Consider the following 70,818-nt stretch of genomic DNA (forward strand, 5'->3'; position numbering starts at 1 on the left):
AAATTGGGTTGCCTCCCAACAAGCGCTATCGATTAACGCCCCTAGCTAGGCATAAAAGCGAGGATAGATTTAGGTATTGCCATCTTTGGTAGGCAATCCATAAGTGGCTCTCATGATAGTTTCATATGGAAATTTTATTTTCTTTCTTGGAAAGTGTTCCATGCCCTTTTTTAATGGAAATTGAAATCTAATATTCCCTTCCTTCATATCAATAATCGCACCAACCATTCTAAGGAAAGGTCTACTAAGAATAATAGGGCAAGAAGGATTGCAATCTATATCAAGAAAATAAAATCTACGGGCACATAATTTCTATTTCCAACAATAAGAACATCATTAATCCTTCCCATAGGTTTCTTAATAGTGGAATCCGCAAGATGCAAGTTTAGAGAGCAATCATCAAAATTACGGAAATCTAGCAAATCACACAAAGTTTTGGGGATAGTGGAGACACTAGCACCCAAATCACACAAAGCATAAAACTCATGATCTTTAATTTTAATTTTAATAGTTGGTTCCCACTCATCATAGAGTTTTCTAGGGATAGAAACTTTCAACTCAAGTTTTTCTTCATAAGATTGCATCAAGGCATCAACAATATGTTCGGTGAAGGCTTTCTTTTGACTATAAGCATGTGGAGAATTTAGCACGGATTGCAACAAGTAAATACAATCAATCAAAGAGCAATTTTCATAATTAAATTCCTTGAAATCCAATATAGTGGGTTTAGCAACATCTAGATTTTTATTTCTTTCAATCCCACTTTCATCAATTTCATCATAAAGATCTAAATACTCCGAATTTTTAGAACGCCTTCTAGGTAAAGGAAGATCATATTCAGTTTCATCAAAATTCATATTGCAAAACAAAGATTTAATAGGGGACACATCAATAACTTTTAGATCTTCATCTTGATTTTCATAGGAATTGGAAGAACACGCTTTAATAAAGGCATCTTTGGAAGCACGCATCCTAGCGGTTCTTTCCTTGCACTCATCAATGGAAATTCTCATGGCTTTGAGAGACTCATTGATATCATGCTTAGGAGGAATAAATCTAAGCTTTAAAGAATCAATCTCAAGAGAAATTCTATCAACGTTCCTAGCCAAATCATCAACTTTAAGCAATTTCTCTTCAAGCAAAGCATTAAAATTCTTTTGTGAATTCATAAACTCATTAACACTATTCTCAAATTCAGAGGGCATCTTATTATAATTTCCATAAGAGTTGTTGTAGGAATTCCCATAATTATTAGAAGGATTACTAGGATATGTCCTGGGATTAAAATTCCCTCTATAAGCGTTGTTACCAAAATTATTCCTACCAACAAAATTCACATCCATAGATTCATTGTTATTCTCAATCAAAGTAGACAAAGGCATATCATTAGGATCAGAACAAACACTCTTAGTAGCAAATGATTTCATAAGTTCATCCATCTTTCCACTCAAAACATTGATTTCTTCTATCGTATGCACTTTTTTATTAGAAGATCTTTCAGTATGTCATTGAGAATAATTAACCATGATATTATCTAGGAGTTTAGTAGCATCTCCTAAAGTGATTTCCATAAAAGTGCCTCCCGCGGCCGAATCTAAAAGATTTATAGAAGCAAAATTCAATCCGGCATAAAATTTTTGTATAATCATCCACAAATTCAAACCATGAGTAGGGCAATTACGTATCATTAATTTAATTCTCTCCCAAGCTTGTGCAACATGTTCATGATCAAGTTGCTTAAAGTTCATAATATCGTTTCTAAGAGAGATGATCTTAGCGGGAGGGAAATACTTAGAGATAAAAGCATCTTTGCACTTGTTCCAAGAATCAATACTATTTTTAGGCAAAGACGAAAACCAAGCTTTAGCATGATCTCTAAGCGAAAAAGGAAATAGCTTCCATTTAACGACATCATTATCGACATCTTTTTTCTTTTGCATATCACATAAATCAACGAAGCTATTCAGATGAGTAGTGGCATCTTCACTAGGAAGGCCGGCGAATTGATCTTTCATAACAAGATTCAACAAAGCAATATTGATTTCACAAGATTCAATATTGGCAAGAGGAGAAATCGGAGTGCTAAGGAAATCATTATTATTGGTATTGGTGAAGTCACACAATTTGGTAGTATCTTGAGCCATCGCGACAAACAAGCAATCCAACACACGAGCAAACAAAAAGGCAAGTGGAAAAGAGAGGGAGGATAAGGAGAAGGATATTGGGAAAGAGAGGGCGAATAAAACGGCAAGGGTGAAGTGGGGGAGAGGAAAACGAGAGGCAAATGGCAAATAATGTAATGCGAGAGATAGGGATTGTGATGGGTACTTGGTATGTTGACTTTTTGCGTAGATTCCCCGGCAACGGCGCCAAAAATCCTTCTTGCTACCTCTTGAGCTTGCGTTGGATTTCCCCAAAGAGGAAGGGATGATGCAGCAGAGTAGCGTAAGTATTTCCCTCAGTTTTTGAGAACCAAGGTATCAATCCAGTAGGAGGCCACGCTCAAGTCCCTCGTACCTGCACAAAACGATAGCTACTCGCAACCAACACTATTAGGGGTTGTCAATCCCTTCACGGTCACTTACTAGAGTGAGATCTGATAGATATAATATTTTTGGTATTTTTGGTATAAAGATGCAAAGTAAAAAGTAAAGACAAAGTAAAAAAGCAAAGCAAGATTAAAGTGATGGAGATTGATATGATGAGAATAGACCCGGGGGCCATAGGTTTCACTAGTGGCTTCTCTCAAGAGCATAAGTATTCTACGGTGGGTGAACAAATTACTATTGAGCAATTGACAAAATTGAGCATAGTTATGAGAATATCTAGGCATGATCGTGTATATAGGCATCACGTCTGTGACAAGTAGACCGAAACGATTCTGCATCTACTACTATTACTCCACTCATCGACCGCTATCCAGCATGCATCTAGAGTATTAAGTTAAAAATAGAGTAACGCCTTAAGCAAGATGACATGATGTAGAGAGATAAATTCATGCAATATGAAATAAACCCCATCTTGTTATCCTCGATGGCAATGATACAATACGTGCCTTGCTGCCCCTTCTGTCACTGGGAAAGGACACCGCAAGACCGAACCCAAAGCTAAGCACTTCTCCCATGGCAAGAACTACCAATCTAGTTGGCCAAACCAAATGGATAATTCGAAGAGACTTGCAAAGATAACCAATCATACATAAAAGAATTCAGAGAAGATTCAAATATTATTCATAGATAGACTTGATCATAAACCCACAATTCATCGGTCTCAACAAACACACCGCAAAAAGAAGAAGATTACATTGAACAGATCTCCACGAGAGAGGGGGAGAACTTTGTATTGAGATCCAAAAAGAGAGAAGAAGCCATCTAGCTACTAACTATGGACCCGAAGGTCTGAGGTAAACTACTCACACTTCATCGGAGAGGCTATGATGATGTAGAAGCCCTCTGTGATGATGGCCCTCTCTGGCGGAGCTCCGGAACAGGCCCCAAGATGGGATCTCGTGGATACAGAAAGTTTCGGCGGTGGAATTAGGTTTTTGGCTCCATATCTGTTCGTTTGGGGGTACGTAGGTATATATAGGAGGAAGAAGTACGTCGGTGGAGCTCCGAGGGGCCCATGAGGCAGGGGGCGCGCCCTAGGGGGGGCGCCCCCCCACCCTCGTGACCGCCTCTCTAATGCCTTGGCGTAGGGTCCAAGTCTCCTGGATCACGTTCGGTGAGAAAATCACGTTCCCGAAGGTTTCATTCCGTTTGGACTTCGTTTGATATTCCGTTTCTTCGAAACACTGAAATAGGCAAATAACAACAATTCTGGGCTGGGCCTCCGGTTAATAGGTTAGTCCCAAAAATAATATAAAAGTGGAAAATAAAGCCCAATATAGTCCAAAATAGTAGATAATATAGCATGGAGCAATCAAAAATTATAGATACGTTGGAGACATATCATTACGACTGAACCTCGTATGTCAACCAGAGTAAGATCCGCACCAGAGTGGTACGGTAATCCTGTTCTGGAACCATGACGAACCTATGAACTATGAGGAAGCGATGATGAGCCCAGATTCCGCAAATTGGCTTGAAGCCATGAAATCTGAGATGGGATCCATGTATGAGAACAAAGTGTGGACTTTGGTTGACTTGCCCGATGATTGGCAAGCCATCGAGAATAAATGGATCTTCAAGAAGAAGACTGACGCTGACGGTAATGTTACTGTCTACAAAGCTCGACTTGTTGCGAAAGGTTTTTGACAAGTTCAAGGAGTTGACTATGATGAGACCTCACCCGTAGCAATGCTTAAGTCCGTCTGAATCATGTTAGCAATTGCCGCATTTTATGATTATGAAATTTGGCAAATGGATGTAAAGACTGCATTCCTGAATGGATTTCTGGAAGAAGAGTTGTGTATGATGCAACCAAAAGGTTTTATCGACCCAAAGGGTACTAACAAAGTGCGCAAACTCCAGTGATCCATCTATGGACTGGTGCAAGCATCTCGGAGTTGGAATAAACGTTTTGATAGTGTGATCAAAGCATATGGTTTTATACAGACTTTTGGAGAAGCCTGTATTTACAAGAAAGTGAGTGGGAGCTCTGTAGCATTTCTAATATTATATGTGGATGACATATTGTTGATTGGAAATGATATAGAATTTCTGGATAGCATAAAAGGATACTTGAATAAGAGTTTTTCAATGAAAGACCTCGGTGAAGCTGCTTATATATTGGGCATCAAGAACTATAGAGATAGAGCAAGACGCTTAATTGGACTTTTACAAAGCACATACCTTGATAAAGTTTTGAAGAAGTTCAAAATGGATCAAGCAAAGAAAGGGTTCTTGTCTGTGTTACAAGGTGTGAAGTTGAGTCAGACTCAATGCCCAACCACTGCAGAAGATAGAGAGAAAATGAAAGATGTTCCCTATGCTTCAGCCATAGGCTCTATCATGTATGCAATGCTGTGTACCAGACCTGATGTGTGCCTTGTTATTAGTTTAGCAGGGAGGTACCAAAGTAATCTAGGAGTGGATCACTGGACAGCGGTCAAGAACATCCTGAAATACCTGAAAAGGACTAAGGATATGTTTCTCGTTTTTGGAGGTGACAAAGAGCTCGTCGTAAATGGTTACGTCGATGCAAGCTTTGACACTGATCCAGATGACTCTAAGTCACAAACCTGATATGTGTTTTTATTGAACGGTTGAGCTGTCAGTTGGTGTAGTTCTAAGCAAAGTGTCGTGGTGGGATCTACGTGTGAAGCAGAGTACATAGTTGCTTCGGAAGCAGCAAATGAAGGAGTCTGGATGAAGGAGTTCATATCCGATCTAGGTGTCATACCTAGTGCATCGGGTCCAATGAAAATCTACTGTGACAATACTGGTGCAATTGCCTTGGCAAAGGAATCCAGATTTCACAAAAGAACCAAGCACATCAAGAGATGCTTCAATTCCATCCGCGATCAAGTCAAGGAGGGAGACATAGAGATTTGCAAGATACATGTGGATCTGAATGTTGCAGACCCGTTGACTAAGCCTCTCTCATGAGCAAAACATGATCAGCACCAAGACTCCATGGGTGTTAGAATCATTACTGTGTAATCTAGATTATTGACTCTAGTGCAAGTGGGAGACTGAAGGAAATATGCCCTAGAGGCAATAATAAAGTTGTTATTTATATTTCCTTATACCATGATAAATGTTTATTATTCATGCTAGAATTGTATTAACTCGAAACGTAGTACATGTGTGAATACACAAACAAACAGAGTGTCACTAGTTTGCCTCTACTTAACTAGCTCGTTGAATCAATGATGGTTATGTTTCCTAACCATAGACATGAATTGTCATTTGATTAACGGGATCACATCATTAGAGAATGATGTGATTGACTTGACCCATCCGTTAGCTTAGCACGATGATCTTTTAGTTTGTTGTTATTGATTTCTTCATGACTTATACATGTTCCTATGACTATGAGATTATGAAACTCCCGAGTACCGGAGGAACACTTTGTGTGCTACCAAACGTCACAACATAACTGGGTGATTATAAAGGTGCTCTATAGGTGTCTCCGATGGTGCTTGTTGAGTTGGCATAGATCGTGTAACGCCCCAAGACCGGAGCTTCAGATGCCTTCCATGTTTCCGGGTTTCATCGTGTGTTTTGTTTGGTTCGTTGCATCATGTGCATTGCATCATGTCATCATGCCATCATCTCATAAATCTTTTGCAACTCAACTAAATAAATTGCATGGATCTTCGGTCCATTTAAATCGAGGGAATTCACATGGTGATTCTCTTTATAACATATCCTCCCAATATTAGGGAGCTAAACACACTTGCAAAATATTCCATGCTTTTCTTACTATATTCCTCGTCTCCAAACTTTTCCCTAAATTCTTTCTTCACTTTCCGGAGGTCTACCAAAAATCTCAACATTTTGGGACCTTTCTAACGCCCTCTTCTTATTCGAACTCATTTGAATTTAATTCAAACGAGTTCGAATCCAAACTTTGTACACATGCCCATTTATACTTTTATTGGATCAAGATCTTTATTGCGAGTCCAGTAAAATTATCCCCATGCTCAAAATCCTTCCCTAACCCTCTCTTTCTTTTCCTCTCTCTGATTTCTTTTCTGTTAAAGGATTAAGTTTTAAAGAGGGAGAGGGAGAAGAGAGCCCAGGCCCATCTTTTCCCCGTAGTCCAACCAGCCCCTAAGGCCCACCTAACTATACCTCGCGGCCTGACCTAGATGGCCCGAAGCCCAGCTCCTGCACCGCACTTCTCTCCCTCTCGATCCGTCCCTCGCGCCGCCAGGAGAGGAGGCCACGCGCTCGACCCCTTCTTTGCCCGATCCCACTTCTCTCCCTCTTGTTCTCTCCTTCCCGATCCTCATCTCCTTTCCCTCGCGCCGCCACTCACTCCTCACGCCACGAGAGCCCCGTGCTCGATCCCTTCTCCTCCCTCGCGCGTCACCACACGCAGGAGAGGGCGCGCCGACCATCTTCTTCCCCCATCTCCATCGATCCCCACTCAGAGGAGCCCCTCTGCCTCGCCGTTGCTCCTCCATGCGCCGATGAACAGGACCACGCCGCGGCCATGGCATCACCGTCCTCCCAGCGCCCCCTCTCTGTCAGACCAACGCTCGTCCATGCCGGATCCTGCAGCCCCGCGCAGTCCTCTCCTCCGCTCCTTCTTCGTCCTCCCGGGCGAGCTGCTACGACGCTGCACCCCCACAAGTCTAGCTGCGCATCCCCTCTGCGCCAACACCACGGCCTCGCCGGCCGGCCATCGGAGTTGTCGACCCGACCTGCCCTGCCGCGCTCTACCCCTTCCCTGTGTCCCCGTCTCGCCGGAGTGCACCACCACCATCACAGTCCTGCGCCACCTCGTGAGGGACGGCCTCTTGGCTGCCCGCGGGAACCTTGCTCTGCTCCGGCCCTGACCTCCGCCCGTGACAGTTGCTGCTGCCGCGACTCGAGCTGTTGCTCCCTGCTTCTCCACTACCGTCGCCTCTTTGCCATGGCCATCGCCGAGTTCCCCCCCCCCAGGACCCCCTGCAGTCATGTACAGGAAAAAAACAAGTCTGAAGACTGACCGTGGATGTGTGCCTGGTGCTACTTGGATTCATCAAGACCGCCTACCTGGATCATCAACTACCGTCTCCGGGATTTACCAAGTACCACGACGTACGGTGCCCGAACATCCACCACAACAGCGCCAAGTTCCACTACCGTCGACCCTCGAAGACCCCGTGGACGTCTAGTTCCATGTCACGACCCCGAACATCTACGGACGCGTACGACTTCCGTGGCCGAAGACCCGTGTACAACTACCGTCGCCGTGTACGACTACCTCCACTACGAACGTCCTGAGAACATCTACTTCCTCTGCTTTGCACCGAACAAGAACCGTCCCTTTTGCACGCTTCGAAGGTATAACCCCGAGACGATCGTCCGAGAACGTTTGCATGTGTTGTATGAGATGCACCCATTGTCTGCACCGTGTCCGAGTTGTCACTTGCTCGGTCCTCCTCTTTTGCCGCTAACCTGTGGGAACCCGGTTATCGGGAGCACCCCACCGTTCATCGCATGACACGCTCCCGTCACTTTCTTTTGCACCGACGTCTCAATGAGTTGACGGAACCGGAACGTTGCCGTGGCACCGTTTCGTTATCGTCGCCGTGGCACCCCTTTCATTTCCGCCACGATGAAAAATGTTTCATAATGCTCTTGTCAACTTTTATAAAAATTGCATAAACTTGTTCATGTCATCCACATCATGATAACAACAATTAAAATGTTTAGATTGTTGTTGCACCAAATTACTAATGCATATGGGGATTTACCGGATTTGTTGTTTGTTATATCCGGCCCCATTTAAATGGTTTAAATGGTATAGTTTTGTTATGATTCACCTCTTGCCATGTTAACCAACATTTAAATTTGTTGAGTACCTAACCGGGAGAGAACTAAATAATTAATGTGGTGTTCCGTCAATATGCAACTCGTTGCATATTGAGCTCCACTTAATTTGTAGGATTGTTTGTGCTCTTTGCCATGCCATGCTTCATTAAACCGGACATGCATCATACTTGGTTGCGCATCATGCCATGTTCATGTCGTGGTTGTTTACTATGTTGTTTGTTTCATTCCGGTGTTGCTTCTTTGGGTTGGTTCCGATAACGTCGCGTTTGTGAGGACCCGTTCGACTACGTCCGTTTGTCTTCTTCATGGACTCGTTCTTCTTCCTTGCGGGATTTCGGGCAAGATGACCATACCCTCGAAATCACTTCTATCTTTGCTTGCTAGTTGTTCGCTCTTTTGCTATGCCTATGCTGCGATACCGATCACTTGCTTATCATGCCTCCCATATTGTTAAACCAAGCCTCTAACCCACCTTGCCCTAGCAAATCGTTGTTTGGCTATGTTACCGCTTTGCTCAGCCCCTCTTATAGCGTTGTTAGTTGCAGGTGAAGATTGAAGCTTGTTCCATGTTGGAACATGGATATTTTGTTGGGATATCACGATATATCTTATTTAATTAATGCATCTATATACTTGGTAAAGGGTGGAAGGCTCGGCCTTATGCCTGGTGTTTTGTTCCACTCTTGCCGCCCTAGTTTCCGTCATATCGGTGTTATGTTTCTGGATTTTGCGTTCCTTATGCGGTTGGGTTATAATGGGAACCCCTTGACAATTCGCTTTGAATAAAACTCCTCCAGCAAGGCCCAACCTTGGTTTTACCATTCGCCACCTAGCCTCTTTTTCCCTTGGGTTAGGCCAGCCCAAGGGTCATCTTTATTTTAACCCCCCCGGGCCAGTGCTTGTCTAAGTGTTGGTCCGAACTGAGTAGACTGCGGGGCCACCTTGGGGAAACTTGAGGGCTGGTTTTACTCGTAGGATGTCTCATCCGGTGTTGCCCTGAGAACGAGATATGTGCAGCTCCCATCAGGATGTCGGCGCATCGGGCGGCTTTGCTGGACTTGTTTTACCATTATCGAGGATGTCTTGTAGAACCGGGATACCAAGTCTGATCTGAATGTCTCGGGAGGAGGTCTATTCCTTCGTTGACCGTGAGAGCTTGTCATGGGCTAAGTTGGGACACCCTTGCAGGGTTTTGAACTTTCAAAAGACGTGCCCGCGGTTATGGGCAGATGGAAATTTGTTAATGTCCGGTTGTAGAAAACCTGAAGTTGACCTTAATTAAAATGCATCAACCGCGTGTGTAACCGTGATGGTCTCTTTCCGGCGGAGTCCGGGAAGTGAACACGGTGTTGGAGTTATGCTTGGCGTAGGTTGTTTTAGGATCACTTCTTGATCATATTTTATCGACCATGCTTTGCCTTCTCTTCTCGCTCTCATTTGCGTATGTTAGCCACCATATATGCTAGTCGCTTGCTGCAGCTCCACCTCATACCTTTTACCCTACCTATAAGCTTAAATAGTCTTGATCGCGAGGGTGCGAGATTGCTGAGTCCCCGTGACTCACAGATACTTCCAAAACCGGTTTGCAGGTGCCGATGAGACCGTGCAGATGACGCAACCAAGCTCAGGAGGAGCTCGATGAAGATCTTGTCCTTTGTGTTGTTTTCGTTCTAGTTGATCAGTAGTGGAGCCCAGTTGGGGTCGATCGGGGACCTTTGTCGCATTTGGGGTTCTTCTTTTATTTTGGTTCCGTAGTCGGACCTTGATTGTATTTGGATGATGTAATGCTTTATTCATGTAATTGTGTGAAGTGGCGATTGTAAGCCAACTATGTATCTTTTTCCCTTATGTATTACATGGGTTGTGTGAAGATTACCTCACTTGCGACATTGCTTTCAATGCGGTTATGCCTCTAAGTCGTGCTTTGACACGTGGGAGATATAGCCGCATCGAGGGCGTTACAGATCGAGATTAGGATTTGTCACTCCGATTGTCAGAGAGGTATCTCTGGGCCCTCTCGGTAATGCACATCACTATAAGCCTTGCAAGCAATGCAACTAATGAGTTAGTTGCGGGATGATGCATTACGGAACGAGTAAAGAGACTTGTCGGTAACAAGATTGAACTAGGTATTAAGATACCGACGATCGAATCTCGGGCCAGTAACATACCGATGACAGAGGGAACAACGTATGTTGTTATGCGGTTTGACCGATAAAGATCTTCGTAGAATATGTAGGAACCAATATGAGCATCCAGGTTCCGCTATTGGTTATTGACCAAAGACGAGTCTCGGTCATGTCTACATAGTTCTCGAACCCGTAGGGTCCACACGCTTAAAGTTCGGCGACGATCGGTAATATGAGTTTATGTGTTTTGATGTACCGAAGGTAATTCGGAGTCCCGGATATGATCACGAACATGATGAGGAGTCCCAAAATTGTCGAGACATAAAGATTGATATATTAGAAGCCTATATTTGGACATCAAAATAGTTCCGAGTGAAATCAGGATTTTACCGGAGTGCCGGGGGGGGGGTACTGGAACCCCCGGGGGTTAATGGGCCTTGTTGGGTCCTAGTGGAGAGAGAGAGGGGCCGTTCAGGGCAGGGCCGCGCGCCCCTCCCCTTGAGTCCGAATAGGACAAGGAAGGAGGTGGCGCCCCCCTTGCCTTTCCCCTCTCCCACTCCTTCCTTTCCCCTCCTAGTGGGACTAGGAAAGGGGAGTCCTACTCCCACTAGGAGGAGGACTCCTCCTCCCGGCGCGCCCTGCTAGGGCCCGCCGGCTTCCCCCCTTACTTCTTTATATACGGGGGCAGGGGGCACCCCAAGAGACACAAGTTGATCAGTTGATCTTTTAGCCGTGTGCGGTGCCCCCTCCACCATAATCCACCTCGGTCATATCATAGCGGTGCTTAGGCGAAGCACTGCATTGGTAGCATCATCATCACCGTCATCATGCCGTCGTGCTGACGAAACTCTCCCTCGAAGCTCTGCTAGTTCGGAGTTCGTGGGACGTCACCTAGCTGAACGTGTGCTGAACTCGGAGGTGCCGTACGTTCGGTACTTGGATCGGTCGAATTGTGAAGACGTACGGCTACATCAACCGCGTTCTCATAACGCTTCTGCTTACGGTCTACGAGGGTACGTAGACGGTACTCTCCCCTCTCGTTGTTATGCATCACCATGATCTTGCGTGTGCGTAGGATTTTTTTTGAAATTACTACGTTTCCCAACACACCCACATATCAAATTATCAAAGTAACAAACGTGAATCATATGAGCATGATGAAAACTAACTTGACAACAATTCTCATGTGTCCTCGGCAACGCTTTGCTTTATATAAGAGTTTGTCTAGGCTTGTCCTTTGCTACAAAAAGGATTGGGCCACCTTGCTGCACCTTAGTTACACTTGTTACTTGTTACCCCTTACGAATTATTTTATCATAAAACTATATGTTACCGATAATTTCAATGCTTGAAGAGAATACCTTGCTGAAAACCGCTTGTCATTTCCTTTTGCTCCTCGTTGGGTTCGACACTCTTAGTTATGGAAAGGACTACGATAGATCCCCTATACTTATGGGTCATCACTCATCCACTTGCTAATCTTTTTAAAAGATCCAACTAAGATGAACCAATTGCTAGTGAGTTGAGTGCACTAGAATATCTTTATGAAGTTTTTCTTGAAATTCATGAATCTGAAAGTTGTGTTGAAGTGGTAAAAGAAGAAATTTATGAAGTGATTCACAATAGCTCCTTGAATGGAAAGCATGATTACAATGATGTTACTATAAATTTTATTAATGTCAATTGTGCTAATAATATGCAAAACCTTTAGCTTGGGGATGCCAATTTTGCTATCTCCACTACTTATTGCGATGATCATGATTGGGGTGATAATGCTTCTTATGATCTTGAATTTTTTAAGCCTCATGATGAATATGTTTGCAATAATATTGAAAGTGAGTTTGGAAAAGTGTCAACTCTAGGTAATAATGATCCCACTACTTTGGATAATGATCAATCTTATGAAAATTTTGATAAAAGTGGGCTTGGAGATGTCATGACTTTATTTGATGATAATCTCACTATTTTGGAAGAACTGACTGAAGGATTTACAAGGGGAATATCAGGGTCATGTAAAAAAGCCCACAATCATTCTTGAAGCAGATGCATCATAGGATCTTTGGATTTAGAACGTTTTCTTTGGCATGCTCGGGTCTCACAATGACATCAATGTGCTGCAATGATCGCCGTTGTTTGTGAGGTTGACTGGAGGAAAAGTTTCTCCTTGCCACTATACCGTGGCAGACCTGTTTTGCAGTTGTTCGTGGACCTGCACAATAATGGGATCCGGAGACCTTATGGAAGGTGATGACATGTTGTGTGATCATGCACACCATGATCATCGAGAATGAGGGTGACGATGCTGCCACATCTCTGAAATTTGAGAACATGGGTGATCCTATCCAACTTCCAGACCAGAATCCGGTCACATTTGAAGAGTTTATTCAAATGCATCAACAAATACGGCATCGACCAACTCACGAGCAGCCGAAGGAAGATCTGATTGAGCATCAGTGGGCGGTGAAAGGGCAACAATGTTGGGATGTAATATTTGAATTTTTTTTAATTTGAACTAGTGATGTATGTGGCCATTTTAACGTATGTACCCTTTGTGTGCGGCCATTTGATCGTGCGGACTTAAAAAAAATAAGGAAAGCAGGATGTATGCAGCTACAGTTGGATGCCGTCCCTGTGTCCGCAGACTGCTCCCCCCCTGTCCCCGGACGGATGCGGGAGGATTTTTGTGGGCCGCCGTTGGAGATAGCCTAACGAATTATAAGCGATCGAGAGATGATTTTTTTAAACCGGGCCAATCCCCTCTCCATTGCCGAACGAGGGGGGGGGGGGGAGCGAGTTCAACGCATGCACTGTCAGAAAACCCACCGCATTCGCTCACCATCGAAACAGATGCTATGTGATGATGTTAGAGATGCTTTGACATGTTGCATTGCATTGTACTCCCTCCGTTCCAAAATAGATGACTCAATTTTGTACTAACTTTAGTACAAAGTTAGTACAAAGTTGAGTCATCTATTTTGGAACGGAGGGAGTATTGCTTATATCCAGCCAGAAGATGAAAGGGTCGAATCTGAAGGACACAAATAAGAACGTGCCCAAAAACTGCACGAAATCCCCCAAAACTTTACAAAGAAGCACTCAAACTATGCACACTATTACACCTAGCCAAGCCAGACCAGCACCCGTTTGTTTCACTGTTATACTTCCGCGTCCCCCTCGTCCCCGTCCCTCCGAACGCACGGAACAGCCAGCCATCACAGATCCGAGCTCGCGTCCGCCTACCTCGACGACCGCCGCCGCGCGCGGCTCCGGGATCGGAGACCTTTCGCCCGGCAGCCTCGCGGCGACCGCGGGGTGGGGCGGACGCGGTCATGGAGGACTACCCGGAGGAGCTGCGGACGCCGCCGGTGTCGCTGGTGTCCATCGTGGGGTGCCCGGAGATGCACTCCACGATCTCGGCGGCGCTCAGCTCCCAGCAGCCGCCCATGAACACGCTGGCCCTCCCGGACTTCGCCAAGGCCAACATCCTCTCCCGCACCGCCAAGAGCCGCGACCCGCTCGCGCCGCCGCAGGCCGCCACGGGGATCCTCAAGAAGGACTGGCTCCTCAAGCACCGGACGCGGGTGCCCGCCGCCGTCGCCGCCATGTTCCGGGCCGATCAGGTCACCGGCGACCCCGCCCAGTGGCTCCAGGCCTGCTCCGATCTCGAGAACCTCAAGTACCTCCTCTTCATCCTTTAGCATTGATCCCAAATCGACACGTGCAGTTTCACATTTATAATTATCAATGTTATAATGCGAATGAGCAATCTTTTCATCTGTCGGGATTAGGAACTTGTTGGACCCTTTGGAACAGTAGCAAGTGTAGTCCATCTTGAAATTACAAATGTCAAATGATTTACTTTTCTTTGCGCAGGTCTATAATCCAGGGAAGACATAGTAAATTGGTGGTGATCCTTGTACAGACTCAAGCTGGTGGTAAGTAACGTCTTGTCCACCCCTAGTGGTCTCTTTTATCTATCGACCATTAGTCAGAACACTGCAGGGCTTGTGCCCTATATACCATGATAATGGGGGACATGTGCCTACTCACAAAGAGGATCCTATACTTGCTTGATATTAGTGGGTCAAACCTCCCATCAGTGACATGCCAATTAGGAAAACGATTTTAAGCAAACACACAATTATATCCTGCAGATGAGCTGGGTGAGGAAGTTATGGTTGCCCTGAGAAAACGTGCGGAGATTGATTCTAAGCACCTGATTGTGTTGGTTGAGAGTGATGAAGCAGAACGGAACGCATCTCTCCTCAAGTTAGTTTCTCAGACATGTTATTTCTCCTCAAGTTGAGAGTGAAAAAGCTTGCACCAGTTTTTATTTATGATAATTTCCTTGAAAGTACATCTCATAATTCATCTGCTGTTCCAACCTTGTTGACAGATTGAGGACTATTTTTGCGGAGCTGTGTTCCACATACTATAAGGAGGAAGGGCGAAGGATAAAAGCCCGCATTGAGAAGAGGAACTTCTCTTCTGTGGAGCTGAGTGTCCGCTACTGCTTCAAGGTAAGGATCCCTGTCTCATCCATTCTAGTGCTATTAATAAGTGTTCCTAAGTACCATTGTAGGCATAGTATTAAAAACCGGACCAGACCGGTCCGACCGAAAAAACCCGGAACAGGCAGCCCTGGCGGTTTTTTGAGCTTCATGGACCGTCCTGCAATCAAACCGCAGAAAATCGGCTGAACCAGACGGTTTTTCTATAAACCGGGGAATAAAACCAGGCAGTTGGACCGGTTGATGGGCGTGAGTGCTAAAATTTTATTGCGTTGCATGGGATTCGAACGCAGGTGCCCTCAAAAGCGAAGCCGAAGTACTAATCTCAGCCCAGTAACCAACCGAGACAGGCTAGCTAGGTGTCAAATTGAAAGAAGTTACATTATTTAACGTTCCTCCCCTATTATATTAGTACGTTCAAATTGTTTTTTTACCTATTGAACCGACAATCGAACTGGTGAACCGGCGGTCTGACCGGCGAAAACCTGAAACGCCAGACTCATGGTTTGATCATCAGTCTGGTTCTTACTTAGATTATGATTGTAGAAGTACTGTAAAGAAAGCCTTTCACTTACACCGACTTGATTGTTAACCAGAACATGTGAATGAATTTTCTACCTTTTTATTTGCATTATTCTGATGTTTCTGATTTCTTACACCAGGTTGCTGTTTATGCGGAGTTTAGACGGGATTGGCCAGAAGCATTGAAGTTCTACGAGGAAGGAGTTCGTGTTTTGCGTGAGGTGTGACCGGCAGTCCTATGCCTTAAACTGATATAGCCTTGTCAACAGTCATAATTAAGTAAATCAATGGTTGGCATGCCAAATTATTTTAGAAGTAATTAAGGAAAGGAATTAAGAAAAGCACCATTGTGTAAATGTTATTCTCTTTTTTTTAGGGAAGTGTAATGCTATTCTTGATCACTTCATACTAAAAAGAAAGCTGTGCAAGCATCTGATATCCTTATATAGCATTCTGCATTCACTAAAAGTAGTCCAAACAACACTTCGTTCCATCCTCCCTATTTATGTTTATATATTGCCTTCTAAATTTGTTACAGTTTGATTGATCTGCCACCGTTGCTTATAAAGTTTCTATTAATTTTGACACTTTCCATTGGCAATGCGCTCATATTTAGATGATTGGGACTTCAACAAGGTTGCCTCCAACCCAACGCCTAGTTGAGATAAAAGCAGTCGCCGATCAATTTCACTTTAAGATATCAACATTGCTACTTCATGCTGGGAAGGTCGTAGAAGCAATCACATGGTTCCGTAAACATATCCGAAGCTTTGAGCGTGTTGTTGGATCACCAGAAGTCGCTTTTCTTCATTGGGAATGGTTTAGCAGGCAGTTCCTTGTCTTTGGTGAGCTAATAGAGACAACATCAACAACTGTTCCAGATACAATATCCCCTCGGTTTGGTACTGCTGACAATGCATTGACTGAGTGGGAATTTCAGCCAGCTTACTACTACCAGGTTCAGTCTAAATCTTCTGTACACAGCACTGCAATTGAGAGCCACATTTCTTTTACTGGATCACACTTAATCTATCATACATTTCCTTCTGGCAGTTAGCGGCAAATTACCTCCGAGAGAAGAGGTGTGCTTTAGAGTGTCCTCCGTCAAGGGCAAATCTTACCGGTGATAGCGAAATACCTGACTCAGTAATGTCTTCTGTATATGTTGGCCAGTATGTCCGCCTGTTTGAGGAAGGAGATACCATTTCTGTGCTTCCGTAAGTTTTCTTGATGCCTGTTTTTAATTGATAATACAACTTTAAGATTAATACTTATACTTCACACTGTGATTGCAGCCTTTCTGATACAGAATATACCAGTTATGCTTTGTCAGAAGCTGAAAGGTTTCAAGATTCGTACGAGATAATTGCATTGTTCAGAAAAGCTTATGAATCATTTCTGAGTCTAGGGGCTACGAGAATGGCTTCTTCCTGTAGTGCTGGAATGGCTATAGAATATTATGCAGCTGGGGAATTTGGTAACGCAAAAAAACTTTTTGATGGCGTCGCTGGTCTATACCGTCAGGAGGGCTGGACTACTTTGCTTTGGGAAAACCTGGGTTACTTGAGAGAATGCTCAAAGAAACTTAATTCTCTGGTGAATTTTATCAGCTATTCACTAGAGATGGCTGCACTACCGTTATTCTCTGGCAGTGTACAGGGCAACTCTGAAAATAAAAGTAATGGACCAGCAGGTTGGCCTACCATTTCCAGGAGAGAGGAAATACAGCAAGAAGTTGTCAATATTCTTGAAGGAAAACATACATCCCAAGTTATGGATGATGAATTTAATCTTCAATTGACGGAAGAATCTACTCAACTAGTTATTGATCAAATAAGTCCTCTAAGAATAGTGCTTGTTGCATCTGTTGCTTTTCATGACCAATCTGTAAAACCTGGCTCACCTCTGCTTGTCAGCGTGTCATTGTTGTCTCATCTTCCTTCTCCAGTTGCAATTGATCAATTGGAGGTTCAGTTCAACCAATCTGACTGTAACTTTGTCATGGTTAGTGCACAGGAAAATTCTTCTACGTTGAATTCAGATGTTCATGGCCAAGTTGTCCATTCTACTTCTCTTACATTGTTCAGCAATAAATGGATGCGGTTGACGCATGAAATTAAATCAGGTACTCTCTTAGCAGTTATGCGCTATTTGTTTCATTAAATTTTCATCCATGCTAGGCAGCATTTGATGTTAATTGCCAGAGACCAGAGTACTATCCTATATATAATGTACAAACACAGATGGCGAGATTGGATGCACCGATGCACCACATGAGTTGGAGAAGAAAATCCTAGAAGTTGTCCCATTAATTATGATAGAAGGGGGAACATCTCATGTTGAATTGGAGACAAGGAAAATAATCTAATCCATTTGTTATATGGTACAGTCCAATTATAATAGCTGTGATATTCCTTTGAAAGACTCCATGCTCCAGAGCACACATTGGTTAAGGGATGACTAATTCGCGGTCAAGCACCCTACATGGTCAAGTCTGACAGCTGAGCTATCGTCTTCTCCATCTCCAGTGGTTCTTCCACTGCCGGATCCTCCCGCCTCGTCGTCGAGGAACCACCTCCATCACAGTTTTTCCTCGTTGAGCCGCTGGCCAGCCCGTTGCCCATGCAGTTGTCCCCTGCCGTTTGTGGCCAGCGGCGCTGCCCCTGCCCCATATGTACCAACCGTCAGTCTGCCGCTGCCCAGGCCATCCCTGTAGCCTGGTGCTGGCATTGTCCCATCCCACCACTAAGCTTCGCCCTCGCCTCCGCCAGTGCTGCCGCCTCCTATCTCGTTCCAGCCTTCACCATCATCGGGCAACCGCGGCAACGCCTCCTCTGCCTCAGTCTGCGATGCCACAGCTTGGGCACCGACATCATGGCCTCTTGTGGCAGCACGCTGCCTGGTGGAGAGCAGAGCGGAGGAGAGAGGTGTGGCGGTGCAGTTGTATCGTGGGGATTGGAAGAGATAAGGAGAGAGAAGCACGTGGATAGGGGTAGATAAAGGTGTGTGGCAGTTGCAAGTTCCATTGGGTGCGACCGAGGATGTACAATGCATACCTTCACATAACTTGGCAAATAAACAACTGGAACAGTAAATATTAATCAGAAAAAATTGAAAATTGTTGAGGAAACAAACTCTAACCATTAACTTGGGATTTATTAACCATGCGATTGTGTGGGCTAGTTGGCTTGTTGTGACAGAAAAAAGGGCTTTTCATGATTAGATGATACAAAGAGCACAGCCAATTTTCTGCCATATCCGAAAGTTGATACTGTAGCTGTAGCTTATTTATATTTTGACCTGTTCATTTTTCATAATTTATAGCCTGCCTATTTGCTTCTTGGTGTGGGAATATCAAGCTTTCTTCTCCATCTGTTGGTGCTGATATTCTTTTTTCCTACCACGAGTTGTAAAATTGAAGTAATACTATGAGTACTTTCTGCAGGACAAAGTGGAAAGTTGGAATGTTTATCGGTGAAGGCAACAATAAATAAGCACCTTCTGGTTTGCTGCCAGGCTGAAAGTCCTGCTTCAATGGAAGACTTTCCGCTGTGGAAATTTGAGGATCAAGTGGAGACATTGCCTACAAAGGATGCTGCACTCGCCTTTTCCGGGCAGAAACTGATTCAAGTCGAAGAGCCAGACACTCAAGTTGACCTTGTCTTAGATTCTACTGGCCCTGCGCTGGTTGGAGAGTTGTTTGTTGTCCCAGTAACCATATTATCAAAAGGGCACGCAGTTCATTCTGGTGAGCTGAAAATTAATCTTGTCGATGCCAAAGGCGGTGGTCTTCTGATGAGTCCAGGGGAAGCAGACGAATCTGAAAGCCATCACGTTGAACTTCTTGGTGTTTCAACCGCAAGTGGGGATGAAGTGTCGAAGGAAGAAGTCGATAACATTAAAAAGATTCAATATTCATTTGGGGTCGTATCAGTTCCCACGTTAGTTGCTGGTGATTCCTGGTCCTGCAAATTGGAAATTAAATGGCATGGAGCAAAGTCACTCATGCTCTATGTTTCACTTGGCTATTCTCTAGACTCGAGTGAAGATGCATCACTACACAGACTTAACGTGCACAGAAGCTTGCAAGTTGAAGGAAAGATCCCCATGATAGTTGGTCACCAGTTTTTGAGACCATTTAGGCGAGAACCCTTGTTGCTATCCAGGATCAGATCCTCAAGCGACAACAATAAAAAAGATTCACTTGCTATGAACGAGTCCAATATGCTTATTGTGAGTGCTAGAAATTGCACCGAGGTCCCTTTGCGTTTGCACTCGATAGCCATTGAATCTGATGGTGATGGGAAGCAGCTGTGCCCAGTGGAACAAATCAGCGGACTATCTGATGAATACGCAGTTGTTGCTCCTAGCGCAGAATACAAGGCAATATTTTCAGTCAATCCAAGGGCCAGCAATCCGGACTTTTATTTAGGTGAACTTTGCCTGAACTGGTCAAGAGATTTAGTCCTTGGAGAGAATCAAGATAGGCGTGTTACGATGAAGCAAAGATTACCCGAGGTTCATATCGAGGAGCCGCCGCTTGTTGTGAGCATTGAGTGCCCTCCCTACGCTATCCTCGGGACGCCGTTCACTTTCTATGTGAAGATCCACAATTCAACATCCTTACTCCAGGAAATCAAGTACTCTCTTGTTGATTCCCAGAACTTTGTTTTCTCTGGGGCACACAATCATGCCGCATTCATTCTGCCGAAAACCGAGCATACCGTTAGTCACAAGCTCGTGCCGCTTGGTTCCGGCTCCCAGCAGCTGCCGAGGATAACGGTAACTTCGGTGAGGTACTCTGCTGCATTGACTCCTCCAACCTCGGCCACATCCGTCTTTGTCTATCCCAGCGAGCCCAAATTCAACCTGGAAAAGAGCCACCCCATATCCGATGAATGCGTGAGCTAGATTCTCACAAACCTGGCAATCCACTCCTTATGCCCCCTTGGCTGTTCAAGCAGAGGAACGCCGCTGGAAAGAGAAAGCTATTGGTGATTCAGTCTCACCTCCTTGCCGAACAGGCTTGAAGCGAAAATGCTGTTGTCAGAGTGGTGATCGGCACGGCGCCGAAGTTTTGGCCTTGTTTTGAATATTGGTTTCTGTAGACCTTTTGGATAGACCAGATATGCCTGTAACTTGTGATTATACTCCATTGTTTTTGGCTCAAGGATAGTTGCACACAGTAGACATGGCGCGTTGGTGCTGTATGTAAATTAGGCCCCACCAGGCAAGTGGGGAATAAGTGAGCCCCATATCTCTCAGTAGCAGAAGTTTTTTGTTATCTTCAGGTTCATTGTTTCTGTAGAACTTGTGTTTAACCATACTGACATCGCTGCTGCTACAAACTTTCATACCCAGTGTTGTCCTTAGTTTCTCTTTTCAGCGTAAAAAAAAAAAGCTTTTTACTCCTATTTTTGTCGCAATTTCCAGTAAAAGAAATGGTGTGATCTCCAGTAATTTTTACTGCCTTTCGACCTCATCTGCAATGCAAAGATTCCTGTGAAATTTGTGCCGGTTTCCAGCAAACCTATTGTTACTAATCAACACCTGAAATGTGAAGTGCTCAGTGCTCTGGGCGAGAAAGAGACGTCGCAACGGCGCCGCGGGGTGGCTGCGTGGTTCACGACGGTCGCCGTCCGGGCGGCGGCGCGCTCCACGCCGGCTCCAGCCATGCCGCCCCAGCCCAAACAATCTCTCTCGCCCATAAAAATCCAGGCGATTTCGTCCATGGAAATCCAAACTCGCCATCATTTTCCCTGCTTCGCTCGCCTAGCATTAAACCCAACCAATCCCATCCCATGCTACCAAGTGCCACGGCGACAAACACGTACTCGTATTGTCCTGGCAGTGGCGCCGCGGCTGGGGGTCTAGGGTTTAGCCGGGCGGCAATAATTGGGAGGCCGAGAGGAGAATCGAATCGATACTCCCGGCCCCGGACGACCTGCTTGGCTGCGCGCGTCTCGATACCACCTACCTCGTCGCCGTCAGAGCCTCTTCCCACGCGCCGCTCCCCTGTCCCCGCGCCCGCCGCAGCCGCTGCCGCCCCCTGCCGGGACGAGATGGAGGTCGCCGCCGCCGCCGCCGCCGTCGCCGTCCCGAGGCACAAGGTGAAGAAGCAGATTAACCTCTTCTACTGCGCCGAGTGCGAGGAGCTCGCCCTCAAGGTCGCCGCCGCCTCCGACGCCATCCAGCTCCAGTCCATCAACTGGAGGTACGCCACGCGCGCCGCCCCCTCCCCCTACCTCCCCTCCTCCTCGATTCTGTTCAACCTCTCTCATCTAACCCCTCCCGACTCCATGGCGCCGCCAGGAACTTCCCGGACGGGTTCCCGAACCTCTTCATCAACAACGCGCACGACATCCGGGGGCAGCACGTGGCCTTCCTCGCCTCCTTCAGCTCGCCGGCGATCATCTTCGAGCAGATCTCCGTCATCTTCGCGCTGCCCAAGCTCTTCATCGCCTCCTTCACGCTCGTGCTGCCCTTCTTCCCCACGGGCACCTTCGAGCGCGTCGAGGAGGAGGGCGACGTCGCCACCGCATTCACGCTCGCGCGCATCCTCTCCATGATCCCCAAGTCGCGCGGCGGGCCCACCAGCGTCGTCATCTACGACATCCACGCGCTCCAGGAGAGGTTCTACTTCGGGGACGACGTCCTGCCCTGCTTCGAGACCGGCATACCACTCCTGCTGCAGCGCCTCAGCCAGCTCCCCGACGCCGACAATGTGCGACCCCAGCCATTTCCTGCTAATTTCCAACTGTGCTGTGAATCCTTGTTGTTGCTGCTGCTGCTTGTCTGACTCCTCGTGTGCTGCAGGTCACCATTGCCTTCCCAGATGATGGGGCGTGGAAGCGCTTCCACAAGTCGTTGGCCAACTTCCCGGTGGTCAGTCTGCTCTTCTGTGCGAATGCTTGGATGTGTCTAATTTTCATGTTCCTTTCTGTTTGTGATAAACAGAGAGATTACGCGGTATTAAGTTTTCAGGCCTCAGATCCTCTGACTTAGGAAGAGAAGTCAGGGGAAGCTACAGTAGCATGACTTCCCTTCTCTAGATTTTCATAAGCTGCAATTTAACACAACGATTATGTACAGTGATTGTCCACAGTAATCTGTGCATCTACAGTGATTCCTGGGCAGTGTCGGATCTCTAACTTGCCTTCCATACTTTTGATGGTGGAGCTGTTTGACTATGTAGGTTGTCTGTGCGAAGGTCCGTGAAGGCGACAAGAGGATAGTCCGGATTAAAGAAGGGAACCCTGAAGGGCGACATGTCGTTATTGTTGATGATTTAGTGCAATCTGGTGGAACTCTTAGAGAGTGCCAGGTAACTATCTCTCATTCTGTTGCAATTGCTGATGGGTACAGTCTTGTGGCATCATTTCTAGTTGTCCAACCGAAATACGTAATGCCCTGTACAATGCAAATTTTACCTGAATCCACATTCCATAGTACTACCAGCAGGTTAAGTCATGTAAAGTTAATAAGTTCAATTCCATTCCTTCGGCAAACCTGGTTATAGCAAGAGTCAGTGGCATGTGAATTTTCACGCTGTGGTCGATTTGGTGTGACATATTTACTTCATGTCATTGTACAGCGAAATAGAAGTAACATATTTCAAGTGCCAATTAAGTATGATGCAGTCTGGACTTTTAGCTGCATATACTGTTACGTTCCCCTTTTTTCCATGAGTATTTATGTTCTGTTCAACTGTGTTCTGCAGAAAGTTCTGGCTGCTCATGGTGCTACAAAAGTTAGCGCCTATGTAACTCATGCTGTGTTCCCCAATCAGTCATATGAACGCTTCATGACTGCTAATTCTGGTAATTGGCGATTCTCCCTTTCCCCTGTTTTTCAGCTATTCAAACTTTGGTTTGCTCATTGTTTTAATTTTATGGCAGCTGGGCCAGGTGACCAGTTTGCTTACTTCTGGATCACGGATTCGTGCCCTCAGACGGTGAAAGCCATCAGCCAACAATCTCCATTTGAGGTGTTGAGCCTTGCTAGCTCGATTGCTGATGCCCTTCAGATATGAACATGGACTGTGAAATGGGCTGCTCCTGAATGTAGAGCTTACATTTCCAGCTCCAGCGAAACAAATAATGTGGAGCTAGTTCGAGTTATCTAATTGTGTCTTGTCTGAAGCTTTCATAAGCAGCCCATGGTTTGATAATAAAACAAGGCATTGGATATTCATCCGTGCGGTTCCCTGTATTTCGCTTCTAATGCTGTAGACCGGTCCGGTGTTTTAATTTCCTGACATGACATGTATGAAGGCTGAAAACCTGAGCGTTTAAATTTGGTTGAAATTCTAGGTCAGGTGTTTTAATTTACTGAATTTTCATCATATTGGCGTGATAGGATACATCAATCGGAAAATGTTATCTTATTATTTGCTTCCTTTTTCTGCTCTTGTTGAAAGATAAACCCTTGGGGTGTTATGGTTAGCCGTAATGCGCGGAGTGAGAGCAATGTTTCCAAGGAATCGAAGCAAATATTATGATTATTATAGATGAATTATTTAACCCTTGCCTGTCCGGTCCAAGCTCCAGTCTTGCAGCATGGTGAAATGTGGTGTGGCATGTACACTGGAACGTGCGACTAACTAGCAGTAGTAACACACAATGGTCTTCAGGATTGGTACTTCTAAACAGCAGCCAAGCTTGCGTACTGGACACATTGAACTTAGCTGGAGTGCACCACTAGAGCGCACAGATGTCAATTAACTTGCATTATTAGCTTGCAGCTGCATTTTTTGCTGTTGACAGTTGACAGTGCAGGGGAATAACATATGCTGACATGTGAATGTCAAATTGCATGTTTCTGACGGTACGAAAATTTAGCCTGAAAAACTGGGTCTGCATATACACTTCAGATAAAGTCACATGGTACATCCAGGAATTTGAACCTATCTTGCAAAAGATAATTTGAACTTAGTTATCATGTCGAAAAGGCGAAATTCACTCAAATAGGGCGTACAAGCTTAAAGAGAATCTCAAATACAGAGTAGTTGCCCTAGTACCCTTAATGATAAGTGATCCGAGATAAAATAAACGGGAGTGCTAAATCTTAGTCTTAGTCGATGCTTTATTCATGAGATCTTACGTGGAGATCTGTGCAAAATTTAAAAAAACTGGTGCCCCTTTTGTCAAGAATGGGCACATTTAGGTCCAAGCCCTTCAAAATTTCACCTGATATTTTCCTATATATTCTGCAAGCCAATGGACATGCGCACCAAACTCGAACAGGAAAAAAAAATAGCAAGTAGTTTGATGCCATCACATTATAGAATGGCATGAGGTACGCCCGTTTGGTGAAGACTTAAGCAGATGAGCAAAAGATACTTGTCCATCCTTGTGAATAACCATTCTGCAGCTAGCTGCTTGGTCCGGCCGAACAAGTTACCTCCAGCCGGTCGGTGCGCAAGGCTGCAAGCATCGGCTACTCACTATTCTAAATTTCCAATGCATATGCTACCTAAACCAAAGATTTAAACATGAGCAAGGAAGAGCATACCTGCAAGGCTACAACTGCATCTTCCTCCTCATAAATCTTCAGCCACAAGGGCCATATCAGGTGAGGTGGGATGAATCGCTTGCTTGCAAGAAACATGCATGGCTAGCTAGCGATCGATCAGTATATATAAAGGTGTCCATTTGTTTCCGGCAGTTCCATGACAAGAAGAAGTGCTGATTAATCCGTCGCCATGGATTCAGAGCTATCAACAGTGTTCTTCCTGCTGATAGTTTTCGCAGCGTGTTGTTGCTCTTCCTCGAGCGCCACCCACCATGACCCCTCGGTCGTCGGGTACTCGCAGGAGGACGTCGCGCTGCCGAGCAGGATCCTCGACCTCTTCAGCTCGTGGTCGGTGAAGCACAGCAGGGTGTACGTGACCCCGAAGGAGAAGGTGCGGAGGTACGAGGTGTTCCGGCAGAACCTGAAGCACATCGTGGAGACCAACAGGAGGAACGGGAGCTACTGGCTGGGCCTGAACCAGTTCGCCGACGTCGCCCACGAGGAGTTCAAGGCCGGCTACCTAGGGCTGAGCGCCGGCGGGCGGCCGCGCGCTCCGACGACGGCGTTCCGGTACGAGGCCGCCGTGGACCTGACCCGGGAGGTGGACTGGAGGAAGAAGGGGGCGGTCACGCCGGTCAAGAACCAGGGGAAATGCGGTAAGGAGACAAGGCGATCTCTGAACATTGCATTGCACGTCCATGACCCATATCAGGATTTCAGTTAGCGCATTGCGCGCCATGTGTGTGAAATTGTGTTGCAGGAAGCTGCTGGGCCTTCTCGACGGTGGCGGCGGTGGAAGGGATAAACCAGATCGTGACGGGCAAGCTGGAGTCGCTGTCGGAGCAGGAGCTGATGGACTGCGACAGCACCTTCGACCACGGCTGCGGAGGGGGCCTCATGGACTTCGCCTACGCCTACATTGTGGGGAACCAGGGGATCCACACCGACGCCGACTACCCCTACCTCATGGAGGAGGGCGACTGCAAGGAGAATCAGGTTGGCACTTGGCACAGGGAACAACAACAAGCTAACGAACTCTTCAGATGAATTTCAGCTGCAAAGGAATTTTGTTACTCTAATCTGATGGACATTGATTACTTTGATCTGATCTCGTACTTAGCCCCACTCCAAGGTCGTCACCATAAGCGGCTACGAGGACGTGCCGGAGAACAGCGAGCTGAGCCTGCTCAAGGCGCTGGCGCACCAGCCCGTCAGCGTGGGCATCGCCGCAGGGAGCAGAGACTTCCAGTTCTACAAAGGGGTAAACAAAATGATCAAGTGTTACCTTATCTACCATGATAATAGAGCAGATGATACAAAATGATCGTGTTATTTACCCTGGTAATTATCTTATCTGTTTTTGTGTGCGCGTGGCTTGGCTGCAGGGGGTGTTTGAAGGAACCTGTGGCACTCAGCTGGACCACGCGCTGACGGCCGTCGGATACGGCTCATCCAACGGCCAGGACTACATCATCATGAAGAACTCGTGGGGCGGGGGCTGGGGCGAGCAAGGCTACTTCAGGATCAAGAGGGGCACCGGGAGGCCCGAGGGCGTCTGCGACATCTACAGGATCGCCTCTTACCCTACCAAGAACAACGGCACGGGCTGGGGGTGGGGGGCCTGATTTTGTCGGCGGCATAAGGTGTCTCTGAAACTCATTCGTTCATAGTTCGTTCCAAGTGCTAGCACGTGGATGCAGCATCCCCCTTTTTTTTCTCTCGAACACGAAGCATCAGCAGTCAAACAAGTTAGTAGTCTGTAAATTATATGGCTCCGGTGAGAAAATCTGGTTGTTCGTCGGCAGTTCAGTTCAGTTGTTGTATTGCTCTTCTATTTTCGGCAAACACAGTGGGGAAAGGGGACGGGGCAATGTCGATTGAGCCTGTCGGATCCAGACATACTCCTACATGTGTGACAGAGACCAACCTCTCGCAACTGGCAAGTCCCGGGCCGTCCAGCGCAGGAGGGGGCCAGTAGAACAAGAATGTAAAGAGAATAAAAAGGCAATTCGTCTTAACTAATCACCAAAGGTCCTATGGTCTAGTGGTTAGGACATTGGACTCTGAATCCAGTAACCCGAGTTCAAGTCTCGATAGGACCTTGTTTTTTTTGTTTTTTGCATACGACTACTTGCATGGTAATTGCTGAGGTATTGAGCCGAGCAGCCCAAGACATAGGTACTGCAAAAAATATGTTACTTTTTGTCATGAATTGAAGAGAATTACAAAAATACGAGCACATCGATCATCTTCGGGTCATCCTGGACTGGAGCCTAGACATAGCTCGCATGCTACAACGTTTCTTAGAGTGATGCAGAAGGAGATATGAAAGGAGCAGCTTGCATTTGTAACTCATTTTTGTGGCATCTATACAATTTGACGGACATACTACGATTTCCCAATCACTGCCAAGTTATCAAGGGAACGAGTCTAGTCTTTATCACATGCATTATTTCTTTTCTTCTGTTTGGTATTAGGCTTCGATTATTGGCACCGCTTTATCAAGTGGATAGAAATAGTGACAGATGTTGTTAACACGGTGGCTTCAGACTACTTGATGTACTACTTTGTAAGATCTTTATGAATAATTAATAAAATAGATGCATGCATATCCCACATGCAGAGGCCGGGGGTCATCCTTCTCGAAAAAAATGATTCATCTTCTTTCTTTGAGAGAAATTTTCGATCTATTCACAATCAATCATGGCAGTACGAAAACACTAGATGTAATAAAAATTAAAGCAGATCCATGGACCACTTAGCAGCGATTACAAGCATTGGAGCGAGCTAAAGGCGCGTCACCGTTATCGCCCCTATCTAACCGGAGCTGGGCAGATTGTTGTTGTAGACAGCCGGAAAGTCCTCGTGCTAAAACCTTAAAGGACCGGCGCACCATATCAACAACCATCACCGATGAAGAGTGTCATAGATCAGAAGGATCAAACCTATAACCACACGAGCGAAGACGAACAAAAACCGAGTTCAAATAGATCCTTCGAAGACCAGTAACGACTGATGGCTATTCTCATGTACCACTCATCCCCTTTGGCAACAAGTTGTATGTCACTATTGGTTTCGTGAACTTTATTATGACCTTTTCCAATGCTACAAATATACCAGGTGAAGCTCCATAGGACACCCCTTGTCGTTCTGTGAACCTAATTCTTAGACCCTCGGTATCGCCCCTCTTCCCTTTCTCGACATCATCTCTTCTTGGCGTTGTGGATGATCTTAACGGTGGATTATCGTGCATGCCTCTTGAGGTCACAACATTTCCATCCTCTCCCATATTTTAACTCTTCAAGCCACCTCCCTAAACTGAACTTCTCCATTTTTGTTGGTGACCTACATTTTCAAGCACCTAGTCATTCCCCTAAAAATTACTACCCAAACAAACAATTCACAAACTTTGCCCATTCAAACATGATTTTCATCAGTGGTGCATAATTATACATCACCCACAAATTGAACTAAGCAATGCTTAATTAAAATAAACTACAACTTAATTACTTTAAATTATGACTTAATGGTTTTGGTAGAGCACATCATCTAGAAGTGCCCTAAGTATTGCACATCTAAGCCTTATGTCACTGATTTTACGCGGAGATTTGTGTGTGTATTTTTTTTACGTTTGATTGAGTCACTTGTATGTGCAATAGGTAGGGCACATCTAGATGTGCTCTAGACATACCCATGATGTAATTAACCTAAGACGATCTACTTCTTGTCATCAGAGGAGATGACGATGGGCTAGGCCCCTTGCTGGGTCCCAACGCCTTGGCATCATGGGTGCCCTTTGGCGCACCCTTGTTAACGTAGGAGGAGGAGTCAACATCGAGGTAGGCATAGAACTCTGCCCACTCTTGTTGCTTGGTCTTGTATGCAGTTTGGATGTCAGCAGCGTGCGGCTTCGATGAAGCCCTTGGTGGCAAAGTGCTCCTTAAGGGTCTGGGCACCGACATAGATAACGACAACCACATCCTTGTCTGCGCATTCCCGCGATGAGTTGCACCTCAACGAAGATGTGCGCCTTGAGCTCCGTCTCCACTCCATCTCTAGTGCACGGTCATCCTCTTCCCACGTCTGGGGCTTAGAGGTAGCAGGATGTCGTCATATTAGTGCCTCTGTCTCATTGCCATCCAACCCATAGTCGGAGGAGGGTGTCGACAACGGGAGGAACATAATGGGGCGCAACGCGGACACGACATATGATGGCAAGGATGTGCTAACGGTATAGTACTCCATGCGTCACCACGGAACCATCGATTGTGGATGGCCTTTGCAACGAAGAACTCTGCAACGCACCATGGCAACGAGATTGGTGGATGGCTGAAACGCCCTCGATGCGGCTATATCTCCCACGTGTCGAAGCACGACTTAGAGGCATAACCGCATTGAAAGCAATGTCGCAATTGAGGTAATCTTCACACAACCCATGTAATACATAAGGGAAAGAGATACATAATTGGCTTACAATCGCCACTCCACACAATACATGAATAAAGCATTACAACAACCAGATACAATCAATGTCCGACTATGGAACCCAAAATAAAAGAAGACTACCCCAAATACTACACAGATCCCCGATCGTCCCGATTGGGCTCCACTACTGATCAACTGAAAACGGAACAACACAAAGGACAAGATCTTCATCGAGCTCCTCCTGAGCTTGGTTGCATCACCTGCTCGGTAACATCGACACCTGCAAACTGGTTTTAGAAGTATCTGTGAGTCACGGGGACTCAGCAATCTCGCACCCTCGCGATCAAGACTATTTAAGCTTATGGTAGGGTAAAGGTATGAGGTGGAGCTGCAGCAAGCGACTAGCATATATGGTGGCTAACATATTCGCAAAAGAGAGCGAGAAGAGAAGGCAAAGCACGATCGAGAAACTATGATCAAGAAGTGATCCTAGAACAACCTACGTCAAACATAACTCCAACACCGTGTTCACTTCCCGGACTCCACCAAGAAGAGACCATCACGGTTACACACGCGGGTGTTGCATTTTAATTAAGGTTAACTTCAGGTTTTCTACAACCGAACATTAACAAATTCCCATCTGCCCATAACCGCGGGCACGGCTTTCAAAAGTTCAAATCCCTGCAGGGGTGTCCCAACTTAGCCCATCACAAGCTCTCACGGTCAACGAAGGATATTCCTTCTAGCGGGAAGACCCGATCAGACTCGGAATCCCGGTTACAAGACATTTCGACAAGGTAAAACTAAACCAGCAACACCGCCCGAATGTGCCGACAAATCCCGATAGGAGCTGCACATATCTCTTTCTCAGGGCACACTCAGATTGTCTTAGGTACGGGTAGGCCAGCCCAGAGTTGCCCCTGGTGGCCACCGGCAGCTGACAGGTGGACCAACACTCAGAGGAGCACTGGCCCGGGGGGTTAGAATAATGATGACCCTTGAGTCTGCAGAACCCAAGGGAAAGAAAAGGCTAGGTGGCAAATGGTAAAACCAATGTTGGGCATTGCTGGAAGAGTTTTACTCAAGGTGAACTGTCAAGGGGTTCCCATTATTACCCAACCGCGTAAGGAACGCACAATCCGGGAACATAACACCGATATGACGGAAACTAGGGCGGCAAGAGTGGAACAAAACACCAGGCATACGGCCGAGCCTTCCACCCTTTACCAAGTATATAGATGCATTAATCAAATAAGATAAATTGTGATATCCCAACAAGTAAATATGTTCAACAAGGAACAACATCTCCATGTTCCAACAAGGAACAAACTTCAGTCTTCACCTGCAACTAACAACGCTATAAGAGGGGCTGAGCAAAGCGGTAACATAGCCAAACAACGGTTTGCTAGGACAAGGTGGGTTAGAGGCTTCGTTCACAATATGGGAGGCATGATAAGCAAGTGGTAGGTATTGCAGCATAGGCATAGCAAAAGAGCGAGCATCTAGCAAGCAAAGATAGAAGTGATTTCGAGGGTATGGTCATCTTGCCTGAAATTCCACAAGGAAGAAGAACGCGTCCATGAAGAAGACAAACGGACGTAGTTGAACGAATCCTCACAAACGCAACATTATCGGAATACCGAGAAGAAGCAACACCGGAAAAAAGCAAGCAACATAGTAAACAACCAACACATCAACATGGCACGATGCGCAAACAAGTATGATGCATGTCCGGTTTAATGAATCATGGCATGGCAAAGTGCACAAACAATCCTACAAATTAAGTGGAGCTCATTATGCAACTCCGTTGCATATTGACGAAACACCACATTTGGTTATTTAGTTCAATCTCGTTTATATACTCAACAATATTAAATGTTGTTAAACATGGCAAGAGAGTGAAGCAAATTAAAACTACCTATCTAGGCAATTTTAAATGAGGCCGGAAGCAACGAACAACAATTCCGGTAAATTTCCATATGTATATATTAGGTTTGGTACTGATCTGTCCTAAACACAATTTTAGAGTTATTAAACATGCAAAGTAAAGCCATCATGATAAACTAGGCATTTTTCCACCCCAATTACATATAAAGTTTATGAAATTCCGAGTTACGGTTATTTAGTTATGAAATAAAGCATTTTAGCATGGCATATGGACAAAAAATACACAAACAACATTTTAAACATGGATAAAAGTTGCATATTATGAAACTAGACAAAATTCTAGGCATTTTACATATATGAAATGTTTTATTTAGATGCATGGATATTTGGTTATTAGCATCTTAAAGAAGTGGCATTTTCTGTAAATATGTATGCACTGGAAAATGCTAAAATCACAAAGCAGAAAAAAAAATACATACACGGCCGAGAAGCAAAACAGTGCAGCGACCCAAGTGGCTGTGGAAAGGGGTGTGTGTGGATAGAGAGGATGACGAGTGGGGTCCCACTGTCATAGAGGCAACAAAGGCACAAATTGAGGGGGCTAAATGTCCCTCATGGGGTTCGAACCCGGGTCTCCCTGGCAGAAGTCTGTGGCCTGAACCACCGTGCTACAGTTCTGTGTTCGGCTTACATGCAGATAAACGTCATAAGACCACCAAGAAAGGCGGACCTTGGCCCTCCATGGTGACACGGAGATCGCCGGCGACGATGGCGAGCAAAGCAGCGACGGTTGAGGCTAGAGAGCGGCGGCGAGGGTGCGGATCTTGGTGAGGTTGCGATGCATGCAGGGGCTCGCGTGAGGCCGGACTAGCTGGACATGGCTACGGCCATGGTTGCCGGCTGGTTCAGAGAAGATGCGCGTGGGCGTGTGCGCAAGCGAGGAGCAGAGAAAACAAGGGAGCCTCCGGCGCATGCGAGCGGGACGGCGAAGGAGCTCGTCGGAGGAAACTCCGGCGACCAAAAGCTACGGCTGAGGTGCGCAAATGAACCGCAACGGGGACCCGAACTCCCGCATGTCTCGCACAGCACCAAGTGACGATGGAGGCGTCGCCGGCGTTGAGGAAACAGAGGCGGCGAGGCCATACTTGAACTCGAAGAAACACAGGTCGAAGTGGCGCGAATCTAAGCTGGATGAGCCCTACGCGACAAGCGGAACCTACTACGTCAAGCTCGAGACGGAAAGAGGCTGGACTCCTCGCCGGTGACGAGGTCCGACGGAGTCGAGCTCGGGAATCACATGGAACACGCGTAACAGGATGCAATCGAGGGGAAACAATGACTGGGAAGGTGCGCATGCTCACCACAAACACGCTCGGGTGCTCGGCTCGGCGAGAGATGGACGGAGGGATGACGGGGCTCGCTGAACTTGGCGCTACTCTGGACCATGAAGAAGATGAAGCGGAGGAAGATGACGTCGTGGAGGCCTCGAGGGAGTCGATCGCGTCGGCCTTGGGTTCTTCCAGCTCCTGGCCTTGATTGAAGACAAAGAAGACGACGTAGGCGAGCCGACCAGGAGCGAAGACAATGGCGGAGGAGGGCTATGGCCGCGGCGGAGCCATGGAACTGCTCCGGGAGCTCTCTGGTGGAAGAGGCGACGGCTATGTTGGGTGGCTCACCTGCGGCGGCGGCGGAGGGAGGAGAGGGAAAGAAGGGAAACCCTAGGGGCGAAGCGTTGGCTTTATAGGGGAAGCGTGGGCACCATGGTGGCCACGGTGGCCTTGTGCGTGCTACCTCCCTCTTTTACTGTGAGAAGGAGAGCAATCGAGAGAAGGAAGAAAAGGTGAGGGGAGAGAGGTTGACAGGCGGGCCCAGGGTAAAAAATATGCTATGTGGAGGTGGAATTACCAGAGTGGGAGGTGGTTGGCGGGCTGGGCTGACCTGGTGTACTGCTTCTGCCTCTTTCTTTTCTTTTCCATTTCTTTAGACAAAAATACAAAAAGGAAAGAGCAAGGGAAAAGGAGAGAAGCTAGAGAAATATAAAAAAAATATTCTCATGATCCTGAAAATGTGCTTTATTTAACAAAATTGGTTTGGAGATTTTTAAAGGAAGTAAAAATAATTCAAGTTTGAATTAAATTCAAACTTGAACCATTTTAAACCCTAACCAAAACAATTCCAATAGAGATGAAATTTGACAGAGAGGCTAGGTACATGGTGTTAGAATATTGGGGAAAAGATGAACATCAAAAGAGAAGGGAAAATGGCACTTGCAGAAATGGAAGAAAGGAAAGGAAGGAGGAGTGATGGTGCAAGAACCACACATGGAGCATGCAACAATACAACATGCATGAATATGACAATGCACATGATGATATGATATGCAATGCATGACACGCAAGCAATGACAAGGCAACAACAGCGAATAACTGAAGGACACCTGGCACATCGGTCTCGGGGCGTTACTGTTGGAAATATGCCCTAGAGGCAATAATAAAAGTATTATTATATTTCAATGTTCATGATAAATGTCTTTTATTCATGCTATAACTGTATTATCCGGAAATCGTAATACACGTGTGAATACTTAGACCACAATATGTCCCTGGTGAGCCTCTAGTTGACTAGCTCGTTGTGATCAACAGATAGTCATGGTTTCCTGACTATGGACATTGGATGTCGTTGATAACGGGATCACATCATTAGGAGAATGATGTGATGGACAAGACCCAATCCTAAGCATAGCATAGAAGATCGTGTAGTTCGTTTTGCTAGAGCTTTGCCAATGTCAAGTATCTCTTCCTTCGACCATGAGATCGTGTAACTCCCGGATATCGTAAGAGTGCCTTGGGTGTATCAAACGTCACAACGTAACTGGGTGACTATAAAGGTGCATTACAGGTATCTCCGAAAGTATCTGTTGGGTTGACACGGATCGAGACTGGGATTTGTCACTCCGTATGACGGAGAGGTATCTCTGGGCCCACTCGGTAATGCATCATCATAATGAGCTCAATGTGACCAAGGTGTTGGACACGGGATCATGCATTACGGTATGAGTAAAGTGACTTGCCGGTAACGAGACTGAACAAGGTATTGGGATACCGACGATCGAGTCTCGGGCAAGTAACGTACCGATTGACAAAGGGAATTGCATACAGGGTTTGATCGAATCCTCGACATCGTGGTTCATCCGATGACAACATCGAGGAGCATGTGGGAGCCATCATGGGTATCCAGATCCCGCTGTTGGTTATTGACCTGAGAGCGTCTAGGTCATGTCTGCATGTCTCCCGAACCCGTAGGGTCTACACACTTAAGGTTCGGTGACGCTAGGGTTATTAGGAAGACTAGTATGTGACTACCGAATGTTGTTCGGAGTCCCGGATGGGATCCTGGACATCACGAGGAGCTCCGGAAGGGTCCGGAGGTAAAGATTTATATGTGGGAAGTTGTCAAACGGACACCGGGAAGTTTCGGGGTCATACCGGTATTGTATCGGGGCCACCGGAAGGGTTCCGGGGGTCCACCGGGAGGGGCCACCCCTCCCGGGGGGCCACATGGGCTGCGTGGGGCAGGGAGCCAGCCCCTGGTGGGCTGGCCGCACCCCCTCCCTTGGGCCCATGCACCTAGGGTTGAGGGGGGAACCCTAGAGGGGGCGCCCCCTTGGCTTGGGGGGCAAGCCACCCTCTCCCCCTCTCCCCTTGGCCGCCGCACCCCCCCTAGATGGGTTCTAGGGGGCCGGCCCCCTTCTCCCTTCCCCCTATAAATAGAGGGGTGAGGGGAGGGCAGTCGCACCACCCTCCAAGGCGCAGCCCTCCCCTCCCCAACACCTCTCCTCCTCCGTTGTGTGCTTGGCGAAGCCCTGTCGGAGTACTGCCTCTCCACCATCACCACGCCGTCGTGCTGCCGGTGGAGCTGTCTTCCTGAACCTCTCCTTCCCCCTTGCTGGATCAAGAAGGAGGAGACGTCTCCCGTCCCGTACGTGTGTTGAACGCGGAGGTGCTGTCCGTTCAGCACTTGGTCATCGGTGATTCGAATCACGTCGAGTACGACTCCATCATCACCTTGCAAGCTTCCGCACGCGATCTACAAGTGGTATGTAGATGCTAACTCTCTCCCTTGACTCGTTGCTTAGATGAACTCATAGATGGATCTTGGTGAAACCGTAGGAAAATTTTTAATTTTCTGCAACGTTCCCCAACAGTTACAACACTCCACCACTACGAGAGGATCTCGTCCCGAGATCTAGAATGGCACCGGAGGGACAACGGAAGAGAAAGAGAAGAGGTAAGACTAAGTTGCTCCTTTGACAAACGAGTGAAACCAAAGAACCTTGCCAGGTTGAATAAATTCGAGAAAAATAAAAATATAAGGAAGGTGAACAAAGTCGAAAACACTCCGTTAGAAAAGAGGGACAAAGAACATTGCGAAAACCTTGAGGTTGAAGGGAAAGATATATATTGAAACTACTCCGGTTAAAAGGATAAGCATGAAAAGATCATGATCTTCACAATTCGAGATGATGACTGAAAAGAGCAACATCACAAAGCCTCCGGAAGAAATGAAAGAACGGAATGGGATGGACGGAGAGGAACAAGATCTTGAGAGAGCATGCTTACAACAAATGCTGGAATGGAGTTGTTGGATTATCAACAACGAAAAAAATAAGATTGATATGGTCTTATGGAATACATCTTAAATTATGAGGTGACAACTTGCCACTCACGGGAAAAGAATTGGATTGATATGAGCAAATTGACGAGAAAGTATATCGCACCGGAAAGGAAAAATGAAGAAATTGGATCATTTATAAGCACCATAAATATCCACAATCCTTAGGGAAAGCTTTAGGTGAAATATAACCCAAGATAACTCCAATGGCAAAATTGATGGATTTAAAATATCTTATTCTTAACAACATGTGAATCATGGAACATGAACTCAAATTATCAAGAATGACATAATACCACCTCTATTGATACGGAAGAAAGAATTGCACTCCGGATTGCAAGATGAAGAATACTTGATCTCCTTAGAAAAGAATCTCGATGAAAACTTCGAGAAGGGATAAAATCCTTGATGAACCATCATGTAGAACCTTCATGAAGAACTCCGGTAACAAAAGAATGATCAAACGAAATGAAGGATGAAAAGAATAAGGTTGAAGCCTTGCAATGATTTAGATGGAGCTTCACGACGATATAATGCAGAAAAACTTGGAACTCCGGAAAAGAAAAGATGAAACAGCTGAAATCAAGAATTTTGATGAACCTCCAGAATAAGGAATTAAATCACTTGGATGAAACAATAATAAGAATTACATTATGCTTATCCTTCACCAATTCAAATTGATGACAAGCAATGGATTTGACATACTACTTATCCTCGTAGAAAGATTAAGATAGATATCGCGCCAACTCGGAAAGATATTGAACGAACCACCGGAAGGGTTTGGAAGAACGAATGAATTGATGTGATAACCAAGGAAAAGATCTTAAACGAACCACCAGATTAATTGGAAATGAACAAAGAAAAGATAGAGAAACACTGGGAAGAATTAGAAAATGAACAAAGATGCTTGAGAGGATTTAGCTACATGAGAACGAAGAGATCACGAGCCGATTAAAGCTCACTTGAACGAAGCACCAGTAAAATTGGAGAATGATAGCTGAAAGCTGAGTATGAATAAGTCTTCTTAAATGATGGGCTTCGGGGAAAAGAAATGGAAAACAACTCATGAAATGCTCCGGATGGGTGAAAAGAATTCTCACAATCGAAAAATAATTATGAGAGGATGGCAACAAGCTAGAATCACGAACTTTGAAGAGAGTGGAGCAAGATATGGAGAAAATTCTTCTTCGGTCTTCAAAATCTGAGAATTACGACGAGAAACACCACCATGAATCGTCTAGACACTCTGAAAGAATCAAAACGAATAGGTTGAGCCAACGATGAAAAGAATTCGGCAGATCTTGGAGAAAACATAAGACTTATGATAATTCATTCTTACGTCAAACTTCAAAAAGAAATTTGAGGATAGCTCCGGAAAAAATAAGAAAAGTCAGGTAAGATCCTGGGAAAAGACCTGTGGGTTAGGGCCCACTCAAAAGATACACCGTTGAACGATTACTTGAAAAGAGAGATTGCACCGGTTGAATTAAAAAGGCTTAAATGATATAACATCCTCAAAAGAGTTTGAGCGAAAGCAGAGTGGTAACATGAATCTTCGAAATATCTTGAGCACTCCGGAACAATTGAATAGCGAGAAATGAATAAATATGAGTAGCACCGTCAAGAGAAGGTATTTGAAATGAGGAAAGGGGATATAATCGACAAATCTTGACTTGAATCCACCGGAGAAGAGAAGAAACAAAGAATGATAACTTGAAGCTCCGTTAGGATCTTCATGAGAATCACCAGATAAGAATATTGACGGAAAAGGATGGAGAGACTTCACAAGAATAAAAGGATACTTGATTAAGAAATCCGAGTCCTTGAGGAAAAAGGGTGGGTGGGCGGGAAAACAAAGGCAACTTGGAGACGGATGAAACAAACACCGTTGAGAAGAACTGATACTTGATCTTGCGGTTGTTGAAATGATCGGATCCACTTGAAGAGAAACACGCCGGTGAAAAGAAATTGGCATGACAATCTCGATTATCATGAAGGATTAGTATTCCCATAGGAATATGAGAACACCGTTTAGAGAAGGTATGGAATCAACATTTGACTTCGAAGCAACTCGGATACCACAACTCAAAACAAAACAGAGGATTGGCTTGCAGAATAAGCCGGAACAAACATATGATAGAGATTTCGCCCGAAGTTTTCGTGGTGGGGCCTACACGGGCTCGATCGTACAACACCATCATGTACAAGGTAGTGCACATGACATACGAAGCGTCCCCGAGTCGGCATAGCCAAGGACTCTTTAAGACACAACGAGACCACTGTAAAACCGACCGTGAATAGGCGGACCACTAGACGTCGAACCCCAATTTCATATCATACATCTGTCGGAAAGATATCCAAAGAGCTACTTGAATTCCCACTTATAAACTCCCGAAACTTTCCCAGTTATGCAATCAGGTGTTGGGGATACAGGGGAAGCATAATATCTCACCCAAAACTAGCAACTCCTACATCCAGCTGTATCCATCCTTCAACACATAACCAAGAAACCTTCGGAAATCATCTACCTCAACCTTCGAAAAGCATCCGTTATACAAGTTATGGCAATACTCCCGAACTCCCGCCCCAGTACTGGGTGGCGTCGAGGTTATATCACCAACAACTGCATAAAAGAGATTTTCGATGTCGGCGAAACTAAACTCAGGTATTCCAGAACTGCAACGATAAAATTGTGACGACAACACCTCGGAGCTCAACTCCCCGAGACACTGCAACAACCCCTAAATGACAGGAGGCACCAAGAACAATGTTCTCATCACAAATCGATCAGAACGATTCCAAGCTACCCGCATGATCCTAAATTTTTTTAGTGAAATTTAAGAAGAGAAGAGTCAAAACTCTACGTCAGGATGCCTTACCAGAGCGATGAAGGGACTGGGGAGTAAAAAGAATTCCTAAACTCATCGATATATAATTCCTAAATGACTCAAAACATTTTTCTAGACTCAACTCGTCCGCTAATTCGATCAAGCAATGGGGCTCCTAAGGTCGGGGAAGGCTCTGATACCAACTTGAAACGCCCTCGATGCGGCTATATCTCCTACGTGTCGAAGCACGACTTAGAGGCATAACCACATTGAAAGCAATGTCGCAATTGAGTTAATCTTCACACAACCCATGTAATACATAAGGGAAAGAGATACATAGTTGGCTTACAATCGCCACTTCACACAATACATGAATAAAGCATTACAACAACCAGATACAATCAAGGTCCGACTACGGAACCCAAAATAAAAGAAGACTACCCCAAATGCTACACAGATCCCCGATCGTCCCGACTGGGCTCCACTACTGATCAACTGAAAACGGAACAACACAAAGAACACGATCTTCATCGAGCTCCTCCTCAGCTTGGTTGCGTCACCTGCTCGGTAACATCGGCACCTGCAAACTGGTTTTGGAAGTATCTGTGAGTCACGGGGACTCAGCAATCTCGCACCCTCGCGATCAAGACTATTTAAGCTTATGGGTAAGGTAAAGGTATGAGGTGGAGCTACAGCAAGCGACTAGCATATATGGTGGCTAACATATTCGCAAAAGAGAGCGAGAAGAGAAGGCAAAGCTCTCACGGTCAACGAAGGATATTCCTTCTAGCGGGAAGACCCGATCAGACTCGGAATCCCGGTTACAAGACATTTTGACAAGGTAAAACTAAACCAGCAACACCGCCCGAATGTGCCGACAAATCAGGTAGGAGCTGCACATATCTCTTTCTCAGGGCACACTCAGATTGTCTTAGGTACGGGTAGGCCAGCCCAGAGTTGCCTCTGGTGGCCACCGGCAGCTGACAGGTGGACCAACACTCAGTGGAGCACCGACCCGGGGGGTTAAAATAATGATGGCCCTTGAGTCTGCAGAACCCAAGGGAAAGAAAAGGCTAGGTGGCAAATGGTAAAACCAATGTTGGGCATTGCTGGAAGAGTTTTACTCAAGGCGAACTGTCAAGGGGTTCCCATTATTACCCAACCGCGTAAGGAATGCACAATCCAGGAACATAACACCGATATGACGGAAACTAGGGCGGCAAGAGTGGAACAAAACACCAGGCATACGGCCGAGCCTTCCACCCTTTACCAAGTATATAGATGCATTAATTAAATAAGATAAATTGTGATATCCCAACAAGTAAATATGTTTCAACAAGGAACAACATCTCCATGTTCCAACAAGGAACAAACTTCAATCTTCACCTGCAACTAACAACGCTATAAGAGGGGCTGAGCAAAGCGGTAACATAGCCAAACAACGGTTTGCTAGGACAAGGTGGGTTAGAGGCTTGGTTCACAATATGGGAGGCATGATAAGCAAGTGGTAGGTATCGCAGCATAGGCATAGCAAAAGAGCGAGCATCTAGCAAGCAAAGATAGAAGTGATTTCGAGGGTATGGTCATCTTGCCTGAAATCCCGCAAGGAAGAAGAACGCGTCCATGAAGAAGACAAACGGACGTAGTTGAACGAATCCTCACAAACGCGACGTTACCGGAATACCGAGAAGAAGCAACACCGGAAAGAAGCAAGCAACATAGTAAACAACCAACACATCAACATGGCACGATGCGCAAACAAGTATGATGCATGTCCGGTTTAATGAAGCATGGCATGACAAAGTGCACAAACAATCCTACAAATTAAGTGGAGCTCATTATGCAACTCCGTTGCATATTGACGAAACACCACATTTGGTTATTTAGTTCAATCTCGTTTATGTACTCAACAATATTAAATGTTGTTAAACATGGCAAGAGAGTGAAGCAAATGAAAACTACCTATCTAGGCAAGTTTAAATGATGCCAGAAGCAACGAACAACAATTCCGGTAAATCCCCATATGTAAATATTAGGTTTGGTACTGATCTGTCCTAAACACAATTTTAGAGTTATTAAACATGCAAAGTAAAGCCATCATGATAAACTAGGCATTTTTCCACCCCAATTACATATAAAGTTCATGAAATTCCGAGTTACGGTTATTTAGTTATGAAATAAAGCATTTTAGCATGGCATATGGACAAAAAATACACAAACAACATTTTAAACATGGATAAAAGTTGCATATTATGAAACTAGACAAAATGCTAGGCATTTTACATATATGAAATGTTTTATTTAGATGCAAGGAAGAAGAACGCGTCCATGAAGAAGACAAACGGACGTAGTTGAACGAATCCTCACAAACGCGACGTTACCGGAATACCGAGAAGAAGCAACACCAGAAAGAAGCAAACAACATATTAAACAACCAGCACATCAACATGGCACGATGCGCAAACAAATATGATGCATGTCCGGTTTAATGAAGCATGGCATGGCAAAGTGCACAAACAATCCTACAAATTAAGTGGAGCTCATTATGCAACTCCGTTGCATATTGACGAAACACCACATTTGGTTATTTAGTTCAATCTCGTTTATGTACTCAACAATATTAAATGTTGTTAAACATGGCAAGAGAGTGAAGCAAATGAAAACTACCTATCTAGGCAAGTTTAAATGAGGCCGGAAGCAACAAACAACAATTCCGGTATATCCCCATATGTAAATATTAGGTTTGGTACTGATCTGTCCTAAACACAATTTTAGAGTTATTAAACATGCAAAGTAAAGCCATCATGATAAACTAGGCATTTTTCCATCCCAATTACATATAAAGTTTATGAAATTCCGAGTTACGGTTATTTAGTTATGAAATAAAGCATTTTAGCATGGCATATGGACATAAAATACACAAACAACATTTTAAACATGGATAAAAGTTGCATATTATGAAACTAGACAAAATTCTAGGCATTTTACATATATGAAATGTTTTATTTAGATGCATGGATATTTGGTTATTAGCATCTTAAAGAAGTGGCATTTCCTGTAAAAAAACACATACGCGGCCGAGAAGCAAAACAGTATTAAATGTTGCAAATAAAGGCCGGAAGCAACGAACAATATGTACCAAACAATATGTACTCAACGAACAAAACAGTATTAAATGAGTACCAAACAATATGTACTCAACAATATTAAATGTTGTTAAACATGGCAAGAGAGTGAAGCAAATGAAAACTACCTATCTAGGCAAGTTTAAATGAGGCCGGAAGCAACGAACAACAATTCCGGTATATCCCCATATGTAAATATTAGGTTTGGTACTGATCTGTCCTAAACACAATTTTAGAGTTATTAAACATGCAAAGTAAAGCCATCATGATAAACTAGGCATTTTTCCATCCCAATTACATATAAAGTTTATGAAATTCCGAGTTACGGTTATTTAGTTATGAAATAAAGCATTTTAGCATGGCATATGGACATAAAATACACAAACAACATTTTAAACATGGATAAAAGTTGCATATTATGAAACTAGACAAAATTCTAGGCATTTTACATATATGAAATGTTTTATTTAGATGCATGGATATTTGGTTATTAGCATCTTAAAGAAGTGGCATTTCCTGTAAAAAAACACATACGCGGCCGAGAAGCAAAACAGTGCAGCAACCCAAGTGGCTGTGGAAAGGGGTGTGTGTGGATAGAGAGGATGACGAGTGGGGTCCCACTGTCATAGAGGGGACAAAGGCAAAAATTGAGGGGGCTAAATGGCCCTCATGGGGTTCGAACCCTGGTGTCCCTGGTAGAAGTCTGTGGCCTGATCCACCGCGCTACTGTTGTGTGTTTGGCTTAGATGCAGATAAACATCATAAGACCACCAAGAAGGGCGGACCTTGGCCCTCCATGGTGGCACGGAGATCGCCGGAGACGACGGCGAGCAAAGCAGCGACGGTTGAGGCTAGAGAGCGGCGGCGGGGGTGCGGATCTTGGTGAGGTTGCGATGCATGCAGGGGCTCGCGTGAGGCCGGACTAGCTGGACATGGCTACGGCCATGGTTGCCGGCTGGTTCAGAGAAGATGCGCGTGGGCGTGTGTGCAAGCGAGGAGCAGAGAAAACAAGGGAGCCTCCGGCGCATGCGAGCGGGACGGCGAAGGAGCTCGTCGGAGGAAACTCCGGCGACCAAAAGCTACGGCTGAGGTGCGCAAATGAACCGCAACGGGGACCCGAACTCCCGCATGTCTCGCACAGCACCAAGTGACGATGGAGGCGTCGCCGGCGTTGAGGAAACAGAGGCGGCGAGGCCATACTTGAACTCGAAGAAACAAAGGTCGAAGTGGCGCGAATCTAAGCTGGATGAGCCCTACGCGACAAGCGGAACCTACTACGTCAGGCTCGAGACGGAAAGAGGCCGGACTCCTCGCCGGTGATGAGGTCCGACGGAGTCGAGCTCGGGAATCACATGGAACACGCGTAACAGGATGCAATCGAGGGGAAACAATGACTGGGAAGGTGCGCATGCTCACCACGAACACGCTTAGGTGCTCGGCTGGGCGAGAGATGGACGGAGGGATGACAGGGCTCGCTGAACTTGGCGCTACTCTGGACCATGAAGAAGATGAAGCGGAGGAAGATGACGTCGTGGAGGCCTGGAGGGAGTCGTTCGCGTTGGCCTTGGGTTCTTCCAGCTCCTGGCCTTGATTGAAGACGAAGAAGACGACGTAGGCGAGCCGACCAGGAGCGAAGACAATGGCGAAGGAGGGCTATGGCCGCGGCGGAGCCATGGAACTGCTCCGGGAGCTCTCTGGTGGAAGAGGCGACGGCTATGTTGGGTGGCTCACCTGCGGCGGCGGCGGAGGGAGGAGAGGGAAAGAAGGGAAACCCTAGGGGCGAAGCGCTGGCTTTATAGGGGAAGCGTGGGCACCGTGGTGGCCACGGTGGCCTTGTGGGTGCTGCCTCCCTCTTTTACTGTGAGAAGGAGAGCAATTGAGAGGAGGAAGAAAAGGTGAGGAGAGAGAGGTTGACAGGCGGGCCCAGGGTAAAAAAATATGCTACGTGGAGGTGGAATTACCAGAGTGGGAGGTGGTTGGCGGGCTGGGCTGGCCTGGTGTACTGCTTCTGCCTCTTTCTTTTCTTTTCCATTTCTTTAGACAGAAATACAAAAAGGAAAGAGCAGGGAAAAAGGAGAGGAGCTAGAGAAATATAAAAAAATATTCTCATGATCCTGAAAATGTGCTCTATTTAACAAAATTGGTTTGGAGATTTTTAAAGGAAGTAAAAATAATTCAAGTTTGAATTAAATTCAAACTTGAACCATTTTAAACCCTAACCAAAACAATTCCAATAGAGATGAAATTTGACAGAGAGGCTAGGTACATGGTGTTAGAATATTGGGGAAAAGATGAACATCAAAAGAGAAGGGAAAATGACACTTGCAGAAATGGAAGAAAGGAAAGGAAGGAGGAGTGATGGTGCAAGAACCACACATGGAGCATGCAACAATACAGTATGCATGAATATGACAATGCACATGATGATATGATATGCAATGCATGACACGCAAGCAATGACAAGGCAACAACAACGAATAACTGAAGGACACCTGGCACATCGGTCTTGGGGCGTTACAATGGCGGGGTGGGATTTAAGATAACAACGGAAGATAAAACTCATGATTTGGGGTTAGACAGGGCTTTGAAGGGGATGGGGATTTTGAGGCCCATTTGAGGACTATAGAAAACATGTACATGGTATCATTTCTATCAGAGTGCTATGAAATCGGTAATTCATAAATGACCGGCTCATTTTTCATCGACATTATGCTCCCTCGATGTCAATTAATGTCATAATCGAAATCAAAATCTATAAATACACTATGCTCCCAATTAAGGCATTCAATTTAGAATTGGGTAACCCGATTTTGGCCGGGCTAACAATTTTATTTTTCTCTAGGAGTTCTCTCATTCAATTCTTTTACTCCACTATACCCCACTTGATTGAGGTATTTAATTTTTGATTTAGTTCATGATTTTGACCATGTCAAGGATTTTTCAAATCAATTGACATCCAAAAAAGTCGACATCCATAATACAAACTAAATAAAATATAAAATGCATTCAAGGATGAATCTAATGATACAAATTTAATATTATGGATATTAATATATTTCTCTATAAATTTGGTCAACCTTAAATATGTTTGACTTTTCAAAAAACTAATACACCTTATATTTTAAGCCAAAGGGAGTGAGAAAAATTATGAAAACCCAATAACAGCAACGGTGCAGCAGAGGACGCCTAACGAGTCAATAGTCAAAGTGAATAGCAGAAGGCCGAGAACCATCTCATTCTAGACTAACAGTAAATATGAAAAATCTAACAAATCAGAAGAATCTCAACCTCATGTTTATTCTGGGTCCACTCACTGCTAAATCGACATAGACTTTTCTATGTACAAGTTGATATTGAAAAGTACAATTTCTTTAGTGAAAAAAGGACAATTTTTATAATGAAAAGTACAACCTGTAATATCGCGTATGTACACACAAAACCATGCTAAAAAAAAATACTCCAATCCTCCCAAGGGCATTTGAGTGTGGTAATTAGCTGTTGATCTGCAAAATTTACAAACCTGCCTGCCTGTGCCTTGGCCAGGCAGCTCTGCCCACAGGGAGGCAACCAAGAATTTAAAGCGGCAACAAGATCGTCGGCGGCGCCGGATCCTGCTCCGCCTTGTTATCTCCGCCCCGCAACCCCCACGCCCGAACCTGCAGCCGAGCCGAGATGCATCTGAGCGAGAACGAGGGGATCGAGGGCGTGCGGTTCGCGGTGACCGGCGGGCAGGGCTTCGTCGGCGCCGCCCTCTGCTTGGAGCTGATCCGCCGCGGCGCCCTGGAGGTCCGCTCCCTCGACCTGCGCGCCTCCTCCTCCTGGTCCCAGCAGCTCCTCGACGCCGGCGTCCGCTTCTTCCAAGGTTGCCCTCTCCCTCGCTCGCTCAAATTACTGTGGTTTTTGCTTCAGTGTAAATGTCCCCGTCTAATGGAGTTCATGTACCAGACAGGTTGCTCTTAGACGCACATCTTTGACACAATTGCTTTCCAGACTATGATACATTATGCTGCTACTCTTTCTTACTAGGATATAGTTCTACCACTGAATCAAGCTGCAAATTTAGTGTCTGTTCCACGGAGATTTTACCGTCAGTACTCTTCGGTGTGTTTGTTCGGCTTCAAGTAGAGAGGGCTCTTGCATGGTTACTTCTTAAAATAGCAACACTTACAGTATCAATTAGACCATCGTGCCTTGAATTGCCTAACTGTACTGCTCTGAATTCATCTGCAAATGTGTCGGAGATTTTACATCAGTACTCCTTGGTGTGTTTGTTTTGCTTCAAGTAGAGAGGGTTCTTGCATGCTTACTTCTTGAAATAGTAACTCTAACAGCATCTATTATACCATCATGGCTTGAATTGTCTATCAACGCCAGATGTACGCTGAATTATAAAGTATCTGCTGGATTACTTTGTGTTGCAGGGGATGTTCGGAAGAAGGAGGATGTGGAGAAGGTCTTCCGCAACGTGGACTGTGTCTTCCACCTTGCTTCATATGGCATGTCAGGGAAAGAAATGGTACAGGCAGGACGAACAGATGAGATCAATATAAACGGGACGTGCAATGTACTGGATGCTTGCCATGAGCATGGTGTCAGAAGGCTTGTGTATGTAAGCACATACAATGTGGTGTTTGGGGGAAAGCCAATTGTCAATGGCAGTGAGACGTTGCCTTATTTTCCCATCGAAGACCATGTTGATGCTTATGGGCGTAGCAAATCGATAGCTGAACAGTTGGTGCTGAAGAGCAATGGTCGGCAAGCTAAGTAAGTATAACTTCTTTTTTCGTCATGATTCGTATTTGTCTGCCTCTGCAACGATGCCATGTATATGATATCATGATTCTAGTGATGATGGGTTTATTCTCTAGTACAACCATATTTGTTCAAAACAAATATTTGGTTTGTTTTGAACTCAGATTGGCATTTTTGGTAGGTAGTACTTGACACCATGCAGGCTGTCTTAGTGTCATACTGATCTGATGTTTGCCTACAGGAGTAATAAAGGTACCCGTCTTTATACATGTGCAATACGCCCGGCTGCTATCTATGGTCCAGGTGAAGAGCGTCATCTTCCAAGAATCCTGTCTCTTGGAAAATTGGGATTAGCATCTTTCAGGATTGGGGCTCCAAATGTGAAGACAGATTGGGTCTATGCTGATAATCTTGTTCTTGCACTGATATTGGCAAGTATGGGCCTTTTAGATGACATTCCTGGCAGGAAGGGAACTCCTGTAGCAGCTGGTCAAGCATACTTCATATGTGATGGTAATCCTTGTTAGCCCGCATGTTTTCTGCTCCTGTCCTGGCATTATTATTTATTGACTTTATACATTGTTACTGACTTATAAACTCATACTCATGGTACTATGTTCTGAATATTTAAGACGTGCCCGCATGGTCTCTGCTCCTGTCCTAGTATTATTAGCATTATATACAGTTTCTGAGTTATAACTTTATAGTCATGGTACTATGTTCTGAATTTTAATACTCCCTTCGAACTAAACCAGCGACAAGTAATATGGATCGGAGGGAGTACTATCTTCTGCATATCAGTGCAACCTTTGTGGTTTCAACTTTCAACTAGTCGTACATGTAACATGTTTAGTTGGTTACTCTAATAGAACTACTTAAAGAATATCAGTTATTTCATCCCTTGATCTTCGCAATAGTGCCACTGTTAAGGATGTATATTATTCTACTTGTTGCACTGCCACATAACTTGTTCGGTGGCTGTTTTGTTACCAGAATCTGGGAACGTTGTGTAGTGATGTGCGTGTTTTAGCTGTGAACCTTGTAGTATCTAGTTTCTTTTAATTAAAAATCGGGGGCAAACCTTTCCTCAAGAAGGGGGAAAAAAGCACGTAACTCATCTGCTAAAAGCGCTTCAGAAATTTTCAGATGGCACTACATTGCATAGGCCTGAAAGTACTACTCCCTCCGTCCCAAAATAAGTGACTCAACTTTGTATTAACTTTAGTACAAAGTTAGTATAAAGTTGAGTCACTTATTTTGGGACGGAGGAAGTATTTTGCTACTTTTCCTTCCAAGTTCAAAGCTTAACTATTACAGTACAAACTTAATTGTAGCATGTACCTGATGTTTTACTGTTATTTTAGCTTTGTTTACGTTCAATATACCCACAACCTTAAATAAAGAATTGGTATTTTGACTAGAAGTAACTGATTGTACTTCAAGATAAATATGGCATTGCCTTATTGGTTTTTCTTTTCTTTTCAGGAGCGCCTATTAATAGTTTCGATTTTATCATCAGTCCCTTATTTCGAAGTTTGGGCTATGCTGTTCCTCGAGTTACACTAGATACCTCTGTTGCCCTCGCAATTTCAAGAATCATTTTGTTCATGTCCACACTACTCTATCCATGGTTAGATAGTAAATGGATTCCTCAGCCTCTTATTCTTCCTGCTGAAGTATACAAGGTAAGTCTATTGGTCGAGTTACACTAGATATCTCTGTTGCCCTAGTGCTTGTCCCTTAAGGAACACTATATTTCTGTTTTTTGTGCAAGGTGGATATATTTTGATCATAATTTTTTATACTATCTTCATATGGCAACCGTGTTCATCATGCTGAGGCATGAATAACTATAGATCCTTTTTTTTCTTTGGTTTTCTATGAGCTTGAACCTATCCACCTAATATAGCCACGACAGGTCTGCAGTAATCAGAGCTAACAATATTTTTTTGATCAAAGAGCTAACAATATTTTGAAAATTATCATTTTCAAGGGATATCTGTAGTTCTGTACTGACTACTTATGCTTTACTACTAGGCAAGTAGACTTGCTATAATATAATATTACTATTGACAAGTGACTGATGTGTGGCAACAAATCATTGCCTGTATACAGGGATCATAAACTAATGCTGGTAGTTCATATTGACAGGTAGGTGTTACACATTACTTTTCATATCTGAAAGCTAAAGAGGAACTCGGCTACGTGCCTGTGACGAGTCCACAGGAAGGCCTGGCCGCAACAATCTCCTATTGGCAAGAGCGAAAGAGGAGAGAGCTCGATGGCCCGACGATATTCACCTGGGTTGCAGTAATAATCGGGATGCTGGCTGTGTTCTCCGCCGCTTTCCTTCCACCCGTCGGTCCGCTCAAATGGGTGCTCGCCGTCCATCTCTTCGTTTTCCGCTCGGTGCTGGCGATCCGGATAGTCTTTGTGGCTGCGGTCGCGGCGCACGCGGGCGAAGGCGTCTACGCCTGGTTCCTGGCGAAGAAGGTCGACCCGAGGAACGCGACGGGGTGGTTTTGGCAGACCTTTGCCCTGGGGTTCTTTTCCCTCCGGTTTCTGCTCAAGAGAGCGAGAGCGGGAGCGGGAGCGTGATTTGTGTGTTGTGCTTCACCTACTCTCTGGGAATTCAGTAACAATGGATTCCAGTAGAAATTCCCCAGCGGTTGTAAACCCCGGTGCTGTGTAAAATGCCCACCCTGAGGTTTCTGTAATGTACTGTACTCTATCAGGCGTGCATGTCCGTCGCCTTGCCATGTTTTACTCGAGTTTGGCATTGAACCGGAGGTTGCCGCACATGGACACATGGTCGGTCGGGTCGTGCCTGTGACCCTCAAGTATCAAATGTCATTTGTTTTGAGAGGTTGTAACAATCACTGTCGGTCTGTCAGGCCAAATGTGACCGCTCAACCGACACAAATTCTAAAGCTTTCACCGATGTAGGCCCTGTTTGTATCATGAGGTTAGAGCTAGTTTGGGTTAGTTGGAGGCTCAAATAACGCAAAAGTATCCAAACAGGAAAGGTTAGAGTGGGTTAGTTTCATCTAATCTAATTATTCTGGTGGAGAGGTGCTTATTTGGGTTAAGAGTGGGTTAGAAAATAACTCTAACTCTAACTGTGTTAGAGTATTCAAACAGGACCGTAGTAGTAGGACTACACACTGAGCTGTTTAATATGTGGGGGCTAGACACAGCTCGTTTTTCTTACGTACTAGAGTCGGTACGTAGCAGGAACTAGGTTATTGTTGCTGTCCCTGATTTGTCCCTGCTTTGTTTTGCTTGGAGCTACCACTACGGCGCTACCTACCCGGAACAAAGGCATATTTATTTATACACGAAAATGCCTAATGGAGGGCGGACCCAGGGAGACCGGTATTCAAGTACCGTATTTGTAGTACACGACGAAAAAATTGTGGGAAATTTGTGCATGCACAATACATGTATACCACGGAGGTGCAAATTCTCATAACAACACACAAAAAGACAAATATGTAAATGAAAGTGGGCCCTTTTTTGTTGTTGTTGGGCTGGGATTTTGTTAGCTTGTAAATCACTATATTTTTAAACGAAAATTCACATACCTATAGTGAAAACGTATAATTCCACAGGTTTTTTTTATTGTACGATTTTCGATTATTCTGCTCAAAATACCGGGCTCCAGCAAAAAATTGCACTCATATTATATATACCCCTAATAAAAAAAATCAAAGGTATATTACAGCGTCGTGATGGTTCAGTCAAACTGCTGGGACGAGGGAAGAAAGGAACAAAGGAGCTGCAGCAGTTGCGCCCCTCCACGCCCTCCACTCGGGTGATTCCTTCCTCCACCCACCTGGCAGCCCAACCAACCTACCTCGCCGTCTCATTTAGCGCACGCAGGTGGAGGTGGGTGTCGGCGGGAGGAAGCAACCGACGATCGAGACCGAGAGAACAGTGGTCGTTCAGTAGGGGCGGGCGGGCCCGGGCGTCGTATCGGAGTTGGACTTGTGAACCGCCGCCGCTGTCCGCTGTCCGGCTCCTGTGCCCGCTTCTTCGGAGCCACACATCTCTCCGGAGCATCAACACCGGTGTGTGTCCGGTGGCTTCCGACCTTTTTTCCCGCGTCGGATTGCACGCCACCGCCGCATGATTCCGGCGTGAAACGCGCTGAAACGCTCAGGGCGGGCGTTGGAATTGCTTTCGGTTTTACACCGTCCCTGCGGGTGATGCTCGCGAAGACGCACGCGGCACGCGTTGTTAGGGCATCTTCACCGCGCTCCAAAAAGGCCCTTCAGGCATGTTTTCGTTCGCCAGCGTCAAAAAATTGGCCCAGTCGTGTCTCTAAAATCCCAGTTTTCGCCGGCTCGGGCCGAAATTGTCGCCGACGAATCCAACCTGAACCCGGCGCGCTGGGGTCGCTCGGGGGCGCCGGGCGAATCGTTTTTGGCGCGAAGAGCCGTGGGCCCGCCGCGTCAGCGACTCTACTTTCTTCTCGCACCTTCGTCGTCCTCATCGCCTCGTTTCCCGCGGCGAATCAATGCCAAAACTGTCGCGCGCTGCCGCGGCGGTTAGCCTCCATTGGTGCCTCACGGCGGCGCACTGAAGGCTGGGCGACGCGTCCCTCGGCCACCACGCAATCACGCCACGCGTAACGCGCCGGCCAAGCCTACTACGCGGCGTCTCCGCCTATAAAAGCCGACTGCAAGCGCGCTGGAGGGACTCACCCTGATCATCCACCGACGACGCGCTCATTTCTCCCCCTTTCCTCTTCTCGCCGTCACCAGTTGAGAAAGCATGGTCGAGCGTTTCCCAGGCGACGGCGCGGCGCCGAACGGATTCGGGCACCGTCATCTGCACGAGGACGAGGCTCGCCTCCTTTTCGAGGCCGAGTACCCGGTCCCGCCGGACATGCGGGTGCCCGGGGCGTGGAGGATCAGCGCCGGCGACGTGCCGGTGCCCCCGGTACCCACCGGCGCGGCGCGGCGTGCGGAGATCGCACGCATCCGCTCGTGGAGGGGCCCCGTTACGTCCCCGACAGCCCAATTTGGGAGCCGTACTTCCGCCGCCGGCACGGCGAGCAGCTCGAGGCCACCAACGGCGTCGTGCCCTCCGGCAGGTTCAATGCCGCCGGCCGGCGTCGGTGGTGGGGCGTGCCCGGGCGCACGTCGAAATCCGTCCTCGAGTACATCGAGGGCGGCAACACGCCGCGCCTCGAGTACCCCGCTCCCCCGTCCTCCTCACGCCGCCGCCGGGGAAGCTCCTGGACGCCGAGGCGCATGGAGACCGGGGTGTCCTTCTCCTCGTCCGGCGGCTCTCCCTGCCTCCACCTCCGCCCCGTCAAGCCGGAGCCCCAGGACACGCCTGTCAGCGCGCGCACCCGCAGCTCCGGCGCCCTCGTCGAGCCCAAGGTGGAGTCAAGCCTCCCCCCGGAGTACGAGGAGATAGCCCAGCGCGGCTTCTCCGACGAGGACGCCATGCGGTGGTCGCGCAACGACTACCTGCGCGAGGAGATGATCTGGCAGCACCGAGCCCTGGAGGAGATCGCCGCCCGCAAACGTGGGCGCGAGGACGAGGACGGTGTCGTCGTCCTCGATAGCGACGACGATGACGCCCCCGGACCGTCCAACCCACCGCGCCAACCGGGGAGGGATGCAGCAGGGACGGCGGAGGCGTAGGCGGGGGCGACGACGACGACGACGGCGGTGACTACACGCGGTTCTACAGCCTCCTCGGCATGTAGAACCGCGTGGGCGGGCGGCGAGGGTGACGGCGGGGGTAGCCGGCGGTAGTTTTTTCCTTTTTTTTGTAAAATATGTTTAAATTTGAGCGAACTCGCCCGTGTTTGCGTTGTGTTTGCGTCGAATTTAAACATTTTAAAAACCCGTGGGGGGCCGCGACTGGGGGGCATCACGCCCCCAGGCGCGGTTTAGCGCCGGTGCGCCTCAGGGGATGATTTTTTGCCCCTCCTAGGAGGCCAACGGCTGGAGATGCCCTTATATTATTATTACGTACGAGAAGAAAAAAAGGAGAATTGTCCTTGTGGGAAAGGCCTGGTACGTTGAAGTGTGGCCGGAAGGTGACAAATAGCTGGTTGTTCTATTTTTTTTGTGTGTGTGAAAGAAACAGTTGGTTGTTCTGTGGGGTAGGAGCATTGTTTCGTGGGCGACCTGACTGGCGATTTGGATGATTAATCCAACCCCCCATGTTCTCATGAGCATCCTTTTGCTTATTACTACTAATCAAGCACGTATTTTTTATATTTTTTTATGTGAAGCATCCATCCATCATTGAGAGAGGATCATCAAAGGTTCCAGCGAAGCTAGCAACAAGTGCAAACGGGGCCGTCCTCTCATTATGATCTCAAAGTAGCGCATCGCTGTGCAACTGCAACCAGGTGTCCGGTTGATAGATCCGAGGACAACATCAACGATAATGTCCACTCATTTTACCGCCCCAAAGGCATACACACGACCCGTTCATCTCCTGCACTGTCAAACTAGTAGTAGAAAAACTTTCTCGCGTTCCACGTACCAGGGCCTAGGCCAGCACGATGGAGAACAAAGTCAGACAGGTCGCCACGTGGTGGTGGATGTCAAAGCAGAGCAGCAGGTGCGGTTGCCAGGTGGTACACACAGCACAGGCAGGCACAACCGCACCGGCAGCTGACGCCCATCATTTGCCTTCCATTGCCAGCCAACACGGTCGCCTCCCTGGCTGGAACAACACGCATCAGCCTCCGCTCCGGCGGTGTACGAAGCCTTCAACTGCACTTCGTGGCCCCCGATGCCCAAAAGCCAGCCAGCCAGCCTGTCCAGCCGCGACTCGACACACACCGCGGCGCCAGCCCGCCACTCACATATACACGCCCAGACGCGCGTCCTACGACTTCCTCCCCAACTCCTCCCCAGAGCGCCAAGAAGAGATCTGGAGAAGGGAGAAGCGGAAGGCCATTGCTAGCTAGCTCCCCGCCGTCTCCTCCCTCCTCGCTTGGTGTCGCCATGGCCACCATCCTGGAGAACATCCAGAAGGCGCGGTTCCTGCCGACGAGGCCGCTGCGGGACGACCTGCCCACCTTCCAGGGCGGCGGGGGCGGCAAGGGGGAGGAGAGCCACCTCATGGGCCTGCGGAAGCGCCTCTCCAGCTTCTCCGGCAAGATCCAGCCCATCTCCTCCGCGTCCGCCGAGTGGGCGTTCCGGCGCACCCGGTCGGCGCCGTCGCTGGCCGCCGAGTTCGCCGGCGGCCCGCTCAAGCGCTGGTGGGACTGGGGCCTCGGCTGGCTGCTCTCCAAGAAGCTCGGCTTCGCCGGCGACCTGGAGATGAACGAGGAGGAGGCCGCCGCGCTCGGCCGCCAAAGCCGGGGCACCTGGGCCCACGTCCTCTACAAGGTGCGCTCCGGGGTCCGCCGCCTCGTCGCGTCCGACCACTCGCTGCCCACCTCGCAGCGCCTCAGGGGCGCCTCGCTGCCCCCGTCCTCCTCCGCGCGCCAGCACTGCAAGCCCGCGCCGCAGTTCGCATACACCCAGAGCTTCCAGTACGGCCAGGCAATGGCGCACTAAGCTACATATCTTGTGTTCTTTGGTTGGAACAAGACCAGGATCTGGCGGTGTCGTCCGCGGGATCCACATAGATACGACGGGAAAAAGGAGAAGATTCAGGTCTCAGGTGGGTGAGATCGACGGGGAAGAAGAAGATGCAACACAATTATATCTGGGAATATAGAATTGTACTACGTAGTAGTTTACCGTGCTGCTTTCTTTTCTTTTTTGTGGGTAGATCTGATGTCTCTACGTATGATAGATACCGAGTGTATGGTGGTGGTTCTTTCCATTCTTTTGGGTTCGTGGGTGCCATGTAAATGTTGGTGGATCGATTCCTTATGTTTTTGCCTCCTGCGGTAAATAAAAGCTAATGCAGATTCGTGATTCGTCTTGATAATATAGATGCCATGTAGTGCTTCGTTCAGATCTGAGGAGCTGAACCATCTTTCCAGTTGGTACCAGCTAATGGTTCATGCAGCTCACAATGGCTGGTGGAGCTAGCTAACGAGGGTTTTGTTTTCCTTTCTTAGAGGCTTAATACCACAGATGGCACGCATTATATTATAATTATAGAAAGCAGCTCCGTATGATTGAAGTGCTGCTCAGGCAGATAAAATAATAATGGAAGTGCTCCGATGGAATGCAGTGTCGGTGCATCAGCAAGGCAGAAGAAAAATAATAAGAACGTGTCGGTGTATTATATTAGCAAAAAAGAAGAAAAACAATTATAAAAAGGAGGAGGAGGAGGAGGAAGAAGAGGCAAAGGAGACGACACACACGAATCTTGCGTATTCTTTTACAGGAGTTTGGCGTATGTTTCTTGAGCTACCGTCTTTTCAGCGGTTTTTGAGGAGACTTTTCGAGCGTTTTTTGTGTTTAGGGTGTTTCCAAAAAGTGACATTAGAGCAGAAAGTAGTAACCAAGGAGTAGGCGCGGTTGGGAGCATAGGTGAAGCGTCGCGACGAGGAGAACAGGTGGAAGGTCCAAATCTGTGACATGTGCGCCACCAGAGACGAAACGAATGATTGGAAGCATGGCACACACGAATTCAGGCAGTGTACTTGTGGTTTACTGGTTCTGGTACTAGCTTACAGCTTTCTGATGGAGATAGAAAGTACTAATGGTCGCTGACGTGCTCGTATGCACCAGCTCATTATGTTCCGAATCCAACAAAATGTGAGTTCACTAGTTGTGTTCTGAATCCAACGAATATTGCGGGGAAGGAGGACGGCGGCGATGCAGCTGCTGCTGTCAATCGATCGAAAGGAGGCATGCCTTGCGCAGGGAAGTGTGGCTCGGGCCTCAGGGTACCTCTGCCAAAGTTTTTACGAAATGTTTGTGCGTCAAATAGAGAAAAACACTAAACACTACCCCATGTTTTCAGCGTACGGATGGACGGATCTTTGATGTTATGTAATCTTTTTTTGACACTTAAGATCTTGTTTCATTCATTCACAAGTAGCAATACATCGTTCACAGGGACTGGAATTGTTGCCCAGGGGCATCATCCATCCAAGTACTAGCTAGTAGAAGAAGATCTAGCTAGACCAGCTAACTCATGTGAGGCTACATTGGCCTCTCCAGGACAGTTTTCGTAAACGGAATTGATGTACACACGATGTTCTGTGCACGACGTCTAGCCGATAATTGCTTTGCACCGTCAGATGCTCTAGGAACAAAAGTACAAATGGCTGGATGGAAAAGTCCTGTGCATGTCGTCTACAAAATGCCGGTTGTACATCAGTGCTCTTTCGTAACTAAGGCACTCGGGAAGCCCGAGATGAACCCCCTGCAATTATTGTCGTAATCGCTTTATTGTATTGCATCCAATTCTATGACCCACGTCCATCCCAAATCTCATTGCATTGGCTTCGACAATCAGAGCATCAAGACAAATATCAATGTGATCATTCCCCGTTGCAATAAAAAATTTCGTATCATCACAAAGAATAGCCCCAACAGGAGCTTGGAGTGTGTATGGAGCAAAGCTAGCATCCAAATTGAGCTTTGGTCCAACACCATACTTCATCTTAGATTTTGGGTTGCTAGCTAATGTGAATTTTGCATCCAAAGCTCACATTGCAAGTTGAATTTGACTCGGTGTTTGTATTGGCTCATCATGTACAAAACTTTCTCTGTTCCCGCCATAAGTACCAAGCTGTAGTAGTAATTTCACGTTGTCCTAAGACCAGAGCCTCATGACCAGAGACATTCAATAGATACTCCAGAATCACCTTGCCAGCCAGATCAACAACACAAACTCTATCAATAGCATCACCAGGACCCAACAACCTCCATACTTGAGTAGCCGACACACATCCAAAGAGAAGATGCTTCACGTCATCGGCAAATAATTTCCATATTGGGCATTGGGGAGAAACCTTTATATGTTTATTAAGATAGCATGGCAAAGGATCGGCCCTTTCAGTGTCCTCCGGAGGGAAATTTTAATCTTGGCTAGACAATGCAAGTTCCATAACCCTTTCCACGTATTGTTATATGTTGAAGCTTCGAACGAGTGCTTGTTAGAGATCTGATTTCCAAACTGATAATTCCAAATGGCATGGTATGCCGATCAAACTGAAAAATGCCACTTTTGGTCACTCACAAAAAAAAAATCAGTGCTAAGCTTGGTTATCTCTGCATCAATGAGGCGTTTTAGGGGGGGGGGGATCTTTCAGCTTATTCATGGCTTTTGCACTTCGGCTTAAAAGCCAAAAAGAATCTATTATGTGTTTTTTGCTTTGGCTTTACATTGTATACTACTCCCTCCATCCCATGATATAAGAGCGTTTTCAACAGTAGTGTAGTATAAAAAAACGCTCTTATATTATGGGAAGGAGGGAGTATAATGTAACAATATTGAGATGTTTTAGTTCCTCTGTACCTTGAATAGTGTTTTAAGGGAATTTTGAGCAGTGTTAATAAAGGGGTTCTAATGGAGAACCCTACTCCCTGTGTACGTCGATAATTGTCGACCAAATGCATACGGCCGGCTCGCTACGTGTTTTGGGCAGGCCCAGGTAGCGCAAATCACTTTTTCGGTTTCCAGACCGATTTTTTTGTTTTTCATTCAATTTTTTCTTTCTTGTTTTGTTTTGTTTTTCATGTTTTTTTCCTTTTATTTTTTCTTCTTCTTTGTTTTTATTTTCTTTTATTTTTTCATTTCTTTTTTTGAAAATCATGAACTTTTTCAGTTTTTTCATAGAATTAAAAAAATTCAGAAAATACAAAAATGTTCATCAAAACAAAAAAATGTTCTTCATATTTGAAATTGTTCATGAATTTCATGAAATATTTAGAAAATTCAAAAAGTGTTCATACAATTAAAAATTTGAAACCGTGAGCACTTTTTACAAATTCGTGAACATTTTTTCGAATTCATGAAGAATTTTTGAAATCATGAATATGTTTCAAATTCATGAAAATTTTTACAAGTCACGAACATTTTTTGATATCATGAACATTGTTTCAAAATCACAAACATTTTTTTGAATTCATGAATTTTTTCTGTAACACTCGAACAATTTATGTATTCACGGTGATTTTTCAATCTCATGTACATTTTTTGAATTCACAAACAATTCAAATTCACAAATAGTTTTTCAAAATTACAAACACTTTTTGAGTCTGCAAGCATTTTTCAAATGTGAGAACATTGTTTTTGAATTCAAGAACATTTTTTGAATTCAATTTTTTTGAAATCATTAAGATTTTTCAAAGAAAAAAAGAAAAAAAAGGGACACCCCGGCCCCACAATGGCTGGCCCAAACTCACGCCGGGGCAAACGAGGGGTGTGCGTTACCTCGCTTCCCACCACTTGGTTCCAATCTACTATCTATCTACTACCCCTACAAAAGCACGAAAGGGCGGAGAACCAAATCATCTCAACCATTGAACCATGCTAATCTGATAGTCCAAATCGTCTCTTAACATCAAACGTGTTTAACACTCTAATTACCCACCACTGTCATTGGTTATAACCATGTTTGTCGCTCCTAAAAAAGGCCTCGTCTAGGCAGAACACCCGATCCCCTCGCACCGTCATGCCTGCCCACGATCTCCCGTTCCTCTCCCAAACCACCAGGTAGTTTCATCCCCCACCAGCCCCTTCCTGCGCCACCACCCCTCTCTTCCGCTAGCTTTCATGGCCGCCGCCATGCCCGCCTCTGGAAACTGGCACCATCACGCCGCCGAATCTTCGACGCCACCATGCACGGTCAAGGGGCAGCAAGCAGGCCAACACGACTAAATTCACTGCTGCGGCATCATCGTCAAGGACGCCAGGGCCAGCGACGGTCATGCACGACGACGTCTCTTCGTGCGATGCCGGATGGCGATCAAGCCATCGGGATGGGAGACGATGAGCAGAAACGGGCTTCCTCCGGTAAGACCAACAATCCGATGCATCCAGTTCGTGTTTACGTTTCTTAATTCATCTAATTTGTCAGTGCCACGTTGTTGATCACTCATGGCGCTCGCCTCGCCGCCCGACTCCTATCGCCGCTTGTTGTCGGACGCGGGTAGCAATATCCTGAAGCACTTCTTCGGCACGTGGGCATCAACTTTGGTCGGCGCGCACTGGCCGTAGGCGACCAAACTTCACCTGCTCGAGGGAGGATGCAGCCCCACCCCAAGAACTTCATCCGGAGGAAACGGCCGCCATGGTCGGCGCCAAAGCTCGCTAGAGCAACATCGTCCACGACGGGTTCCTCTCGTCTATGCCCATGGCTCCTCGGCTTTCGATTGGGCAAGGGACGTCAGGGCGGAGGACACTTGTCAATGTCAATCCAAGCGCCTGCGCAATGTTGAGATTTTGAGGACCAGGGACGCGAGCCTCGCCCGCGATCAGACGCCTCGGAGCCTCGTGCGGCGCATTATCGTTATCAGCTGACGCGCCTGGAGATCCCGACGGGAGTGGGAGGATCGACGACATCATCGTCGTTATTGGCGCTTCTCTGATGCTCAACGTATTTTCATGCTCATGCGTGATGTTTTACATCATCGGCCAGAACAGGGGGTCTGGTCCATCGGGAGAGAAGCACAACAGGGCGAGCATACAACTTGTGATGCATTTTTCAGGTCTGTTTACGTGGGTTCTGATCTGATGGTGCCAATTTTTTCGTGTTGTATATTTTCTTCGGTGACAGTTAGCGATCTGAATGTTTCGGGATTTAGCAAAATCGGTGACAGTTAGCGATCTGATGGTGCCAATTTTTTCCCTTATCTGTATACTTCGTTTTCGTTCGACCCAGCCCTGTTACGACATATCATTGTTATCTTCGGTCGTGCCATGGTGATTTGTGTGTAACAGAAATTCAGAATGAACTCAAGTTGGCATGTGCGAGTGCTTGCGATATTCTCAGGTTGCATGTTCTCAAATGCTAAATGTTTAGAGCATCTCCAACAGGCGCGCTAAACAGGCGCCACGCCGTAAATAAACCCACTTTAGCGCGCGCGCAACCCGGCGGATGGCTCCAGCGGGCGCGCAATAACCGCGCGCGCGGTATAAGCAGTTGGGCGCGCGGCAGGAAGCGGTACCCCGCACGGTGTATTTGCGGCGCCCGCTTCCGCGCGCGGCACACTCGCTCGCTCTGTCTTCTCCCGCTCCAAAGCCCCGCGCGCGCCGGCGCCGACGACCCGCACCCATGGACGCACGCGCCGGCACCCCGCTCACCCCGTCCTATAGCCACGACCCCCCCCCCCCCCCCGCCCCCGCCGCCGCCGCCGCGATGGCGGCGCAAAGCCTAGCCCGGGTGGCGTTGGCCTCACCTCCGCCGGAGCTCCTCCGACCATCGGCCTCGCGCGCGGCCTCTTCATGCCGCCGCGGATGACCTCGGCGGCGGGTGGCGTCGCGCCGGCGCCGGCCCGAGCCGCCGCCCCCTCCTCCTCAAAGCTCCCCAATGTGCCGCCGCCAAAGAAGGGCAAGACATCGGCGAAGAAAAACAAGGCGGAGGACGGCTCCGGCACCTCCAAGGCGAGGAGGAAGAAGCTTGCGGGGCGTGCGACGGGCGCGGCGGTTGCCGAAGCGCCGGTGTGCTCACTCGTTGAGCCGGCGGCCGGCGTGCACAACATGTTCGACGAAATGCCTCCAAGGTAAAAAAATTCTAACTTTTCATTTTTTTGTTATTTTTTGAATGCATTCACATATAGATAGCTTATTTGCATTGTACAAAAGAATTTGTAGTCTCAATGATGATGCATACATGTCCATGATGGGTGTTGGCTCCAACAATTCGCATTGGTCTCAAACCAATGACATGCATTTCGAAAACCATGAGTTTGAGGTGGACGAGGAGGGTGATGGCATTGTCGACGCACCGAAAGGAAGAGCGGGCAATTACAGCAACGCCGATGACATCTTACTATGCAATACTTGGTTGCAAGTGTCGAGGGATCCATCCGTTGGAGGTGATCAAAGTAGAGATGCTTATTGGCTTCGGATGAAGGAACACTTTGATGTTCGCAACGTGAGTGGAATTGACCGCTCCGGCCGATCACTTAGGTCCTGGTGGCCGACAATCAACTCGGATTGTCAAAGGTGGGCGGCCTGTCAAAAGGCGGTTGACAAGTTGAATCCAAGTGGCACAAATGAGGACGATAGAGTAAGTGGCATTTCATACATGTTCATCATACATGTTCATCTACTTGTTGTTGGTGCTAACTTGCTTTGTTTTCATGTAGTTCAACATTGTGCAAAACTTGTTCAAAGAAGAGGAGGGGAAAACCAAGAAGGGGAAGATCAAGAAAGGAAGGGTATTTGCTTTGCCTCATTGCTATGAAGTGTTGAAGGATGATGAGAAATGGAAGAAGCGTGAAGATTTGGATTATTTGCATTTGAGCAACAAACGAAAGCGAACAATTAAGTTGGATGATGATGATGATGATGATGATGATGATGAGGATGATGCATCAAATGATGACGGCAAGAGAAGCCCCACACCCAACTCGGTTTCATACTCGAAGCCAAAGCGACCGGATGGGTGCAAGAAAGACAAAACTGAAAAGAAGAAGAGGAAAGGAGATGATGAGCTCAAAAATGCTATGGAAGCAATTGTGAAGGCAAAAAAAGAAGCCAATGAGGTGAGGAAAATGGCAAGGAACCAAGATGCCGCGGCCGAGGAGAGGAGGTTGGCGGCCGAGGAGAGGAGGGTGGCGGCCGAGGAGAGAAAGGTGGCTTTGGAGGAGAGGAAGGTGAGCAATGAGGAGCGTACTAAATTGTTGGAATGGGAGAAGCACTTGTTCTTCTTGGACACATCTAACCTCAATGTGGCGCAAATGGAGTATGTCAATCTAGCCCGTGAAGAAGTCTTGATCCAAAAAAGAGCCATGGTTCATGCAATGGGTGGCGGTGGCCTCGGCGCCATGGGTGGCATGGGTGGCTTGGGTGGCTTTGGAGCTCCCCCCGACACTATGGCCACCATGGGAGGCATGAGTTTTGCTTCTCTCATGGGAGGCATGGGTGCACCTCCGGCCGCCATGGGCGGAATGTCTTTCGATGTGCCTCCTCGCACACATTCCCATGAAGATGTCGTTGAAGATCTTGCCAACACCGTCGGAGCTTCACGTGATGCGGTGCGCGATCAAGAGAGGGAGGAAGATTCATCTTCGGAGGCGGAAGAATCGTCTTCCGAAGATGAGGACGAGGACGAAGACGAGGACGAGGAATGATGTGTCTTTCATTTGTGTATTAAACTTGATTTGCATTTTGAACTTGGTTAAATGAACTTATGGGCATGAACTTTTTTTATCAACTTGTTTGTGTGAAATTTTGTGTTGAAAACGTTCATCATTTTGTGTTGAAAATACCATATGCAATGCACCGGCGAGTCGCGCGCGCTGCATTTTTGCGCGCTGCTGGAGCGGCGCGCGCGCGCTGCATTTCAGCGCGGCTGCTGGAGCGGGCGCCGTGCGCTGCGCCAAACCAGGCGATGCGCGCACGGCAAATCTGTTTTTTGCGCGCCGCGCGTCCGGCGCCTGTTGGAGATGCTCTTAGTCTCTTCAGATCCCAGATTGCCTCCAGTTGGACCAAGTCAAGCCGTCGCCCACAACCACGATGGTCACCTTGCTCCCCCCTTCTGACCACGGGTAATTTACCGATGCTTCCTGGCTTCAACTATCAGTTTAAATATGCAATTATTTACCTCCTTTTACAATTCTGGTCAGTTTAAATATGACCATTGAAGATCAATTTTGGTCAGTTTAAATATGGCTTTCAATTATGGATAAAGTCATTATTGCAGTAATGTGAGTCGTTCTGTAGCTTTTGTTTAGCACTTGGAAAGAGCAGAATACAAATTCGGTTGCAGAGATAACGTAAGAAAGAAAAATTGTCCCGTTGTTTCTGTTTGTTTGTCTGGTTGTGATCATAGTCTATTTTAAGCCCATGTAATTTCCAGTTGTTGTGAAAGTGCTGTACTTAAAAATAATATTTCATTATTGTATTATCCATTTGTATTTAACCCTCGGCAATTTTTGGTTCTTGCATTGCTTCTGTTCTAATACTATTTGTGCTCTACTTTCAATTAATTGTTTTCAAATTCTGACTATTTTTTTGGAGTTATTCATGTTGTACCCATGGCATGTCGAGTGTACATGGCATGTTGTGTGTGGGAGAGAGATGGAAATTGCAGTTCTTTACTGTCATATATTTAGATCATGGTTCCAATGTCGGATCAGGGTTGAGACTCCTTTGCCTCTATTTTTTCATCCGTTATAAGTTGTTTAACATTTATGCTTTCAAAATGAAGATGGGTCAGGGGATCGTCCCGTTGGAGGACCTAACAAACTCATTTGTAAATGGGAATGCAAAAAGTAGTCATACTCAGAAACCTAAAAAGAGAAGTAGTCAATCCTGGTATGCCAGAATGTTTGATGAGAAGAAAGAGGAATTCCTCGAGAAGCGCGGTGTCGCCTAGCAGCAAAGAAGGCTGCAACCATGGGTAGTGTTAATTATGCGCAGGTAGCACGGGCACATGCTCCTTCAATAGGTCAGAACCCACCGTACATATGATAACTACTTTGGATTAACATTATATGTTTCTAATTGCAGCTTTTGGTGTGCTCCCACTTGTTGGCAGTACATAGGATCTATATTTGGTAAGCTCCACTGCGGATCATTACTTTCATGCTTCCACTACCTTTTTACCTAATTTTAGACTACGCAATTGGTTTCCATTGTTGTGTTTTACTTTTTGTACCTTTGTTGTGTATTTATATATTTTTTGTCTATTGATGATCCAAATTGTTCAATGAATCCTCTGTGATGCTGAATTTATTGCAGTGATGCAGAATGTGAGATCGTTGCTGGGCATGGCTGGCAATTACTTATGAGGATAACAGACCAGGTGCTTTATTTTTATGACTGATGTATAACTACAGATTTATTATATTTATATTTGATGATTTTTGACAAATGAGTTGAATTAGTACAGAATTAGTACCGGCCATGTGCTTTCATACTTTCACAATTAGTACATGTGTCAATGCCTAATGCTTTATAGAATTATATTTTACAGAATTATAAAATTAATATATTGTATAGAGAATTATATTTTACAGAATTAGTACACAATTAGTTGAATTACTACAGACCAGTTGCTTAAACTTACCCGAAATAATCAGTACTACTCATCTCAGAAAACTTGACGAAAATTATCAGTACTATTCATCTCATTGGTGTGCTCATCTCAGAACACTTGCCTGATTGGGCATTAGTCCACTCTTTAGTCCTTTCCTTCCAAGGTTGCCTTATCTTTACTCCTAATGTCTCAGTTGGTAGGTCGCGTTCCGGGTTTAATTTTCGTCCCACCACTTTCATCCGGGTTTTTTTGTCCTGTTTTTTTTTCGCTGGTTTTTTTCGTCACCTGCCCACCCCATCTCACCCACCCCACACACGCACCCCCAAGAAAACCACCCCGCCCGCAGTCCTCCCGCTGCCGCCGCCGTCCTCTCGATCCCATCGATCCCATCTATCGTTGCCGCCGTCGAGGGGGAGCCGCCGCCGCCTCTTCAAGGCAGCGCGGTTTGAATCCCGCAACCGCCGAACTCCGGGAGATGCCGTCGCCGCCTCTCCAGGGCAGGGCGGTTTCAGTCCCTGCCGCCGAACTCCGGAAGACGCCGCCGCCACCGAACTCCATGACCCATGGCTGCCACACATCTTCCTCCATGCACGGCCGCACCCCCACCCCTTTTTCTTCCCTCCCTCCGGCCTTCATCTCTACCCGTCCCACTCCTCGGCCTTCAATGGTGATCCGCTGCCTCCCACTCCTCGTGCTCCGATCTGACAACTGATCCACCGCCGCGCCTCGGATACGTCGCGACGCCTCAGATACCGGCGACCAGCGGTGATCTGAGACCAACGAGTCGGCACCACATCCCTGGTACTTCCCTTCCCCATCCGCCAACCCTCTACCCTCCCCCTGTACAAAGGCCCGTGCGGCCCTGTCCGTCCGACCTCGGCGGACACGACCATCCGGGCAGACGCGGCCATCATGGATCACGAGAACGCCGGCGCCACTGGCGCCTTGGATGCATCGCCCGTCACCACCACGGTGGCACCTCGCTGCTGCCGCTCGGCATGGATGGCCGCACCAAGACATGGATAAGCTCTCGTGATCCCCACCCCACCCCTCTCATCCCCTGAATCAGTATCCTCTGCTCGTGCTCTCCTGTTCCACCTGAAACGACGAGGGGTAGTGTCGGCCGTGGCTCAGCAGGATAGCATAATTAAGCTTGCCCTTTTTCTTTTGTGTTTGAATCGGATTTGCTGTTTCTCAGTTTTACATGCACGTATCAATCTTTCTTCTGTATGCAGGTTACACACCTGATGATTTTTACAACCTCTTTTGCAGATCTTCAGAACACCGAGCGAAATATTGGCTTGGAACGATCTTGGGTTGGCAGGGCGGCCAGACCAGGTGGCAAATGTGGTGCACGAGTCAACCTCACATCATACTGTGGTGTCTAGGATGGGCGTGGTGTAACATGACGCTTTCTAGAAGCATGTTATCGAACATCTCCACAGAATCCTGAGCTTGCCTAATTCCCAAAGCATGTTATCATAAGGATGAGTACGAAGGACAACTCTCTCAATTCCCAAAGCACTAATCTTGTCCTAATTGCTCATATATTGAATCACTTTTCGCTGCAAATATGTTTTCTGTTTGATGAGCTAGAAGATGCTTGGAGGCTAAGGACAAAGAGGATCCGACGTTCACGTTTTTGGGAGGCAATAACTACTTTGTGCACTTTGGCTGTGGATATGGGTACACATTCTTGATGTCTCGATGAATTGGAGAACAGATGTAATGGTATGTGCTCTATGCAAGGACATGAGAACAATCCTCCAAATTGAACTACGTGATGGGAGAGTAGTTAGGAAACTTTGTTTGTGTACGGGTTGCTTTTCCTCTATATAGCGGGCGCTGGAAATTTCAGTTGCGATGATAGCAAGGATCAAGGAAAAGAGAACAAGGGTGGGGCTTAAACTTCAGTACGAGCGCTTGCCGTGGTTCTGCTATGCATGTGGCTACATCGGGCATCAGGTCATGTCTTGTGCGCGTAAGTTCAGGTGGTGAACCTGTATGCTGACGACTGCGATGCTTACCACTGAGGAAGTTCGTGCAGCAAGTAGGAAGTAAGACCTGAATTTAACTAGATGACCCACAATATCTAGCAACTCAAACCATTGTGTCACATTAGAGTAATTTTTAATACAGTCATATAGCTATCCATGCTGACATGGTGTATTATTATTTTCATTGGAGGTTAATTAAGTTTTTTTTCAGGCACCTTGGACAAATTTTGGAAAGAGGGGCACGACTCGGAGGTATGACCCCCAGCAAGGGCCATCACAGCTGCGCTGACAAGCAAGTGTAAGTTGGTGATGGTGCCACCGTGTCAGAGTTCGGAGACTACCCTTGGAAGCACAAATTGGACAAAGTGCCTTGTGCCACTGGTGTTTCAACACCAGGGATGTGATTTTTCTCTATAGTTTGTAGTACATTAGACAATTTTGTATGCTATTCAGTAATTAATGCTAAAGTTTATTCCTACAGCTTGTACATGAACAGGTCCCTATTTACCGATGGCGAAAACTCATCCTTGATCCAGCTTACTCCTGCAAATGTTGACCAACAGACAATTCTCTTCATGCCTTATTCATAACATCAAATTTCTCAACCTGATGGCATCTATCAAGGATCTCTAAAGCCGATGGATTAAACTTGTGTTTTTCTCGTGTGTTCAGTATACATGGTTATCTTCATAGGCTAATTTCACTTTTGATAACTGATGATAAAGCGACAATGGAATCAGAAGGTGAGCTAAAAATAATCTTGTTATCTATTGTTGTTGCAAATTTTCCAGTATGCGTGTATCTATCATAAAAAGGAAGCAAGTTTATACCATGATTATAATGTCTTACTGATGTGCTTATTGTATCGCTGAAACATCTCAAATGCATTTCTTTTTACAAATCTAATTACTAGGATTCTTTTTTTCTTTCGTTTTATATTTAACATTAAAGTTTGCTTTTCTATCTTTTCTGATTCACAAATTACGGTCATGCCAATGGAAATGATGAATACACTTCTATAGTTGGTCGTAAAACCAGTCGAGCATCTGGCCAAACCCATTTGCGATGCAGGCCCAAAAAACTTCATCATTCATTCTGCAAGCTGCCTAAAGAAAAAACAGCACCACTGATACCATCTCTGGTTCATTAATTGGTTCGGATAATCAAATTATTCAATTGAAACATGTGAGAAATTATTATAAAAAGAATCTGGATGCATCATATTAAAAGTGGAATAGGGGCAGCGACATCGATCCTTCGTAATGACCATCTGCTGGAAGGCGACGCGGTTGGCGAGAATTTGCTTAGCTCTTTCGATGACGCCACATGGGCATTCGTGAATTCCGAGTAAGCCGCGACCCGGTTTGACAGGGTGAAGGATGCGGGAGTGGTTGACAATGAGGTGGCCCTGTCTAAGGGTACCCAGTAGAGTGAGAAAGGAACATTGTTTCTGTAAAAAAATGATATTTAGACTTTCAGAGCACCCCCTGCACTACGTGAGATTTAGAAGGTATTCAGATTAGTGTTTGCTGATTTCTATAAATTCCGTTTGTGTGAGTTTTATATTTTTCTATCCCTGTTGACGTACTAATCCACTGTTCATTGATGTGCAGGTGGTATGGCCGGCGGATGCATCCATGTGCTAATCATCTAGCACCAAGCGGACGGAGCCGAACGAGTTGGGGCCACCAAATGGCTGACAACGCACACATGGGCGAGCATGAGCAACATGAAGCTAGGGAGTAAGCAGGGAGCGGATGGACGGGGCGTGAGGTAGAAAAGGGGTGGGGAGCGGGCGGACCGTGGACATAAGAGAACAACACCGGGTTTTTTAATTACTTTATGCACGATCACATATTTATCTCTTTATTTATGTGGCTTATCAGGCTTGCCGCACGATCACAGATTTATCTCTTTATTTATGTGGGTGGGCAGAAACATCCTTTCTAAAGTTTTCTTGGGGCTGTATTGACGAACAACTTGTTCAGTGATACCAACCCCTTCGAGCTCCCTCAACCCTTCGACAACACTTATTCAGTTTCTCACCACAAGTGAGTTCTATTTGCACCAACAAGCGTGTTAATCATTGTACGTGTTGGTAATCAGAGTTTAGATAAATGCTACTAATGCTAGCGCTCGCCCTACATGGACAGAGTGGTGGCCGAACGATATGGTTAAATAATAAACTGACTTGGAAGAAGCAACAGAACTTATTATGGACAAAAAGAGATGCACAATTTTTCTAATATGTTTATTATTGGTCGTTTCATGCATCATTTAGGGTAAAAAATTCCTAGAACATGAGTTTGTCCTTGCATAATTATCCATGCTTGATGGCACTACATCGTATCAGCATACTTTAAGTTTGTCCTTGTATTATCACGTATTCAAGGGCAAGAATGCCCAGAACAAAGAAATGATGAATTGTATTGTAGTCATTCTTGTAGTTAAATATTATGTTTAAAATTGATCATCACTTGGGATGTTGCCAACTGCAGGGTCGATGAGACATTGAATTGCCATATTGCTTTTCCCTCTTATTGACATGTTAAGAATATATCTTTAACAATAGAATTTAATATTTGTGCTTTCAGGTAGTAAGAGACATGATCAGATCACTAACCAGTGATGAAGGCGTTATGTGGTCGTTGACGTCATGCTAAATATTGGTGTAGTGCCAAATAAGAAGATACAGAACAAAATCCCTAAGCTAGACATTATGGTATAATGGAAATTTGAGGATGTAGGTGGATGTGGGCGTTGTGGCCGCCACCAAGGATGTAGGGGTCACGCCCCAAGCTGCAAGTACGTGGTAGGTGCGTCAAAACTGACGAGGACATGGGAGCCGCACTGCAGCATGAGTGTTTTTCATAATTTATTTAGGTATGTGAAGTCTTTTTAATGTTCACATATATGCTGAAATTTTGACATTGAAGAACCAACAATGGAGCTGTATGTAATTTCTTGTGAGAGCTATACCATTCTTTTTAGTACTAACTAATTCCCATGAGTGCCAATGGTGAAATTTTCAGGCCTATGTACTGGATGATATTTTCATTGCTGGCAGTCTTCATCAACCTATCTACGAGGACATTGATATACTAATTGCTGCACAAGTGTTCTCAGCACCGGCTAACAAGAAGAGAGTATGATTGTTCAATGCTCACTGTTGTAAGCTTGTTTCACGAGGAGCTTCTCAGTGTTGTACATGTAGGGTGTGGATAATATAAATAAAATCTATTTGTTCATTCTTCTACTGTACCTCCGATTCGTCCCCCACGGTTTAGTAGAGTACAGTTATGTGCTAAAGTATTAGGAAGTCATCATCTTCTAAAACATATTTTTATCTACTCAATCCAGTTAGCAAATAAAGAGTGTGGTGAACTTAATACCTTTCTATCTTTATTTGTTGTTTCTCTTATTCATAGCGTCTTTTCCCCATTTATAAATCTAATGGTGGTGAACTTAAACTTTGCGTAAGGAGAGCCATTCTGTTTTCTTGAACTTAACAACTCTCTATATCCTTATTTATCCAGAAAGCTTTCAGACGATACTCACACCATATGACTCTTTGAAACATATAAATGTTTTTACAGATCTATTACAATCCAAGATTTGTTAATTAATCATATTATTTATACTCATAAGTAGTACAAAGTTACCCCAAAATTGTTAATATGATTTTGGATTATGTATTATGATGCTGAAAAGAACGTTATTGGTGCCCATTAAAATAACAGTATGAAATAACCCTGCATATATTTGTTGGTTTTTAATTTAAGTTTTTCAACTCAACTGAAATTATTATTTGTACTCCTTCCGTTCCTAAATATAATTCTTCCTAGAGACTCCAATGTGAACTACATACGGAGCAAAATGAATGAATCTACACTTTAAAATATGTCTATATACATCTGTATGTAGTCCTTATTGAACTTTCAAAAAAGACTTATATTTAGAAACAGATGGAGTACAACATTTACTGACTTTTATCTCCTATTGGCTATCTGGAACGATTGTGGGTATTAATGAAGAAGTCCTCGTTAGGTGGACTAGCTCAAAATGGAGAAGTATGTTGGTATTTTCGGTTGATTGTTTTAAGCATTTAAGCTCGTAGCAACTTGTAACGTCAATATCTTCGGGATGCCTTGCAATATTTTAGAAAACTATATTTTTTTCCAGCATGATGTGATCTGGTCTGATCTAGCTGCCCTGAGACGTCCAGACCCCATTACTTCTCACATATGGTGATTTTTAGATAGCGTAGACACATGGAGGCAATTTGGAGATCTGATTCTCTCTCCCTCCCTCCCCCCTCTCGGTAAGACTAATATTATAGACCTTCTCCTTGAGTGTGGACGATCTGCACACGGGGGCATCTGCACCCACTTTTTAAAAATGTACTTTTTACGCGTTTTGTAATGTTTAAAAATTCTGTAAAACAATTATGCATACATGTTGGCAAAGGTATGTCCACGGTACAAAATTTTGTGTAAAAAAATATTTTTGTTTTGTCTCAGTAAAAAAGACAAATTTTACTGCTTGTAAATAGCGTTTCACGGCACAAAATTTTGTCTTTTTTGCACAGGCTACAAAATAGGTTGTTTTTCTGTGAAACTTTCTGCACACATATAGAATATGAAGATGTCCACGCACACCCTTTTTCAGAATTTTTTGACATTGCAAAATGTGTTTTCCAAAGTAGGTTCATATGTACCCAGGTTCATCCATGCACTTCTCCCTTCTCCTCCTCAATCCTACCATGTATTATTCGACTTTTGTGCTAATACAGAAAAAAGTATGTTGTAAACTTGTGAGTCGTGAGCAATATTCTCTGGGCAAGTTTTAACCTGCTTATTCACAATTGATGCTGCATGTCAATCGCCCTTTCACCCTTATTTTTGATTTTAATGTCTTAGTGTATG

At 45.9% G+C, this 70,818-nt stretch overlaps 5 protein-coding genes and 1 non-coding gene across 6 annotated transcripts; all 6 read left to right on the forward strand.

The window, feature by feature from the left end:
- Positions 1–13,690: 13,690 nt before the first annotated feature.
- On the forward strand, positions 13,691–20,950 carry LOC123128180 (trafficking protein particle complex subunit 11). Its single transcript, XM_044548115.1, has 9 exons — positions 13,691–14,237; positions 14,435–14,496; positions 14,716–14,830; positions 14,958–15,081; positions 15,735–15,815; positions 16,211–16,552; positions 16,648–16,811; positions 16,890–17,719; positions 19,040–20,950. Exons 1-9 carry the CDS (start codon positions 13,891–13,893, stop codon positions 20,503–20,505), a joined length of 3,531 nt encoding a protein of 1,176 aa, XP_044404050.1. The 5' UTR covers positions 13,691–13,890; the 3' UTR covers positions 20,506–20,950.
- Positions 20,951–21,352: 402 nt separating this feature from the next.
- Positions 21,353–23,938, forward strand: LOC123128181 (ribose-phosphate pyrophosphokinase 4). Its single transcript, XM_044548116.1, has 6 exons — positions 21,353–21,808; positions 21,907–22,318; positions 22,411–22,479; positions 22,790–22,918; positions 23,315–23,414; positions 23,493–23,938. Exons 1-6 carry the CDS (start codon positions 21,396–21,398, stop codon positions 23,624–23,626), a joined length of 1,257 nt encoding a protein of 418 aa, XP_044404051.1. The 5' UTR covers positions 21,353–21,395; the 3' UTR covers positions 23,627–23,938.
- A 992-nt stretch (positions 23,939–24,930) lies between these two features.
- Positions 24,931–26,921, forward strand: LOC123130859 (cysteine protease XCP1). The gene is made up of 4 exons (XM_044550655.1): positions 24,931–25,763; positions 25,868–26,103; positions 26,228–26,368; positions 26,493–26,921. Exons 1-4 carry the CDS (start codon positions 25,298–25,300, stop codon positions 26,730–26,732), a joined length of 1,083 nt encoding a protein of 360 aa, XP_044406590.1. The 5' UTR covers positions 24,931–25,297; the 3' UTR covers positions 26,733–26,921.
- Positions 26,922–27,137: 216 nt separating this feature from the next.
- Positions 27,138–27,209, forward strand: TRNAQ-CUG (transfer RNA glutamine (anticodon CUG)). Its single transcript has one exon. It is a non-coding gene; the product is annotated as a tRNA-Gln (tRNA).
- An 18,346-nt stretch (positions 27,210–45,555) lies between these two features.
- On the forward strand, positions 45,556–49,656 carry LOC123128182 (short-chain dehydrogenase/reductase family 42E member 1). Its single transcript, XM_044548117.1, has 5 exons — positions 45,556–45,905; positions 46,465–46,807; positions 47,037–47,308; positions 48,281–48,480; positions 48,947–49,656. Exons 1-5 carry the CDS (start codon positions 45,716–45,718, stop codon positions 49,391–49,393), a joined length of 1,452 nt encoding a protein of 483 aa, XP_044404052.1. The 5' UTR covers positions 45,556–45,715; the 3' UTR covers positions 49,394–49,656.
- A 3,811-nt stretch (positions 49,657–53,467) lies between these two features.
- Positions 53,468–54,701, forward strand: LOC123128183 (uncharacterized). Its single transcript, XM_044548118.1, has one exon. It carries the CDS (start codon positions 53,776–53,778, stop codon positions 54,331–54,333), a length of 558 nt encoding a protein of 185 aa, XP_044404053.1. The 5' UTR covers positions 53,468–53,775; the 3' UTR covers positions 54,334–54,701.
- Positions 54,702–70,818: the final 16,117 nt, after the last annotated feature.

This window comes from Triticum aestivum, chromosome 6A (genome assembly GCF_018294505.1).
Source record: "Triticum aestivum cultivar Chinese Spring chromosome 6A, IWGSC CS RefSeq v2.1, whole genome shotgun sequence".
NCBI lineage: Eukaryota > Viridiplantae > Streptophyta > Magnoliopsida > Poales > Poaceae > Triticum > Triticum aestivum.

Bases quoted from the DNA above. Each gene is read 5' to 3' on its own strand.
- LOC123128180 (XM_044548115.1), top strand. From the start codon at position 13,891: ATGGAGGACTACCCGGAGGAGCTGCGGACGCCGCCGGTGTCGCTGGTG. The intron at 14,497-14,715 runs GTAAGTAACGTC...TATATCCTGCAG, and splicing joins TGTACAGACTCAAGCTGGTG to ATGAGCTGGGTGAGGAAGTT. The intron at 17,720-19,039 runs GTACTCTCTTAG...TACTTTCTGCAG, and splicing joins GACGCATGAAATTAAATCAG to GACAAAGTGGAAAGTTGGAA.
- LOC123128181 (XM_044548116.1), top strand. From the start codon at position 21,396: ATGCTACCAAGTGCCACGGCGACAAACACGTACTCGTATTGTCCTGGC. The intron at 21,809-21,906 runs GTACGCCACGCG...TGGCGCCGCCAG, and splicing joins CTCCAGTCCATCAACTGGAG to GAACTTCCCGGACGGGTTCC. The intron at 23,415-23,492 runs GTAATTGGCGAT...ATTTTATGGCAG, and splicing joins CTTCATGACTGCTAATTCTG to CTGGGCCAGGTGACCAGTTT.
- LOC123130859 (XM_044550655.1), top strand. From the start codon at position 25,298: ATGGATTCAGAGCTATCAACAGTGTTCTTCCTGCTGATAGTTTTCGCA. The intron at 25,764-25,867 runs GTAAGGAGACAA...ATTGTGTTGCAG, and splicing joins CAAGAACCAGGGGAAATGCG to GAAGCTGCTGGGCCTTCTCG. The intron at 26,104-26,227 runs GTTGGCACTTGG...TCTCGTACTTAG, and splicing joins GCGACTGCAAGGAGAATCAG to CCCCACTCCAAGGTCGTCAC.
- LOC123128182 (XM_044548117.1), top strand. From the start codon at position 45,716: ATGCATCTGAGCGAGAACGAGGGGATCGAGGGCGTGCGGTTCGCGGTG. The intron at 45,906-46,464 runs GTTGCCCTCTCC...TTTGTGTTGCAG, and splicing joins CGGCGTCCGCTTCTTCCAAG to GGGATGTTCGGAAGAAGGAG. The intron at 48,481-48,946 runs GTAAGTCTATTG...TCATATTGACAG, and splicing joins TTCCTGCTGAAGTATACAAG to GTAGGTGTTACACATTACTT.
- LOC123128183 (XM_044548118.1), top strand. From the start codon at position 53,776: ATGGCCACCATCCTGGAGAACATCCAGAAGGCGCGGTTCCTGCCGACG.